Source organism: Pipistrellus kuhlii, unplaced genomic scaffold, assembly GCF_014108245.1.
Source record: "Pipistrellus kuhlii isolate mPipKuh1 unplaced genomic scaffold, mPipKuh1.p scaffold_m20_p_1, whole genome shotgun sequence".
In the NCBI taxonomy this organism is placed as follows: Eukaryota; Metazoa; Chordata; class Mammalia; order Chiroptera; family Vespertilionidae; genus Pipistrellus; species Pipistrellus kuhlii.
In genome coordinates this window covers 72,266,244-72,338,332 of record NW_023425404.1, presented here as the reverse complement: position 1 = coordinate 72,338,332, position 72,089 = coordinate 72,266,244, and the positions used below count along the sequence as shown (strand labels likewise).

Sequence of the window (72,089 nt, the reverse complement as noted above, 5' to 3'; positions counted from 1 at the left end):
ATCCAAGGCCAGATAAAGAGCTTCCCTAATAAAAAAAAATAAAAATAAAAAAATAAAAAATAAAAATAAAAAAAGCTCAAGGAGTTCACTACCACCAAACCAGAATTATATGAATTGCTGAAGGAGGTTCTTTAGGAAGAGGAAGAAGATAAAGATAAAAATTATGAACAACAAATACGTAACTATCAACAAGTGAATCTAAAAACCAAGGGAATTAAAAAAAATCTGATGAACAATATTAACTGGTGGATATAATAGAATCAGAAGTATGGAAGCGGGGTGAACTAACAATTCTCAGGGAAAAGGAGAGTGGGGGGTACGGAAAGAGACTGAACATAAACTGTGCACCTATGGATGAGAACAATGGGGGGTGGGAAAAGGGCAGAGGGTAGGGTGGGAACCTGGTAGAGGGGAGCAATGGAGGGAGGAAAAATGAGGAACATTTGTAATAATATGAACAATAAAGATTTATTTTAAAAAATAAAAATAAAATAAAAATAAAACAAAGGAATGTGTGAATAGTGGGAAAGTAAACTTTTTTTTTTTATCACAAAATCTTTTGATCAAGCTAGGCTGTTGCTCAGAAGTGCTGTGTCTCAACACATACCAGAGGCTCACAACACTGTTACAAACTACAGCACTACCAAAACTGGCACAAAAGTAGGCAAATCTGTTACAGAGATCCTAAATGCAATAGCACAACACTGAGAAGCTTTTCCTTGTAAAAGTCTCTCTATAGACATACATTCAAACACATTAGCAATTTTACTAGTTTTCAAACTCAGTTTCACAATCCGAATAAAATAAGATTTTTTCCCCCAGATCTTTACAATGAGAAGACATCTTTCTTTTTCATACAGTAATTCTCAGGGCACTGCTCTCACCCCTCCTCTGCAACACACACACATACACACACACACACACACACACACACACACACACACAGTGATGTGTCAAAGTCATTAGCTGTTTGTATCCTAAATGTGGAACAAGGAATTCCCCAGAGATTTTTTAAATTCTGGGACAATTACTGCATAGAGTTTCAAGAGTCAGAAGGAGGAAGCAATCTGCCAAGCACCTATTAGGGATGGAATTGCTTCTGCTTCAAAGTATATGCTGGATTAACTTCTAAAGTAGTTAATTACTTTTCAGATCATGCTGGGGTGTTACACAGCCTAAAGAGAAAACCGCAGCCATCCAGACCTAAGTTGGAAGGAGATAAGGAAGGTCACGATTTCTGTTATTTTTTAGACTGTGTCTAATGGGACTGGCTTAAAGGCAAAAGAATCTAAAAGCATTTTCTGTTTTAGTCAAAATAATATTAAATAATACGTTTTCTCTCTCTTTACATAGTTTAAGTGAATCAAGTGATAGTTGTTTGATCATTATAAAGATATAACCTAAATTGAAGCTGTTTGTCAAAAAGTCAATAGCTAAATGTTTTCATTGAATACCTTCACAGCCATTACCACTTTGACAATGGACTAAATTTTCCTGGTGGAAAATGGTAAGATATAGAGCCTTCAAATTTATTTGATTTAGAAGTACCTAATGGAAAGTCCTGGCCAGGAGCTCAGTTGGTTAGAGTGTCATTCCAATACCCCCAGGTTGTTGGTTTTTGCTCTCAGAAAAGGGCATATACAAGAAGCTACCAAAGAATGTGTAAATATTAATAGGTGAAACAAGAAATCGATGCACTCTCTTCTGTCTGTCTGTCTGTCTGTCTATCTGTCTGTCTCTCCTGAATCAATCAATCAGTAAAAGTTGGGGACGAGGGGGAAGAAGTACCTAATGGGAAATGAAGGAAACATTGGTCTAAATGAAACAGATTGTGGCCAGGGGTGGGACATGGGATGGAGCATTGCTATTTCACCCCTTTTAGTAATCTAGAAAAATATGTACTGATTCTCAGAGTTGTCAATGTCTGACAAATCTATGAGAAAAAAAACCCATTTGGTTTATTGACACAACTGATGGTTTCAGTCTTGAGATACCTTATCAAATGTTAAAGTTGAAGGAGTCAGTCACCCTGTCCTACGCCCTCACTTTTATAAATCAGGAAATTGCATCAGACTTGCACAGTGTCAAGGTTAGCATCCAAGCTTCCTGTTCCTATGTTCATCCTCCATCTCATGCTGTCCCTCTATTGACCATACGGCTAGGCTCAACAGATATTTATAATCTTGTTTATATCACCTGTATGGATGAAATAATACTGCATGGAATTGATCCATTAGAAAACTAGCACTTTTATTAATCTGTAAAATTCTAATTACAACTTCCTTCAGAGGCTAACATAATGGTCAAAAACTATATGACCAAGATGTCTGTTGATTTTTTTAATAGCAGTAAATTTAGTACCTGCTTTTAGGAATAGATGCAAATCTAATATGGATAGAAAGAATTGAACCAGATTTCATAGTTTATATAGGCTCAAAACATAGCAGAGGTGATAATATGATCTATAATAGTCTCCCAGGATTTCACATTTCCTATCTTACTTACATCCCTAATTAAAAAGGTAGAATCACTAGTGTTGTCTCCAGGTTCAAAAATATTTCAGGTTCTTTTCAGGATCCACAGAGAAGGCAGACCACAAGGCTCTTCTCTCCTGCCTTTCCTTTCACTAAGGAAATGGCCTGACCTTACCACTAACTTCTTCCCTTCTTGCCAAGCCATGTAGGTTGACTTTTCCTCTTTGTGCCAAAACAAAACAAAAATAAATAAGTAAAATTAAAAAAAAAATAGTAATAATAACAGTAATACCAACCCTCTGTCACATTAATAAGAGATTTATTACTTTAAACCAGTGTTTTTAAACCTCGGATGCACAATAAAATGATCTATTTTTAATACCCCAACTCCAGACCAATCCAGTCAGAATCTCAGACATTACTATATTTTAAAGCTCTCCAGGGTTTCCAGTGTGCATTCAAGTTTACCAACCATTGACTTGAACCAAAAAAAAAAATGATGCAGGAGCATCAGATCTGGTGAAAGCAAGGCCCCAGCTGTATTTCAAAGATCATCAGAGCCACACCCCACCATTGTCTTTTCTGTTTCTGCTGTATAGCATTGTAAATTTAGCATCCTTCTCCATACTGTAGCCAAGAAAGGGAATCAGAAACAGTCCCAGGTTGAGGTAACTGGTGGATAGATCCCAGTGTTCTGGAACCAGCTACTATTATCTTGAAAAGTCATTTGTGAACATTTCTTCCTGGCCCTATGTTCAGTGACTTCATATTGCTAGCTTGAAACAGGACATAATGGGAGTATTTACACCATAGAAATCCGGGCTTGTGTTTCCCTAGACTGCACATGTGTCAAACACAAGGCCCGCCAAATCCGTCCCACCAGGCCTTGCAATGTGGCCCGCACCGCGCTGTCATCACTGCACTCCGCTGCGTTTCCATCACAATGACAGTTTATGACTGTTCAGTAAACCATTTGGCCCGCGATTTAGGCTGGATTTTAGATTTTGGCCCCTTCTCTGATTGAGTTCGACACCCCTACCCTAGAGAGTCAGTGGTTAAGTGTTTATCAGCCCCAGACTGAATAGATCTCTAGTTTCTGACCCTGATCAAATTTGAGGGAGGGAAACTGAAAATTATCCTTGGCTCATTAACAAGTCTGAGCTTATGATACTATGGCTCCTTTAATTATTGGCAAATAAGGAGGGGGAGTAAAGCCATATATAAAAAAGAAATAATTAGGAGTTTACTACTGACACTATGACCCTGCTAACTTCAAGGGTAGGTAGGAGAGGAAAGCAAGACTTTAACATGGCCCAATACATCCCTTTTCCTTAACACATTAGCCTAGATCCCTATATGTTATTTCTTTGGGTAGAGAACCAAGATAAAGGAAAGATGTATCTGTAATTAAATTAGTTAAGTTATAGTATAAACTGTTTTAAGGCAGAGACTCCAAAACTCAGTGGCTTCCAGAAGAAAGAAGTTTATAACAATCATGGAAATTTCCGGAGATAGATGTTCCAAGGCTGTTATGGGAGCTTTCATCGTGACTGCTCCCAGCTCCTGTCATCACATGTGCATTCCAGCCAGTCAGAGGGGAGAAGGAGTAAGGGGAGCACATACCTTTCCCATTAAGGACACAACTAGGAATGACTTACTGTACATCACTTCTACTCACACCCCATTGGCCAGACTTAGTCTTAATGGCTGCACCTAACTACAAGGAAGGCTGGGAAATGTAGTCTTAAATGGGCAATGTGCCCAGCTAAACTTCAGAAAACTTACTACTGAAAGAAAAAGTTGAGGATGAATATTGATGGGTAAGTAGAAGTCTTTGCCACACCATCCTAGCATTTACATGCAAGTTTATGTGTTGTCATGGCTGGAGTTGGAGGGTAAAACTTTAAAACATTTTACAGAAAATAGTATCTTCTCAGGGTTCTCAAGTCCTGAATCTCGCAGGAGCTTCCTATGTTAGTAAAAAGCACCATCTCTGAAATTCACTTAAAATAACTCTTAGAGTTTATTTTAACATATATGTGAAAATATTGTTATAATATTTGGTTATAGTCTTAGTATTTTACTTGATATATTTTTTGGCCCAAGTAATTTTTTGAAAGATGATTTTATTAAGACTTATTAAAAAAAAATGGAATGTCTTAATAATAACAAAATACAAAATTTAAGGTAATAAATATGCTAATTATAAATAAAAAGGAATTACTATAGTTTTCTGTCTTTCTCTAATTCATTACATTAGTCCTCACACTAATCTTACTTTAAAATCGCTTCTGTTGCCGAAACCAGTTTGGCTCAGTGCATAGAGCATCGGCCTGCAGACTGAAAGGTCCCAGGTTCGATTCTGGTCAACACCTTGGTTGCAGGCACGTCCCCGGTAGGGGGTGTGCAAGAGGCAGCTGATCGATGTTTCTAACTTTCTTTCCCTCTCTCTTTCTCTCTGTAAAAAATCAAGAAAATATATTTTTTAAAAATAAAAATAAATAAAATTGCTTCTGTTATAGTGCTCTTCTATTAAAAAACCTTAGTACCTATTTTTTTTTTATGGTAAAATGCTTTTGTTTGGCCTTGTGGGGCTCCATGTGCCTGTGCTGGTGACCTAACCAAGCATCACATACAACAGAAAGCAGAACTTGTCAGAAACTTAGGAGACTTGGCTAGTTCTACTTCTCCTGCCAACCAGTTGGGTGAGATTGGACTCACCCACACTCTGACTTTCAGTAACACTGACCCTCAGATTCAGGATGGACTAGACCAGAGAGAAAAGGAAACTTCTTTAAAGTAATTGTGGAGAGCAATTTCTCAGTTCATTCTCAATGGTCCCTGCCTTCTGGAATGCACCCCTTTTTCTAGTCCTCTCACCTTGAGTACAGGCTGTGCCTAACGAAGTGCTGCTAATAAATAAATACAGCAAAAGTGGGGGGATGTCAACTTCTGAGATTAGATTACAAAAGACTGTGTTCTTGGCTCACACTATCTTTCTGGATTTTCTTGCTTTCTCTCTGTAAAGCAAGATGTCATGTTGTGAGCTGTTCCATGCAGAGGTCAATGTGGCAAAGATCTGAGGGCAGCCACCAGCTGGCTGGCTATTGTGAGTAGCACTGTAAAGAGGCCTCCATGGCAAGAGACTAGAGCCTCTATCAACAGTCAGCCAACAGCCGTAGGAGGGAGCTGGAAGCAGATCCTCTCCGGGTCAAGCCTTGAGTTGACTGCAGTCTTGGCTGACACCTTGAGTGCAGCCTTATGAGAGACTGAGCCAGGGGACCCAGCTAAGCTATGCACTGATTCCCAACTCCAGAAACTCTGTGATAGTTAAAATTTAGATGTTTTAAGTCACTAAGTTTTGACATAATTTGTCACACAACAATAGATAATGAATACAGTAGTATTATAGACCCAATATCATTTGAAAATTGGAAGAAATTAGGGAAAATTTACTTAGAAATTAAAACTATTAAAGCTGATAATGTGACTACTAAACTGAATTAAAAATGATAGGCACAGTAAAAGTAAATAAAACTTTAATTAAATAAACAATACCAATAAGTCTTGGTTCAGAGACTAAGATTAAGTCAAAAACTTTGGCCTTCAAAAGAAATGCTTGTTCTTCCAGAGAACGACCACTGTGTTAGTACAATATTAAAATCAAACAAACTGTCTTCTCCTCAAGAATTAGGTAAAATATATGAGAAAAACATTGGTGTGTAGGCCAAAAATGATGAATTTCAAACAAATTCCTGATAATTATGACAAAAAAGAAGAGGAACCTTCCATATATATATATATATATATATATATATATATATATATATATGAAATATATATCCATATGGGATATATATATTAATAGGTACAGTATCCATTTAGCAACATGTGATTATATATAAATTAAAATTAATTAAAATTAAATAAAAAAAAACTCAATTCCTCAGTCATACTAGCCACATTTCTAGTGCCCAATAGCCTCAATCACCAGTCATCACAACATTGGACAGGGACAATAGAGAACATTTTTCTAAAATTGCATACATAAGATGCTATTGGGCAGCTGTAAAGTATTTTTATGATCCTAATATAATATTTCTGAAGTTTGTTTCACTGTTATTCTATTCATGTACAATTCACCACTGTAAACTGTCAGGAGTTCCTAGAAACTCTGTCTGCCTAAAGGTCGAAGAGCATCCACCCTGAGCACATAGAATTTACGTTCTGAAAAGCATTAGAAGGCTGGTTCCATAAAGCACTAGCAAAGACCCACCCATAGGGTGAGCCAGTGGGAATACCACTCCCAGTGCGAGCTCCCAAACACCAGCCGCTCACTCTATTGCCCTGGGCTTCCCTTTCCATCGTTGTCAAATAAGAGCAGAGGGCCAATCTTTCAGGTTCCTCCAAGCTCTAAAACTCAAAGACTATATATCATTCTGATGAGAAAACTGTTGCATGTCTCTGCCAAAAACCGATCATTGTCTCACTAATAGAAAGATGTAAAAGGCTGGTCAACCTTGAAGCTCTGAAAGGTCAGAGCCAACCACTCCCTATTCTAATTGAGACAGTGGTAACTGAGGCAACTTCCCCATCTTGTAATCATGTAACTCCTTACTGATATGATAATCTGATTATTACCTGCCTAAGGGCTATGGGTGTATCCCAAACCTGCTTAAGGGTAATGGGTGTATCAAATATTCTCAATAAAAGTGATAGTAAAGCCAGAGCTTAGTAGGAGTTCTCCCACTAGAGTTGGATTACTGCCTGCCCCACCCACCCCATTTTCCAAATTAAATTTGTTCTAGTCTCTTTCATTTGTGTTCAGCTTTCTCCAGAACTCGAACCCTGAGCCAGAACCCTGAACCACACTGGACGTGAAAGGGGCTCCCACTTATCTCAATTATTTGAGGACTCACAGATGCAGGGTAGGAGTCCTAAGGCTGATTTAAAACTGCCTCCTTCAGGGTTTCCTCCAGTATCAGATTCTTTTCTTCTCCCTGAATGACATCAGGACACAGACAGGAGAGGGGGAGGGGAACAGGGCTGTACCCAGTGAGTTCAGCCATGTTCTCCTAAAGACCAGGCCATTCCTAATTCCCAGTCACCTTGCCTATCCCTCATGAGGTCATGTGGGATTTGGAAATTTCTTTCACACATGTGACTAAGTTTGTGTGCTTTCTCTGCCACCGTTTCCACGTCTGTTGTTACTCCATGGTGTTTTGGGACGACAGTGCTTGAAATTTTCCTGAGCTACTATTTCCTGGAAGGCAAGAAACAAGTCCCATGTTTTTTATTCATTCCTAGTACTCCCTGCTCCCCAATGACTCTTGGATTTTTAAGTTTGGAGGGAGGAGGGAGGAGAGCTCCCACCTTCACATCTGACCACTGGTTCTTCCCCCCTCCTCCCCAGCTTTCTTCACCCTCATAGCCTGTCTAAAGCCTGTCCATCCTATCCTGTCTCACTATACTGATTTTTAGCAAACCTTTTCTTTTCAGATTCTCTAAATGAATTCTGAAAAGCTTGAACACCTTTGTGGACATGTAGATTTTTTTTTTTGTCATAAGTTTAATAGGTGCAAAAGATGTGATCTCTGGTTTATTTTGTATTGAATATATACTCTAAGTATATTTTTGTTAAAACCTCAGAACATTAGGTTTTGCTCATTCCATGTGTGGAAAACATTCACACAGAACCTAACCGGCAAAGTCAGTTTTCATTGTCTAACCAATCAGCCAAATCAGCTGTACTTTCTGGCAGGATAAGTCTTGATTTTATTTCTCAATTTAAGTCAATATTTCAATATAAGTTCTCATGGCAACCATATCACTTCTGAATTCTAATGCATAGAAACAACGATAAATAGGCGAGGCAATGAGCTGCGCATGGCTCTGAAGCCTGAATGAAATAAGGTCCCGGAGCCTCAGTGTCTTCCCATGAGCCTCCCTGGCACTCCCCACGAAGGGCCACCTCCAGCATGTGCTGGCCCAGAGGTCTCTGTGGCCTGAGGCAATGCACCAGTTAAAGGTCCTGGATGGTAAGAGGTATGCTTTCCTCTTGTAAAGGAGGGGGAAAAGGCAGGCTAATCTGCAAATTCTAAAGGCGGAGAAGTAATAGGAAAGAATACACATGGGAGTTTGTTCCCTTAAAATTCTCAGGAACCAGGCACCCAGTAGAAAGTGCTCAGGTGCTTCCAGGAGCACGCCTGCCAGCGTGGAGACCATAGCGTTCTTGGGAAGCTGTGTGCGCAGGCCCCACAGCTTTGCTCTTCAAATGTTGACAAAGAAAACTTTGAGAGTTTAGGCAAAATCCTTTTTTCCTTTTCACAAAGCCTGGAATTATCTTGCTGTGAAATGAAGGGATTTCCTACAATCTAAGCTGAGCGCTGACTTTGTTCTAGTTAGGAATTCAGCCTTCCCATGAAGCAGCGAACCCGACTGAGTCCATGAGTGAGGGGTCATAGGATAACACCACTTACAGGGAATGAAAGTTACTTTGGGTTAATATTCTAAAGGTGTCCTCTTTCCTTTACCTTGTATTCAGAATGGGGATTCAACTGACTCTGGTTGGCTACAGAGTAGGGCCAAAGGAATGGAGGGCCGCAGAAGCAGATTTTGTGTTGCCATGAGGCGGAAAGAGCTGTGAATCTGCGGGAGGACCTGCCTCTGAGATCTGACGGCACCTGGAGCCTCTGCCAGTGGAACTCCAAGTAAAATGGACTTACCCTTACCCCTCAGATAAAGGTCCTGAGCCGCCCCCACGGAGTTTGGCAAAGCCTTCCTTTCCAGTGGTTAGTGCTGACCCCAGGTGCCTGCTTGTGTCTGATATGCAGCATGTTGGTCAGATAGTACGCTCACCTCAGCTTTGATTTACACACACACACACACACACACACACACACACACACACACACAGTGGGGCACAGGAAAGTAGGAGTTGTTAATATCACAGGAAAACAGAAAAGAGCATCATAGTGCGCTAGACAGAAAGACTCCTGCCAGCTCTCTCAGAGGTGGCTGCAGTGGCCCCAGTCTCTCTCCCTCTCGCTAAACGCACTCTCTTCTTATTCCTCTCTCTGCAAACCTCTCCTCCACCACTTCCAGGAAGAACACAAATGATTCTCCTTGTCTCATACAGAACACCTGAGCATGGCACATACCACACTCTTGGGGGCTCACATACCCCAGAACCCCCAAAGTAGCTTATATTTCTCTCTATTCTTGTCATCATGGAATTCTGCTTCATCAGAATTATCTTGTTATACTTAGGAAGTAATTAGTTACTCATGAATTAAGTTGAATGACCGTCAGAAACTTCCAGAAGGGATTCCAGCTCTGGAGGTAGCAGGTGGGTGGTGCAGGAAGTTGGATTAAGGAAGCCTCTGCTGTCCTTTTGACATCACAACCCTTTAACTCTACTCTTCAGAAGTAAAGAGATTTTTCAAAATGAGAATAACATAACTATTAGTTATAACTATGAAGGTAAAATATATGCATTATAAGCAAACAAACCCAGATAATAAAAGATACAGAAATCTAAATAGTTCACTCATATTTCCTGTCACTTACACTTTGACACACATCATTTGAAATTTCAGATCCATACAGTGTGTATGTACGTATGTATGTATTTACTTACTTTACGAAATGGGATTAGAACCTGCCACTTTATGACTGTTTTCCCCTCACTGAATATATTTTCATATCAACAATTATAAGCCTACATGATCATTTTAAATAGTTACATAGGACCCTGTGATTTATTTAACCAATCTCCAATTTTTGGACATTTAGGTTGTTTCCAATTTTTAGATAAGCCTGCATGCAATAAGTATTCTAACATATATATGTGTATATATATGTGTGTGTGTATATATATATATATATTATTTTTTGTTAATCCTCATCTGAGCATATTTTTTCTATTGATTTTTAGAGAGAGTGAAAGGAAGGGAGGGAGAGAAGAGAGGGAGGGAGGGAGGGAGAGAGGGAGAGAGAGAGAGAGAGAGAGAGAGAGAGAGAGAGAGAGAGAGAGAGAGAAGACACAGAAATATCAATGTGTGAGAGGTACATTGATTGGTTGCTTCCCCCACACGCCTCCCCTCCCCCCCAGCCAAACCGCAGTGCATGATTGTCGTGCACCAGGCTTCTAGTTAGTTTATAGCTGTTGATGATAACCAGGGGAATAGATGAGATCATATAGTAAATTTTTAATTGTGTGCAGAAAGGAGGGAAGGATAAGAACAGAATCCTGAGGAATAGGACTTATGGGCTGAACAAAGGAAGACAAGTCATCTCTCCCAAAATGAACTCAAAGTGAACGTGTCAGAGAACTCCAGGAATGTGTAAAGAACTGCCAACAAGGCATTTGCTTATCATTTCTGCAGTTTATCAAGTTCACTGCTTGTTTCCCTCAAGGGATTTTCTAGATTCCTTGTCCACTCCCCTTCCCACCTCATGAGGGCTCTATTCGTTTTCACCTTGATTGATGATAATTCAGCGGCATTTCCTGTTCTGGCATTTCCCCACACAGGGAGGAATACAGGTTTGAATGGGACCTTGAAGTTCACATAATAGTGGAGACATTTTAAGAAAAAGAATACAAAATTACAAATACAAATTAAGGCACAAAAATAAATATTTAGAATGATAAAATAAATGACAATAATTACAAATTTTTAAAAGTTGGCAAATATCAAAAGCTTCACAAAATCTAGAAAATCACATAATTTTTTAAAAATCAATTCTTTTAAATACCTCTAACATAATTTCCCCCTAAATTTTTGGCTTTCTAATTTTAAATCTCCTCTTCATATGATTTTATAATTATTACTTTCCATAGAGTAAATAGGAAAGTAATTCAGTCTTTCCTCTAGCATAATTGTTAGCACTTGTAAAAATAGTTCAGAAAGGTTTTTGTTTCCTTTTTTTTAGCATCAGGATAATTATTGATGATGCCATGTAAGTAAGATTGTTGTCAAATGTGGTGAAGCTATCAGGCTTCTCTCCTAGCTGAGCTATAAAGTTCGAAAGAGGTTTTCCAAAGACTGGCTTCTGGTTCCATACATTTCAAACTGCTTCTTCTCCATTCCACATATGCATCCGGTGCTGGCTGCCATAGGGTGCACTCCCTAAATACTGCCTCTGGCTCTGCACTTTGGTGTCAGGACATCTCACACAGGAGATGGTCAGGGAAGGGGCAGTCAAGAGCTCAGCCTGGAGGCTGGTCTTGAACAGACTGGGTTGGGAGAGAGCCAGGTAACAGGTCACTGGATATCCTAAGGAAGGTAAATTTGAAGAGTTGGAAGGAAGATGAGGGAGTTATTGTTAAAGGCTCCTTCATGAGACAAGGTTAGGAGTAGATTTAGCAGAACATGTTAAATATTGCATGAGACAAGACTTACACTAAAAAAGCTATTCATTGTTGCCAAGCCAGTGTGATTCAGTGGTTGAGGGTTGACCCAAGCACCAAGAGGTTCTTGGTTCAATTCTGATTGGGGCATATGCCTGGTTGCAGGCTCCATTCTCTGTAGGGGGCTGTGTGTGCAGGAGGCAGTTGAAGGGTGACATTTCTCTCCTGTGGATGCTTCTATTTCTCTAACCCTCTCCCTTTCTCTCTCTCAAAAAAATTTTAAAAACCATAAAAAGAAAAAAACACACCTATTAATTGTTTAACTGAAATTCAATTTTTTTTTAATTAATTCTCACCCAAGAATATTTTTTCCATTGAATTTTAGGAGAGTAGAAGGGAGGGAGGAAGAGAAGAGGGGAGGGAGGGAGGGAGGGAGGGGGAGAGAGAGAGAGAGAGAGAGAGAGAGAGAGAGAGAGAGAGAGAGAGAGAGATGAGAGAGAGACATGTTAATTGGTTGCCTCCTGCATGCACCCTGACTAGGGTCAGGGAACAAACCTACAACCCAGGTACATGCCCTTGACTGGAATTGAACACGAGGCCCTTTAATGTGCGGGCTGATGTTCTAATCACTTAGATGACTGGCCAAGGCTAAAATTCAAATTTTACTGTGCATTCTGCATTTTGTTTTACAATCCTAGGTGGGTCCTTCAAAAGAAAAGTGAAGTTCAGGCGTGGTCATTGAGAGAATGAGAGCACTAGTCAAAGATTAGCACAAAGAGAGCCCAATTAAGATTAGAAATCAGAAAGCAGGTGGCAGTGGTGGTGCGGTGTTTCTCTGGTGGAGCTCTGATGCCCAGGTGCTTTGGCGTTCACACAGCCTCTGATACAGAAACAAGGCCTAAAATATGTGATCAAAGATGGGATTCAACTAGGTTTCTCTTCTTTTTATGTCTCCTATTTGTGCTTTCAATAAAACGAAGCAGCAGAAATTTTCAGAAGAAAGATGTAGTGATTATGGATTGGAATCCAAATCACAGAATATGTTAACATAAGAATATTTCATTCTGCACTTCCAAACATGCCATAATATATTCACTCAAAGCAATAAATCCCAAGCTGCACAAGCAAATTATAAACAAATGATAGAAGCTGAAGTTTCCTCTCAAAAGAGGCTGAAGAACAGATAATTTAGAAAGAACAGATTTTATTGAAACGTCAATAGTTTTCATGACACAGATACTTAAACTACTCGTTTTCAACATTCCCATATAAAGAAAATTATAAAAGGTTTTTTGTTTTTTTTTAAAGAAGATAATTTGACAGATGGAGTCCTTTTATGGTATCAGTAAAAGTGATAAAATTGCATAAATTACCAAGATTTTATCTCCATTTCTGTAATTCTCTCTAAAGATTTAGAGATGGCATATTGAATCAACTGGGAAATAAACTTGCATGTTTATCACAAGTCTAAAGCAGGAATTAAAGACAAAAACTCCAAGCTTGTTTTCAAGAATGGTTTGTCTTGAGAAAACCTGCTCTTACGAGATTACACATTTTCTAACCAAGTGTCAAGGTTCATCAAATGGACATTCACGGCAAAAGTTACGCAACCGGAAGTTCAGTGAACAGTTTACTGTCTGTCATTACCATTAGTGTCAAAGGACAAATAGAAATAATTGTTAATTTTAAAAAATGGGGAAACTAAAAAAATAAATAAATAACTACATTCGAAGTGATTTTACATATGGGATGATTTGCTTATCACTAGGCTAGACCAGATCTTGAATAAAAGCAAGCTCTGGTATTTTGGTTCATGAGATAATTAACTTTTATGAGACCCACATTATGTGATATTACAAAACCAAAAGTCCTGCCTGCTCCTTAAGGAAAAGGTACAGAAGGGACCTGCTTGGGTGGTGGTGGAGGGTTTTGTGCACAGTGTGTCTATGTATTACTTTGAGAAAAGCACAGAAGACTTTTTGCACTTTCTTCTAGCATTACTCACAAATCCACCAGCTCTGGCTTGGACCATAAGATGAATGGGAAGAGGCAGCAGGATGTACAACAATTTGCATTAAAGCTTGGTAGGTAGTCCCTTGAGAATCGATTGAATCTGTGCCCCTCACTTGGTAGGTGAGAAGCCTGAGACTCAGCGTGCGGAAGTGACTTACTCCGGTTTCACACACTTACCAAGTCAGTGGCACACGGAGGTGGCTGAGAAAGAGTGAGATAAAAGGTGAGCCTTAAAGGTGGAAACCTTTTTGAGGGCCTAGTCATATATCAGCAGGCGCTCTCTCATCTTCTGTTGTTTTTTGGCATTCTCCAACTCAGGACTTGCAGAAGAAATAGTCTCTGTGTTCTGTAAATTTATTTTGTTTGAACTTGTTCCATGATAACAAGTTTATAGATATTCTTTATGCACCCACTGATAAGGAAAGTATAGGGTGTCCCCTAAAATGTAAACATACAATTTGAATAATTATTAAGACAGTGTTTATTAAAATACATTTCATTTTCAAAATTGAGCTATCAGCTGTTAAAGTGTGTATACATTTTTATTCTGGGGGCGGGGACACCTCATATATTATGGTAGGCAAGGACTCATGTGGGATGGACGTATCAATTTCTTAAAAAGCAGAAAATGAACTCCTACTTTCTGTTATATTTTGGACTGCTTACCTCTTGTCCCCATTTGCAAATGTTTGGCTTTGTTCTTGTATTCAATACATTGTATGATGTAAACAGTGAGCACAACATACATTCAGGATTCTTTGTGCTGTGTACCTACTTGTGCAGCAGAGTGTTTGAAGCAGGACCACTTCCATTTCCAACTATATCCATGGTGGGTAAAAAAAAAAAAGCATCTTATTTTTAAATCATTTTACAAATGATTTAAAAGTGTTATATTAGTTTCAGGTTTAAAAAGAGGCTTTTAAGCATTTATTTTCCTATTTGTGTGTAGGATTCCAATTCCAAATTAGTGTGTGGTTGCTACATATGGAAGGGAGATGTGTCAAGAGAATGTAGCCCCAGGAAAATGGAAATAACTTGGTGCATCCAAAATAAGTACATTGATATCTCTCTTTGTGGAAACAAAAGACGAAGGTATTATTTGGTTAAAAGATGACCCGGAACAACCATGATGTTGACCTGACTGGCGAGAGAAGCCAATCAAGCTTGTCACTGTGGTTCTCTTTTCCTTTCTCCTGCCAAGACCAGAGCACATCTGTGGTCCAGGCCACCTGGCTGAAGGCACAGTCTACGTTCACGTGGAGACCTGTGCTTGGGCTGCCCAGGCAATGTCTGTGCCGTAACACAGGAACTTCTTTTCTGGATGCAGTGCAGGAGGGAGGCCTTAGCAGCAGGCGGGTTAATCCCAGTGCCATCACTTACTTTTGGGGAAGTCACTCAACTACTCAGCCTCAGTTTCCACAACTGTAAAACTAGGATAATAATCTGTATCTTTCAGAGCTGCTGTGAAATTAAATGAGGCAAAAGTTGTAAAGTGAGTAGAAGTTCTTGGCCTAGCAAAGGCTCTCACTGCTGTAAACTCATCTCTATCCCACCACCCAACTCCCCCACCCTCCCACTGGGCTGCTTCCATGCTGGCCAGGTTCTGAGAGCAGCCTGCTCTGTCCTCTTTGTCTGTTTTCCTTCCCATCTCAGTTTCAGATCCTGCCCTCTCATCTCTCCAAATCTAGTATTGTGTGACAGCATCAGTCTAAAGTTGCAAGATGTTCCTGTGCTAGAAAGATCATGGATGTTTTCTGTCTTTTCTTGCTTCCAGCACCTTCTACACTGCGTTCTGGTTTAGTGGCTCCATCCATGACCATGGCTTACTTCAAATCCATTTCCTGTCCTGATTCCTCGGACCAGTCATTGTCCTCACTGGTCCTAGATCTCAGCTGTTAAGAGGAAACCATACTTTCTGCGGTGAGCCATTTTGCAAAAGCAGCCTGCAAATGCATCTTAGCATTACCTGCTTATTGAGGACCTATTGGATCTGTGTCTTTCACCAGGAGACAGCACAGGAGGGAAAGGTTGTAGTTCCTGCCCTCAGGGACTCCTGGATCAAAGAGGGTTCTACTGCCAGGTACATGCATGGCATAGCTGTAAGCAGGTATTACTGAAAGTAGAAAGTTATTTTCATGTAAACACGATATCACCTTGGCCTTTAATGCTATCAGAAGAGCCAAGAATAAACCATTGGCAGTACTATCACATGGGGAAGGATAAAAGAAAGAGAGGTGGGGGAGGAGGGAGGAAGGGAGGAAGGGAAGAAGGGAAAAAGGGAGGGAGAAATAAAAATTTAAGAACAGAAAGGGAGAGGAACCATGAGGAAAGAGAAAGCAGAGCTATATACAATAAATATCACCTAGTGGAGCTCCCATCGAATGCTTGAGTCTCCATAGTGTTCCCGCCCAGTGTGTTACCTTCTTGAAAAGTTCCCAGGACAGAAACGCTGATGATATTCATGGAGTGCATTCCAGACTGGGCCGTGGTAATTATTAGAAACACCTTCCTATCGTTTCCCCCCATTGATTTTGGTCCCCTCTGGGCCTTAAAGCTAACTGCCACTTGTTGCCCTGGCCTGCAGATGCCTCCGGATTCGGGCATGTTTGTCTCTCCACTCCTGTGCTCCGTGCTTGCTGAGCCCTCGCAACTCCTCTACCTTCCCCAGATGTGCCTGCCCAGAGCCTGTGACTCGAGCTTTTGTCGGCTGCTCTTTGCGTGAGACACACGCACAGGCAGATGCCCGTGGGAGCTTTCAGGTGTCAGTTCAAGAGCTGCCTTTCTAAAGGAGCTTGGCTGACCACCACAGGTAACACAACTCCCCTGGGAGGCAAATTTGATAACATTAAGAAGCGCCTATAACCCAAGTCAGAGATAAAGAATAAAACACAAGGGAGAAGATTTGTATATTAACAGTACAGGGCTATTTCCCCTAAAATAGAAAGGCTTTTTACAATCCAATAATAATAATAATAATAAAAAGACTAATTGGATTATTGGTCTAATGTGAAAAAAAAATGGACAAAGGATATGAACAGTTTACCAGAAAAGCAACCCGCATAGGCTGCCCAAACATATGGAAAACTACTTACACTCACCTACAGGAGTACGTTTCATCTATCAGATCAACAAAGATAAAACAATAACATTGTACCCGCAAGGGAATGGGCATCAGGCACCCTCATCTCCTGCTAAGAGTGTAACAGGGACAATTTCTATAGAGAGTAATTGGATAATATTTATCAAAATTGCAAACACCAACCCTTCCACCCAATGATTTTTTACTTCTACAAATTTGCCTTACAGATACTCTCTCAAGTGTGGGAATTGATATAGAGTATGTAAAAAGGAACTCTTGGCAGTGTTTTATACAATAACAAGAATCTGGAAACAGCCAAAACCAGTTTGGCTCAGTGATAGAGCTTCTGTCTGCAGACTGAAAGGTCCCAGGTTCGATTCCGGTCAAGGGCATGTACATTGGTTGCAGGCACATCCTGGTCAATATTTCTCTCTCATTGATGTTTCTAGCTCTCTATCCCTCTCCCTTCCTCTCTGTAAGAAAAATTAATAAAATATATAAAATAAAATAAAAAAGAATCTGGAAACAGTACGTGGGTGTGTCAGTAGGGGATGGGTAAATAGATTAGAGCGCCTTCATACAATAAAGGAGCACCAGATATTAAGAAGAATGAGGCAGATTTCTTTGTGGCACTGGAGCACTTATGGTGCATTTTGTATTGGGTTGCAGACATTCTATATTTGCTATTTTGTAATTAAAGAGGGCCCCTGCAATTGTATCAGCTTCAGGCTTCACAAAATCTGTGTACACTTTGACCCCAAAACACCTGGGCGATGGGCACATGGCTGTTAGTAACAGGTTCATACCCCAGTGAGGGCGGTAGAGGAGGGGTGGAGGCATGTGAGGGGTGAGTAGGATGGGGGACAGGGATGGGTCAAATGTGAGAGCTTGGAAAAGCTTCGCAGGTGATTCTGATATGCTTTACCCCAGTCCTGCACAGCCCCCCAGCCCCATGCCTTCTTCTTAAGCCTCCAAAACCACTCCACTCTCACGCAAAGACTAACCTCTGCAGCGAGGTCCACGTGGCCCCCGTCCGAGGCACGGTGCCCTCTGCCTTTGCCAGCCTAGCGCTCTCGGCCCTGGAGGGGCCCGCGGGAGCTCCGGGCAGCATCCTGCCCCCAGAGCTCGTCCTTCCCCTGGCGTTTCTGACCTCCGATTTGGAACACAGCTGGTCGTGTCTGGCAAGAAGATGGCAACATAACATCACATTCCCAGATCATTCTCTGAGCCAACCAGTCTTCTTGGAGGCAAGCAGCCTATAAACAGTTCTTACCTTGTAGAAAAATCACCGAGTATTCACCTTCTTTTTGCCAGTTGTCAAACACATGCTGCTTCCAGGAGTGGGGGGTGGGGGGTGAGGGGGTGGAGAAACTTTGAGGAGGGTGGGGAGTAAACCAGGCTGGCAGGAAAAATTACTGCCACATAAATCAAGAAGTTATATAGTGTGTTTTTTAATCTTTTTTATTTATTTATTTATTTTTTTTAAGTAAAGGAGGCAGGGATCTTTGAAAAAGGGGACAAACTGAGGAGTAGCTCCACTGTATTCCATTTACTCTTGTAACCCTTCCCCCTTTCCCTCCCTCCCTCCCTCCCTTTCTTTCTCCCTCCCTCCCTCCCTCCCTTCCTCCCTCCCTCCTTCTCTCCCTCCTTCCCTCCCTCCTTCCTCTTTCCTTTCTTCATTTTTAAAAAGTAGCTAAAAACGCTCTACAAAGTTTTCTTTTTATTAGCATTATTTTGTGACTCTCAGGTTTTGCCATCCGATTTGCCCTCAGACTTATAAAACGAGGCCACTTCGAGGAGTCTCACACTCAAGGGGCCAAAGAGCTGCATGTGGCTCATGAGCCGTGGTTTGCTAACCACTGTACTAGACATATTCAGTATAAATTCAAAATTACTTTAATGCAAAATTAAATTTTTTAGAAATTTTAATATATATACATTTTAATTAAATTCTTTATTGCTTAAAGTATTATATATGTCTCCTTTTGCCCCCATTGACCTCTCCCTGGCCATTCCCACCCCCCAACACATGCTTTCACCCCTCCCCCCCCACACTGCCTGTGTCTATGGGTTATGCTTATATGCAGCCATGTAAGTGTTTTGGTTAATCTCTTACCCACTCTCCTTCACCCTGCCTTCCCTCTGAGGTTGAATGATCTGTTTGATGCTTCTATGTTTCTGACTCTATTTTTGTTCATCAGTTTATGTTGTTTATTATATTCCACAAATGAGATCCTGTGATATTTATCTTTCTCTGACTGGCTTATTTTGCTTAGTATAATGCTTTCCAGGTTCAGTCATGCTAATGCAAATGGTAAGAGTTTCTTCTTTTTTACAACAGCATAATATTCCATTGTGTAGATGTACCACTGTTTTTAAAATCACTCTTCTGCTGATGGGCACATGGACTGTTTCCAAATCTTAGCTATTGAAATTGTGCTGCTGAGAACATAGGGGTGCATATATCCTTCCTGATTGGTATTTCTGATTTCTTGGAATATATTCCTAGACGTGGGATTACTGGGTAAAATGGGAGTTGCACTTTTAATTTTTTGAGGAAACTCCACACTGTTCTCCACAGTGGCTGCACCAGTCTGCATTCCCACCAGCAGTGAAGGAGGGTTCCTTTTTCTCCGCATCCTCAACAGCACTTGTCGTTTGTTGATTTGTTGATGATAGCCATTCTGACAAGTGTGAGATGGTACCTCATTGTTATTTTGAATTGCATCCCTCAAATGATTAATGACTTTGAGCATGTTTTCATATGTCTCTTGGCCTTCTGCAGGTCCTCTTTCAAAAAGTGTCTATTTAGGTCATTTGCCCATTTTTTGATTGGATTGTTTATCTTCCTTTTGTTAAGTTGTATAAGTTCCCTATAAATTTTGGATATAACATTGACAAATATGTTCTCCCATGCAGTGGGCTCTCTTGTTGTTTTGTTGATGGTTTCTTTTGCTGTGCAGAAGCTTTTTACTTTGATGTAGTCTCATTTGATTATTTCCTCCTTAGTCTCTATTGTTTTAGGAGATGTGTGGGTAAACATATTGCTAGGGCATATGTCTGATATTTTGCTGCCTATGGATTCTTCTAAGATTTTTATGGTTTCCCGTCTTACGTGTAAGTCCTTTTTCCATTTTGAGTTTATTTTTATGTGCGGTGTAAGTTGGGTATCTAGTTTCATTTTTTTCCTCATGTATCTATCCAATTTTCCCAAAACCATTTATTGAAGAGACTGTCTTGACTCCATCGTATGCTCTTGCCTCCTCTGTCAAATATTTATTAGGCATAATGACTTGGGTTAATTTCTGGGTTGTCTGTTCTGTTCCACTGGTCTATATGTCTGTTCTTGTGCTAGTACCAGGCAGTTTTGAGAACAGTGGCTTTGTAATATGGCTTGATATCTGGTATTGTGATCCCTCCAACCTTGTTCTTCCAAAATTAAACTTCTCATACATGCTTAATTTTAATTACACAAAATGTATTTATGTAAATAAAAACAGGTAAACTAACTTGTTAATATTTTAACATATGCATTCGGAAAACCTATTTTATTATATAACAGACTTTCGGCTTTAAGGGACACCCCCTTCTCCAATCGGTCCAGTGTATCGAGGTTTTACTGTAGTTACAAAACTGTTGGGAAGGTGAGAGAAATAGAAAGGAGAAGGTGTGGAAACCGAGAGGTGAGTGTGTGCAGGAAGGCAGGACCACTCCCAAGGCTGGAGGGAAAAAAGTGGTGGTGATGTTATCAGAGCCCGAAGCGTCTGGCCTCAGACACTGTGTGGAGCTGCAGATGCGGCTGGAGCTGGCCATGGCCCAGGCACGGGTGCTGCTGCTGGAACTGCCGAGGCTCCTGGAGCCCCCAGCCGCTGTTTGCTACCACAGCCACTGCCAGAGCTTTAAAAAAGGGTCTCTCCCCCATCCAGTTTCCCACCAGTGCTTCCCACTGGTGGCATCTAACTGAGCCAGCTGGCAAAGGTGTCTGGGAAACTCAAGTCAGGATTCCAGCCGCCTCCAACAGTGCACACAATGGCGGGAATGGTACCAGGGCCAATAAGCCACTGAATCCCATCTTCTTTACAGATACACATTTCCTTTTTCCTACAAAGGCTATATGTTTCCATTAGAGAATAATTAGAAGATACAAACAGGACATTAAAAACCACCATATTCCCACTGACCCAGAAACAATCATTAAATGCATTTTGGGGTCTCTTTCTCTCTCTCCCTCTCTCTCTCTCTGTCTCTCAAAGAGACTCTTACTCTATAATCGGCTCTGTAACCCACTGTACAAAATTTTTTGCAGTAAACATTTGCTGGACATTTACTTTGTTCCAACTAGTTCCCAGTAATTAATATTTATTGTTATAGCAACAATTTCCTATTGTGAATATAAAAAGGGAATTATTGCTTGAAAACAAATTTGTCATTTATAAAAACAGTATGTAAAGAATATAATCATAATCTGTAGTTGGACTATTATGAGATTGTTTGCTTAAGTGGAACGAGAAAACTATTTTAAACATAAGGTTAAATGCCAGGTCTTTTTCTATCCTGTTCATTTCTTTTGTTGGGAAGCAGAAAAAACACTGGAATTTCAGAGCTGGGAATGCATGCAGGCCAGAGCTGGGGAGGAGCATTATTTGCAGCTGTAGAACCGTCCTGCTGCCCCCTCTGTGTCTCTCCACGGCATCAGACGGCTGATGAGAGAGCTGGTCCTCTGGAGTGGGCAGAAGGGTGACACGGAGACAAAGTGCCTTTAAGTGTGGACCCATTACTATGGCCACTTGGGCAGCCATTTCTCTCATGTTATCTGTTAGAACGTTTTTGACTACCAGTGGCTGAACGGTGACTTCCTTCCACTGGCTTTAAAAATGAAGAAATGTATTATCTTGCATAACTAGAAGTCCAGAGGTAGGACAGGCTCCCAGAATAGTGAGATAAGCCATTCAGTGATGTCACCAAGGTCTCAAGTCCTTTCAACACTCTGTCCCGCCTTTCTGGGTGTTGGCTTCATCCCGAGTCTGGCTCCTTTCTTGGTGACGAGAGGGCTGCCAGAGGCCTCAGAGCTGCCTGTTTCCTTTTCCGTGTTCGGCAGGATATCAGTTCTTTTCAGTTTTAGCAGACCAGTGGTTTCAATACTGTTGTATGTTAAAATCACCAGGAGTGCTTTTTGAATTATTTATGTATTAATAGTATTTATTTTTTATTTTGTTTATTTATTTATTTGCTATTGTATTTTTTTTAACTGTCTAGGCCTTATGTTTAATTTTTTAAAAATTGATTTGATAGAGAAGAAGGTGAGAGAGAAACATTGATTGGACATTAAAAATGTACACACCCTGATTGGTGATTAAACATGAAACCTGAGTATGTGCCCTGACTGGGAATCAAACTTGCCACCTGTTGGTGGTATGGAACGACACCTCAACCACCTGAGCCATACCAGCCAGGACCTTGGCCTTATCTTTAGAAAATTAATTTATTAGTCTAGGGTGGGGCCCAGCTGGAGGTCATTTTTAAAAGCTCCCAAGTGATTCTCATGTACAGCCAGGACGGAGAACCACTGGATTACGCTGGTTTAGGTAACCTGTCTATTGCTAGACTGATAGTCACTAGGATAATACTGATTGGTTTGGGAAAATGGATCTCAGAATATGCTTCTTTTCCCCCTCCGCCTAGCAGAAGCAGCTCCAGGGAGCCTGTCAGAAATGTAAATTATCAGGCACCACCCAGACCTATTAATGCAGACACTCTGGGGTTGGAGTCAGCCCTAGTATTGTGTTTTAATACTAGTAAGCTTGATTCTGATGGACCGATTGCCTCAGACCAGCCAAGCTCCTTCTGTGGAGCTGGGAAGCAAGGACATGTGTGAGCAAAAGCTGAGGTCTTTGGGGCAGTGGATCGCGGGGCGCTGGCCCCTTTAGCACTCCCTCCTCCCAGCACAGGCCAGAGACAGAAAGAGGGATCAGCACCTGAATTGGGAGACTCCTGCTGTACCGACAAGGCCTCTGAATGTTGCCACCATGCCTCAGCCCCTGCAATGGGCTCTTCGGAACAGAAGAAGCCATGTTTTGTTGGTGTCTAATCCTTTTACCCCAGGACTCCCTAGAAGTTTCTACCAGAGCTGAAGGGCTGAAAAGACTGACTTGGCATACGCTTTCCCGAAAACATTGTGAACTAATTTTAACCACGGCACAATTTCACGAGGGTCCTGGAAAAGAAAAAGACCATTAGGTGAAAACAAAGGAGAGCTGCATACAATAAAGACTTTGGTTAATAATATGTCAGTATTCATTCTTAAACTGTGACATATGTACCATACTCATGTCATGTATCAACAGGGGGAACTGGGTGTGGGGTATATGGGCACTCTGTGAAGTCAACTTTCTTTCCTGTAGATCTAAAACTGTTCTAAAATAAAAAGGTTATTTTAAATACAACACATTAAGCTGTGAAATTCTAACAGATGGAAGCACCTTTGTAAAGAGTTTATTAAAATTAAGCATAAATGATACCTTAATAAAAAAGACAAAAAATAAAATAAAATTTAAGCATAAATGCTTCTTTAAAATGCTCCATATTAATATAACCTTGATACTGTTATATTTTCATGATTGATACCATGATTTTTTTTTGCCATGTTTTTTAGCCAGAGCAAATGCTTTTTGAACATTTTCAGTTTAAACAAGAGCTGAATTTGAAAATATTGATGAAATTCCTGATTTGCCACATCCTCAGAATCTGTACACGGCCAGAATTATCAAAGAGCTAATGAGAGAGGCATAAACTTGTCCAGGTGCTTAGAAATAGTTAAGGACCTACATAAAAAGTCACTTTCTTTCCCCCTTAGTCTGGGAAAGAAGGAGGACGGCTGGACTCCGTGGGGAACGGGCTGCAGTCAAAGGCACCTTACTCAGAACCCAGTTCACAGTGAGCTGGGACGCACATCCCCCAGCACCGCCCTGCTGTCCCAGCAGCTCCATTGGAGTGAAATGTGCTTCTTGTGTCCTGAGGGGTGACCCGTGCGACCCGTGGACAGAGGGGTGGCTCATCGCAGATGACTCATCTCGGCAGAGTGTACACCAGTGGAATGTGCAATTCCTGGAATCACTGGGCCATATTTGGAACGGAGCAAGGAGCAAATCTTAACTTGTAGTTTGGAGGGCTCCCCTCAATGTAGTCCGCTAAGTAATTTATGGTAAGTTTGCATACAAGTACTAGTAAGGAAACGGATAAGTAAAGGGGTCAATGCAGGGTCAGAGTGTTATAATGAAGAGTTATAACACAAGGAGTGCTGAAGGGCCGTTCTGGTGGTGGTGGGCCCCCACACCAGACGCCTCTCCCTAGGACCACCTTCACCCCCCTCCGGAAGAGGAGCCCAGGAGACACCAGAGCACCTGGTGCAGAGCCCGCCCATGCCTGTGGAACGCCCAGGACGCTAACAATCACCCCTTCTGGGCGCTGCACACAGGTCGCTTCCTGTGTAGGCTGCTCACTGTCCTCTGTCGGCCAACAGGAGGAAAGGCAAGGCTGACAGAGGGTGCTCTTTCAGAAGGAAGCAGCGCTAACAGCACTCCAAATCAAGATGAGTAGGGAGCCATCCCAAAGAACACACTTTGGATAAAAAAAATAAAGTGCTTAAGGGCAAAACTGTTGCTATGCCATGCAAGTGGCTTGAAATAATTCCCCCCTCCTCCCTGATCTTATTACGTTGGAATCTCTCAGATTTTTTCCATCATTGTTTTACTCTTTCACTGTGTGACCTTGAACAAATTCCGTACCACCCCCCACCCCCTCACTGCCTCATTTTTATCTTCACAATGGGGAATATTAATAGTACCTATTTCTTGGCAGTGTTATATGAATTAATCCAAGTAATGTTTATAACATTTTAGCAAAATGCCTGGAATATGGTGTTAACAAAAGTGTTTGTTTAATAAATTAATAAACTAATAAATTAATAAATTAACAAACTAATAAATAAGATAGCCCTTGCTCACATTGAAGTCATTCAATATAACAATAGACCTCTTGATGATATCTCATAGCAAAAACGCAGAAAATAATGCTCAAGGAAGGAGCCTCAGGCATGGCAGGACATTGAAGGAGAAGAAGTTTTCATGAGAAATAAAAGCGAATGTGATGGAAAACTCCCATATTATTGGTGGAAATGTAAAATGACTCAGCCCTTTCAGAAACAGGTTAGCAGTACCTTAAAAAGTTAAACAGAGTTACCATATGTCCCAGCAATTCCACTCTTAGGTATATACCCCAAAGAATTGAAAGCAGGTTCTCAATAACGAAAAAAATGGAAACAACCAACTGCTCACTAGCTTAGGAAAGAATAAACAAACGCGGCCTGTCCATATAATAGGATATTATTCAGCCACACAAGAGAACAAAGTGCTGATAAATGGTACCACGTGGGTGAACCTGGGAAACATTTTACTGAGTGAAAGGAACCAGACACAAAAGGTCCCACGTCCCACGATTCTACTTTTAGGGAATATCAGAGTTGATGAATTCATAGCACCTGAACACAGATCGGTGCTTGTTCTGAGCTGGGTAATTGGGGAGGAACTGTTAAGGGGTGGAGCGTTTTCTTTTCTGGTGGTAGACATGTTTGGAACTAGAGAGTGGTAGGGGTTACACAAGTTTGTGAATGTACTAAATGCCATTGAGTTGTTCCGTTTGTTGGGGCTCAGTTTATGTGATGTGAGTCTTACCTCCTAAAAAAATCACACCCGCGTAAGTGGGACCAGAGTGAGTGCTGTCTTTGTCCTAGTTGAGAATACAGAACATTCCAGACTCCTCTTCTACTCACCAGAGGCCTTCTTTGAGAAAGCTATCTAACAGCCACCCCCTCTGGGCCGTGGTTTTCTTATCTGTAAGAAAATGAAATTGGATGAGGTGATTACGAGGATCCTCTTCACTTCAAATTCTCAGGCAATGAAACTCAGCATCCCTCTTTCCTCCCTGTCTCATCCCCAGGCTTGAAAACAACTGCATCTGTACTGCAGATGTATACTGGGAGACAATGAGTGTTGTTGTAAGTAAATTACAGGGAAATTAATTTGTTTTAGTTATTCATATGAAAAATATTTTAATATTAATTATTACAATGACACAAATTAATGGGCAAGTAACCTAAACAAATGCACTTGGGCCATTAGCGTGGAGTTCGCCACTCGGCTACTTAGGCTCGGAGCCCATGCTCGGCTCCAGCCTGTCTGTACTCGCCATGTAATCACACACTGTGCTTTCTGCCAGTCACCGTATCTCAAGCTCTTCAGCCAAGAGCAGTGCTGGCAGAATCATGGTGATTGGGAGGCCCTTGATTGATTAACCGGTGCCCTTGCCAAGCAGGATGGTGACAAGGGATTAAATACCCTTCTCAACGGCCCTCTCTTTGCAACCAAGTCATCTAAAACAGCTCGGGGCCATCAGTCATTAGAACATGCTATAGACCACTGCTCTGATCACAACTAGACTAAGTTAGAACTTTACTCTGAAATTATTGAAATGTTACTTGAATAGTAAGCCAAATTTACGCAGTCCTAGGACTTAAAGTCTGGGAGTTGGGTATGTAATTTTCTGTATATTGCCCATCATCGCATGAGTCCACAAGTTGTTGAGGACAGGCCACTGTGAACATCACTAATTCATGGAGTTGCTAGGAGTCAGAGCCGTCTCAATGGCACGCTCACGCTCGCGCGCGCGCGCGCGCGCACACACACACACACACACCCCTCCACTACTGGCTACTCCAGGTTACCGGTCTTCCGTAAATTGCGTCCTAGTCATTCCTAGGAGTCTCAGGTGCACCTACATAGACTTCATCTGGAAACATTTCAGCCATCTACCAAGGTTTATCAGTTACACAACACACACCCCCACCCCCCCGCCCCATCTTAAATTCTGGTTTCTTCAGAGATATCTACTTTGGAGGTCTACAACAGTCCCCAAAGCTGCACAAACCAGAAGCCACAGTCTATCCAGGCCCACATTATTAGACAGCTTTTAGCTGCTAGTTTCTGGAGGTCTAAGCTTGCGGGCTGCAGGCATCGCGGAGCAGCTGAGAGAATGTGGACAGCTCCTGAGGCGGGCCATGTCAAGCCTTTACGCCAGTGCACCTCCTGAGAGGTCACACCAGCAATGCCAAAGACTCGCCCTCTTGGCTGAGAACCCCTCAGTGTAACGAGGTTTCACCAGTTTCCCACTGACTGCTCTTCTTGAACGTTCCTTCTATTTGTTGCTTTCCATCACGGAGCTGCAGCGTCCCTTTCCTCTTCCATTCTTGGTTCTTGGCCTGGACTTCATGCCATCCCTCCTCTCATATTGCTCCTCTCACATGCAGAGAGAAGGCTATAGGCAGGAGAATAAAAGGGAAAAAGCCAGAGGGATTGTGTGCAAATTAAGCAATGCCTGTAAAACCTGTACATCCTTCTGTTCAACTTAAATGAAGAACCTGAGTGCCACCGAAACCGGTTTGGCTCAGTGGTAGAGCGTTGGTCTGCGAACTGAAAGGTCCCGGGTTCGATTCCGGTCAAGGGCATGTTCGTTGGTTGTGGGCATACCCCCGGTGGGGGGTGTGCAGGAGGCGGCTGGTCGATGTTTCTCTCGTCGACGTTTCTGGCTCTCTATCCGTCTCCCTTCCTCTCTGTAAAAAATCAATAAAATATATTAAAAAAAAAAAAGAACCTGAGTGGAAACTAATGTAAAATTAAAAGTATGAAAATAGCTTTGCATCCAATTTATGAATTTTGTTTTCCTGATTTTTATCTCTAGTGTTCATTAGGAAATAAAATAAATTAAAAAAAACAAACCATTAAGCAGTCGGCTTATCTTTGGGTAACTAAAAACTCTTTTGGTGATATTCCTCCCTCCCTTCCTGTGGGGAAAGTGAGGTGAGAACACAGTCTATCTTTTGGGAGATGTACCCAAACTGGCTGTTCCACAAGCATGTGGTTAATTTCGAAGACAGACTTTCAGAGCACCATATTTGAGTAAACTTGAAAGATAAGTCAATGAAAACATACAGCAAAGGAAAATAGGTATTTTCATCTTTCAGTCAGCTCTGACCCAGCATTTCTTCATTGTGCATTGAGCGCGGAGGGTCTTGAATACAGTGGGGGTTAGAGAAATGTTTGTTAATTTTAGTTAAAATTGAATTTCTCTCAGTCGCTCAGTGCCTTGAACTTCCTGGCTTGAGGAAAGGGGAATAAGGAAAGGTATCATGATGGTCAAGCTAGAAAGAGATCACTATTTAATATACAGATAATTTGTCCCTGGCTTTATTTTTTTGTTCAAAAGCCTGTGAGGTCAGCAGCCAGAATGTGGCAGTAAACTGTGCTATTCCATTTATGTTTTCAGAGCTGGGAGTCAGGTTTTCAAGTTTGTTCTTGGACTTCATGCAAAACACATGCAAATCTATAGCATTCTAAAATCCCGTCTTTTCTCCAGCCCCGCCCCCCCCACTCCCCCCACCCAGTCACAAACAGCCCAGGCGGCGGAGTGGTGGGCCCGGCGGGGTGATGGGCGGGGAGGGGGGGTGGGGGGAAGGACTGTCCGCGAGGCGGTCCCGGGGCGGGGCCTGGGCGGGGCCGTGACGCGCCGAGCTGGCCGGCTGCGGGGCCGGACCTCAGACTTTCCCCGCCCGGGCCGCCGCCGCCGCCGCACCATTGGCTGCTCCGCGTCTCCAAAAGGGGCCCTGGGAATCCTCCCTGGATCAGTCTGGTGCTGCTGGGTCGTGGAACTCCCCGCAACCCCCCCTGGTCCGCAACTGGGTCCCTTCTCCCCAGAGTTGCGAGCAACTTTCCCGGCTCCCCGGCGCTGCAGGGAGTGGCTCGGGGTGCGGGGCGGCCGCAGGCAGCTGATCGCGGGGCCACGCTCCCCCAGCCCCGGCGGAGCGCGCGCGGGTCCCTCTCTCTCTCGGTGCACGCTGGGGGTCCCGGGGCTCCGCTCTGCCGGGGAGATGCCTCTGGGACACATCATGAGGCTGGACCTGGAGAAGATCGCCCTGGAGTACATCGTGCCCTGCCTGCACGAAGTGGGCTTCTGTTACCTGGACAACTTCCTGGGCGAGGTGGTGGGCGACTGCGTCCTGGAGCGCGTCCGGCAGCTGCACAGCGACGGGGCCCTGCGGGACGGCCAGCTGGCGGGGCCGCGCGCCGGCGTCTCCAAGCGGCACCTGCGGGGCGACCAGATCACGTGGATCGGGGGCAACGAGGAGGGCTGCGAGGCCATCAGCTTCCTCCTGTCCCTCATCGACAGGCTGGTCCTGTACTGCGGGAGCCGGCTGGGCAAATACTACGTCAAGGAGAGGTCCAAGGTAGGACGCGCGCGGGCGCCCCGCCGCTGCCGCTGCCACAGCCCGCAGGGACTGGAGACGTTCGGAGTCTGTTGTCTGTCACCTTCGCGGGGCTTACAAGCGAACTTTAGGTTTTAACCAAGAAGCAAGAACGAAGTCAGTCTGGTCTTCCCATCCCCCCCGGGGGGGGGGGGGATCCGTGCTAAGGGACTTAGGTGTATGATTATAATGACCTTCTGATCACTTTGGCACAATGTGCCCTGGTGGGTGGTGCAAGCCGGACCAGCGGTGGGCTTTTTGGTCTGATGTTAAGACATGGAGGTTCTCAAAAGTCCAAATGAGGGGCAGGTTGGTAGAAAGATTGTGTAGGATCCGAGACACACGTGAACTCATTGATCTTCACTGTCTACTCTAAAAGTCACCTACTATTTGCCCTTCATTGATTTCAAAGGGGATTTCTATGAACACACTTTTAAAGAATGCTGGAGACAGCTGTGGTTTTGCAATGTGGCATTTGGCTTGTGGAGTTTGGCAGGTGTGGGGAGAGTTTGCCCTGTGAAAGAGTAAAGCTCCTCTTCGCTTTTGAGTGCTGCCCTGGGCTTCTTGCACCCAGGACACTTAGATAATCCGCTTGACTGGAAATCCTCTCCTGGTGCTGAGCCCACACCACCACCTTCCCTTCCCTAACGTTCAGTTGGTGGGGAAATCTACTCAAAACCACCGGTTATGCCCTAACCAGTTTGGCTCACTGGATAGAGCGTCAGCCTGTGGACCAAAGGGTCCCAGGTTCCATTCTGGTGAAGGGCATGCTCCTTGGTTGAGTGCACATACCCCGTAGGGGGTGTGCAAGAGGCAGCTGATCCATGTTTCTCTCTCATTGATGTTTCTAACTCTGTCCCCCTCCCTTCCTCTCTGTAAAAAAATCAATAAAATATATATTTTTAAAACCCACGGGTTATGTGATCAGGAGAGGGTAGAAGTACCTCTGGGAAGAAATTTTGTTTTCATTCACAGCCAGAAGGACTCCCTGGGTAAAAATTTATCTTGGAAACATTTACAGGTAGGTTGGCAGAAAGGTGGGAACATGTAGTACCGCGTACATTCATTTGGGAGAGGCTAGCCACCCCGTCTTTTCTACAGATGACAGTCCAGCCTGCTGTCCAGCGGCAGGTCTCAGAGCGATGTGCATGTCTTTCATTGTGGGCTGGTCAAGGGGCACTCAGAACCGCAGAAAACTTGCACTTTAACACAGCACGGCTAGCGTGAGAAGGAAGGTGAACACTCACCTCTGTACCATTCTTCAGCCGTATAGGTAGTATTTCTCAATTTAAGATTCGTCCTGTGATAACACACCTTGTTGTCACATTTGTTGTCATAAGCTGAGAGGAACACTCTGAATATAGTGCAAGTAGTGAAGACTGGAAATGTATAGAAATGAGCGGGTTGGAGTGGGTGAATGGAGTAGAGGAGAAAGAGGTTGCTTTTGAACTAGAGGGACGTGAATAGACTATCCGAAGACACCATTATTAATCTCACCCTAAAAGTAAATCTTAGAAGAAAATGCTGCTTTCTAACTTTTACTTTGATTTGGGGAAAATTCAGAGTTAGCCGGACTCAGTAGAAGTTCGATGTTATTGTTTCTCTGCTCTTCTTCCATCATTTGGGGGGTGGATTAGAAAGCTGACTGTCTTGATCAGTCTTGTATTTGCACCTTGCCCGTCTGGGGCCCCGGTAGGGGAGGGAAATGGCTAGCCTGAGTATTGCAGAGGTGCTTGCAGCTTCAGCTTGGAACAGCAGATGGCTTCTGCCCAGTTCTTAAAACTTTCTTTTAAACTTGGGGCGTTAGGAATCCTCCCCTCCCCCCACCTCCCTCGGCATTCTAGGAACAGAATTCGCTCTGAAGGAGGTCAGAATTAATTGGCAGAAAGAGGTCACTAACATGTTTGAATGTTAAGTATTTTTATTTAGCTTTGACTTGATGAACAGTGGTAGGGTTTTAGGCCAGAATTTAACTCCACAAACGGGATGAAAAACACTGTGTATGTCTGGCTGAGGACAACAAGGTTCATAGATATGATTTTTCAATTATAGATTATCTTCTGGGTGGAACAAATGACTTTTCAGTTAAAACTTTCAGTTAACTGAATGTGACTGTGGATTGAAAAGAGGGAATTCATCTGTTGTCCACCAAAGAGACATCTGTCTGCCCATACCTAGAGATCCAGCTCTCTTTTGGCTATTTTGGCACAAAGCTCTTCATCCCTTCCTTTGAGAAAAATCATCTCTAGATTGGGACATTCCCGGCCAATTAGAACCAAATGTAAACCAGGTTTGAGCAAACAATTGTTATAGTGAAAATTTTTAAAAGTTTGATTTGTTTGTATAAAGAAGTCTCCTTAGTAATGTCTGTGTCCCTGGGTGTCTTGTTTGAAGTTCATTATTAAAGCATTGTAGAAACACATTGCATCTCTACAGGATTTATATTAGTTTCAACTTAATTTAAGCTACTTCTCTTCCTTCAACTGAGTACCTTACTCTTCTGATATAGACCCACTTTTTTCATGCCCAATTTTAGAAAAACTGAATTTTTAAAAAGCCGAACATGTAAATTTATTTTAAAAATTTATTTGTAACTTTTAATTAAAAATTTCAAACATATTAATTTAGAGAGGTTAGTATAATGAACTCCCATCCCCCATTTTCAACATTTGCCAATATATATGTTTGTTTTAGACCAATTCTTTTTCAGATACTTTAAATTTCTGTGCTTATTAGTGTATTGATTCTAACTAAGTACTTTACCCCCGTCCCAGGTTTTTAAAGGTCATTGAATAATGTAATAATGCCCTTTATCTCAATGAGGCAATAGCAAAGGCATTGGAAATAAAATAGGAATATATGTTGGAATTGAAATGGAAATTGTGGAAAAATATGGAAATAAATATTCAAGGGCTTCCCTCTTCCCTGCCAAAAAACTTATTACAGGTCAGAAGTTATCTATCTCCACTTTGTTAGAGAAAAGTCCTAGGGTGGTGAAGACTCTGGGGCAGTGGTTTCCTATAATGTAGTATGGCAGTATGGCGCCCCCTAACTGCAAGCATGATCATTGCTTTCAGGCTATCAGAAGATTTATCTGTTACTTCCTTTTGGAGCCTTTAGACTATATCCAAGATAAATATTGGTTATAATTTGCTCCTTTTGTTTTGGTTGCCTAGAAATGGCTGTTTTCCAGCGATCATGTAACTTAAAGAACCGAATGTTCTGCTTGAAGCATCTCACTGTAGACTCACTAGTGAGTAACTATAAAAGCTACATTTTAATGAGCAGTTTGCTCTGTCTGGCATTGTACTAATAAGCACTTTAAAAACACCGTCTGTCTGACTTAGTCTTCAAAACCACAATCTTCAGCAAATTGAGTGATTAAGTCATTTACCTAAGGTCACAAAGTCTATTGTAAGGAGCAGTTTATCATAAAAGTTAGGAAAAACTCACAGATACGGACAATAGCATGGGATTTACCAGAGAGGAAGGGGGTTAGGAGGAGGTAGAAGAGGGTATAGGGAGATTTGACTTGGGGTGGTCAGATCTGTGATTTACAGATGATGCATTACAGAATTGTACACCTGAAACTTATATAACTTTATTAACCAATGTCACCCCAATAAAGTTAATATAAAATAAAATAAAAGTTAGGAGCTTATGCCGGGTACTGACCCTGTAGGTAAGTTGCTCAATTTTCACCAAGTGTAAAATGAGGGATAATAATACCTTAAAGCTTTTCAGGGACGGAGCATTAAATAAGATAATGCACATAAAATTCTTAGCAGAGTTCCAAGCCTTCGTAAATGTTGTAGGCTGTCAGTGGAAGACTTGGGGTTCTAAACCCAGTTCTGTCTGACTCCAGAGTTTGTGTTCTTGGCTGTGATGCTCCTAGTTTTCACCCTTTCATTTACTCAGCAAGTGCTCCCCCCGCGTGGGATCCTCTGCAAGGTACAAAGGTGAACAGGCATAATCCCCGCCTCATGGGGCTCAACGTTCACGTACACTTTTGCATGCAGGATCCTCCAGTTCCCACTGGATTCATTCTCAATCCTAAAAAAGAAAAGAGACAAAACCCAAGCGTTGCAGTGGGTCAGCTAATACATGTGAGGAAGAGAATGGCGTTGCTAATGCTTTCCTACTGTCACTGGCCGCGAGGTGTTTGTGAACAAGGTTGCTTGTTAGGGTCCCTGACTAAAGGGGGTCTGTGGGTTGTATTGTGAACGGATAGATCAGCCCTCCCGTGGAAACAATGCAGAGAAGTGATGAAACAGAAGTAGGTTATGAATAAAAGAAGAATTGTTGCGAAGCGGTGGGCTTGTCCCTCTGCTGTTTCGCAATAACAGTTTGGCCCACCCTTCTCACGCGATGTCAGGAATGTCCCGATGCTCACAGGAGCTTTTCATGGTTGCAAAATGCTTTCAGCAAAAACGGGCTCATGTGTTTTGAAGATCAGGATCTCTCCCAGGAGCCAAGTGCAGGGAATGCAGTCCTGGTTCACACAAGAATAGGTGGAGCCATGAACCATGAACCATGAACCAGAAAGTCCTAACTACCCAGGGCAGCTTGTGTGTTGGTTCTTTTCTCTGGGGCTTGATGGCCCCCATCTTTGCTTCTCTGCTTGTGCCCATTACTTCTCCCCCACTCTCGTTCTGTTTAGCTTTTTCTGCTTTTCCATGCACGTGGCTCACAATGGCTTCCTCCCCCTCAGTGGCCGCCTCAGCCTCAGTGTGAGATCAGCAAGCACTTGACCAACGTTCTAGAATCTCCTTTTCATTCCCTCGGAGAGGGATGGCAGCCTTGCCTTGGCTCAGGGGACCCATCAGCCTTGGTTGGGGAGGCAGTGGGGCATGGGGCATGTGAAATCACAGATCACAACTATGGTTGCCTGGACGAGAAGAGCAATTCTTAAGGCACGGGGCTTGAGGATTAGATCCATCAACGGCGTCTCTGTAGTTCAAAAGCTTACAAATCTACCTGGGAAGGTGCTATTTCAGGGGAGGAGGCACTGAGTTTGAAAGACTGGAACATTTTTCTGTGAGGATGTGAGGGATTCCTATGAAAGGTTTTGTATTTAAAAATAACTTAGCTCTCGGAGGAAGGAAATTAATCCAAGGAAATAATGTACAGAATGCAGCTTCAGTGATAGTGAAGTCAGTTTCTCCACTGGGTGGTTTTCATGGTGTCTTTTGGCTGCTTTGTTGACTAACACTTGGGAACAAAGCAAAGAAGATAGGTGTGGTGTGCATGTATGTGCATACTTTATAATTTTTTTGTTCACTTGTGGGCCACTGGCCGCTCATCACAGACTGATGCTTTATCCACTGAGCCAAACTGGCTAGGACTGTGATTCTTTTCTGGTTCTTGATTCTGACTAGAAAAATTTCAGGTTTTATAAATAATGGGGAGCCTTGCATGTTACTGCTTCATTCTGAACAACAATGTAGGGAAGACATCTTGTAACAGATGAGGGTAGGGGTGTCCCATAATGAGCAGATCATCTCTGAGAAGCATCTTGAAGCGCCCCAGCATCGTGCATTTCATTAAAAAGCTTAGAGGGCATCTCCACTGTGGGCTGCCTTGGCTGAGTTTGGCATGACCTCTCTGCTCTGGACTCACCTTTGTAGCCTCAGGTAAATTAAGGGACATTTTGACCCGTGTCTTTTGAATACTAAGGAGCAGCTTGCAGGTTCACACGATGGAGAAGATTATTAATTCTTTGTTAATTATTACTGCAACAGACTTGATAATTCCTTTGTAGCACCACTTTGTAGCTGTTAACTAATATTGCTCCAAGAAATGGGAGTCGTTTTTCTGCAGTGTTTGTCAAAGACACATGTTTTGACAGCAATGATCGTTCAGATGTATTCTGCTGGGCAAGTGCCAGGGGTGCCCAGCAGGGAGCTACATCCAGAGGCGCTGGAATTGTAAGTGCGACAGGCAAATCATTTTCTGATGCCAGACTAAGGAATTCAGCCTTGGCAGGTTGCCCAGAGCCGTTGATTTGGCTCAGATTCAGAGCCATGTGTCCATTTGCCAAGAGATTAGTTAGCTCAGCTCATTATCCGTAGAATTTATACCCTACTTCCCTCCATTATTTCCATCTTCAACCAGTGTGCCTCTCACCTTAATTTTGTATCTTTTGATATTGGGATTTGTGCGTGAGTTCCTATGTTTGTTTTTTGGTGAGCTGGCAGTGACTGTTATATTTTTCACCTCCTGCCCCAATCCAGTCCCAGCCTTACAGACACGTGGGCTTGCAGCTGTATAATACAGGCTTCTGGATCTTATGCTGGATTCATCCTGTACTTGCTTACTGAGAGAACTCCATGTTCAGTGCAATGTCAATACCTCTTTATTAAGTCAAGACAATTTTTGATTCTTTAGGAGATACAATGATCAACCTTTCTCAATTTCTGAAGTAAATGTATCAGTCTCATATTAAATATTGTTTCCTTCCCAAATCAGGCCAAAATACTATTATCATAAAAAGTAATTTCAAAATTCAAAGAATGAAAGAATATGACAGTCATCTTGATGATTTGCCAGTCGGAAGAAGACAAAATGGAAAAGTCAGTTCCAGGTGTCAGCGACATCTATTTTTGGTTCTCAACCTTTCTAATGCCACGATATTTACATTACGATTCATAACAGTAGCAAAATTACAGTTATGAAGTAGCAATGAAAATAATTTTATGGTTGGGGGTCACCACAACATGAGGACCTGTATTAAAGGGTCGTGGCATTAGAAAGGTTGAGAACCAGTGTTCCAGGGGAACGTGAAGTTGTTCTGAGGTATTCAGGGTAATAGTTTTCTATTTGAGTATTTCCTGGAAGCAGTGAACATCCACTGTTTTAAACAGTCTGAACTGCTTTTGGACCTTGCTCTGTGTTCTCCAGACACAGAACAAGAATCTGCCTGTGTCCCTTTCTCCAGTTAACTCCCATTTCTATTCATCTATCTACCAGGCGTCTTCAAACTACGGCCCGTGGGCCACATGTGGCCCGCAGAGGAGTCTGATCCGGCCCGCCAGGTTTTTTGGGCAGTGAGCGCAGCCGAAGTGTTACAGTAGGAATTAGTAGTTCATATAGTCCGGCCCTCCAGCTCTCTGAGGGACCGTGATCTGGCCCCCACTTTAAAAAGTTTGAGGACCCCTGAGAGGGACTATTACTCAGAAGTTTCAGTACCCTACATAAAATGGACAGTGAGTCTTTTTGTTTTTTGGATGGCTTTTTTCCGTATTCATATTGTTTTTGGGTGATGGGAGTAGATAAGGAAAGCCTTTTTTAAAGCACATTATATTGAAGATTCAGGCAGGCACATGAAATATTATTGGTCAAAGTTTGGCCTATTTTGCGCCATTTTTGCTTTTTATTATGTTTGTGTTTTAGGTTCACCATGGAGCCTCAAGTTTTGTCTTTAAAACTAAATTTTGTTTTCCTTTCATAGTAGAAATCCTTGAGGAGGAAAATATTTTAAAGAGACTTAACCATAACTCACGTCCCTTTTGTTTTCATTCTCCCTGTAATCCATTTTCATGTGCTTTTGTCAGAGTGTAAACGGCCCCAAGCCTGTCTCTAATCGTGCAGTCTCTGTGCTTAAAAACCCCCAACCGGGCTCTGTCCCTGTTGTCTACTCTACATGCTGTGCACTTCCTAGTGTGCCATGTAAGGCCTCCCACCTCTGACCCCAACTGACCCCATTGACCTTTCCATACTTAACCTCCTGCTCACCTCTTTCCTTCTCTCCCAGTCCCTGAAATGCTAGGAACTGATTTTGCCAGGGCCACTGAGCACCCCATTGTCGCTACTCTTCAGAATCCATCTTAGTGCCTTCTCCATGAAGTCTTCCCTTCTGCTCCCTGGAACTCTGTGAGTGGCTCAGGGCAGGCTGCCCTGGACCATTTATTTCTTTTGGCTGCTTCCTCTAATCCCACATTTACTTAAAAATCCCTTTAAGGCAGATATATAAACTTAGTATATATTGTACTTTTAGTGCCGTGAACAGTCCTTTACAATTATAGGTGCTTGTTGATTTACTTTTCTTTTCAAAAGGAACTTTGATTTCAAAGGATGTCAGGATGTCAAAAAAAAAAAAAATGGTTTTACAGCAGGGTCCCTAATTTGATGTCACAGCGTTGAAATATTTTATTGCATTAACATGCGTGGTGAGGTTCTCTCCTCCGTTTTGGAATTCCATGCTTGGCCCTAGAAGTCACACCTGGATGCCGGCAGCTCATGCATACAGGTCTGCTTCAGAGCAGCCAGAGAAGCCTGGAGTCCTGGCTTCTGCTCCTGGCTCAGCCCCTGGAAAACGGCCTCTCAGGACCTCAGTTTCCACTTCTTTAGGAATGAGTTTGATTTGATATTTTAACTTCATTTAGTCACTACCTACCACTGCAGGATGGACCTTTTCATTTATTTCATCTCACTGTGACCTTGGGCACGTCAGTTCTCTGAGCCTGACTTTTATAATATGGGTACAGTAAGAAATGTCTTCCTCCAGGATTTAAATATAAGGAATTAAATGAAAAGTGAGACTAGGAATTACCTGGAGGCATTTCCTCTCCCCTCACAAACAAAGGATGCTCACATTTTGGCCTCTTCTGGGGTGAGACCAGATATGAAGACCTTCCCTATCTGGTTCTAGTCCTAGTTAAAGGAACTTTGGGAACATGCAAAAAACAAAAAACAAAACAAAACAAAACAAAAAAACACCCCAGAAAATAAAACCTCCAAACATTCTTAATGGTTTCTGTTTCTGGTTGGCTTACCGCTTTGGCAGTTATGGGGGGGTGCACCCAGAAGGGTGTACTGGCTCCTGCTGGGCTGCTGCTGCCCTGGCAGTGGTTCCCAGTGGTGGCCCAGTGGTCTGTGCCAGGCCCTGTCCAAGGCCCGCCTTTATCCGGAGGCCCCCTGGTTGCTTTCCTCCTCTTGACAACCCGGACTACCACAGAGAGGGCATCTTCCTGGGGCCAGGAGCCTGCTGGAGCAGCCACTGAGTGGGGAGGGGGAGAAACCTGTGGGGGTGAGGATGGGTCAGATGGCCAGGTAAACCTGGGTTGTTTGCTTTGGAAGGGGGACAGTATCAAGCTATGCACTCTGAGTTCCTCACAGCCCCAGAGGCCTTGGGCTACTGGCCTGACCTTTCCTTCAACCTGGCTTGGGGCTATTGTAGCTGCGGGCAATGTGCTCTCTGTGCTGAAACACATCGCTGACTGGAGTGGGCATCCGCCAGCACCCAGAGCTAGTGTGGGCATGACTTTGAGGGCACTGATGTTGGCAGTGCTGGCAACACTGTAGTCCTTCACCAGACTGTGCTGGTGGACGCCTTCAACCTCAAGGCAGCCATAGAATACCAACTGAGAAATGATAAGGCGTCCAGGAAGCCCTCCCATGCCGCCGAGGGCTGAGGGAGAGGAAGACCCGGGGCCTAGCACAGCCAGGCGTTAATGAGCACGGAGGCCAGGCCTACAGAGGGTTTGAAAAACTAGTTTCTGTTCCAACAGAACCCTTTCCTCCACAGACTTTGGCATCCTGTCGCTGCTCCACTGCAAATGTGTTTTGATATGGCAGCAGCTGTCCCAGCGGAGAATGCCACTTGCCTTATAAGTTCCTCACACCCTGTCTCTGTGACTTCTTGGGTAGCATGCTCATTTGCCAAACGGTTCCTGAAGAAGCTTTTATAAAGCTTGATGGACTGGCAGGGATGCTGATGGAGCAGCTTCGGAAACTCGCCATAGAAGTACAGGAAGCAACACACAATAGCGATGATGAAGTTGTCCAGAAGGCAGTGAATGAATATGATGACATCCTGGAGAAGTATATTCCCGAATTGATGGCTCAGGCAAAAAATCTACTGGAACTTTGAAAATTATTCAGTGGTAGAAGAGATCTTTTGCAAATGTGTGGAATTCGGCAATGACCATGATGTGTGGAAGCTGAATGTGGCTCATGTTCTCTCCATGAAAACAAACACAAAGATGCCATCTGCTTTCATGAGCACATAGTCAAGAAGCAATATGACAACTGCCTCAATGTCAGTGCTACTGTACCGGCTAACCTCTGTGCTTCATATATTCTGACAAGTCAAAGTGAAGACGCTGAGGAGTTGATGAGGAAGACTGAAGAGGATGACCCAGAGAAGAAAACACACCGTCTGTGGGTTTGGTGACAGGGACACTGCACTGTGCCAAAGGAAATGATGACTTTGGGATTTCCCGAGTTATCAAAAGCTTGGCACCTTATAATAAAAAACTTGGAACTGGTACCTGGTATTGTGCCAAAAGACGCTTCTTGTCTTTATTACAGAACATGTCAAAACACATGATCATGTTTTATGAGAGTGTTATTCAAGAATGTGTTCAGTTTCTAGAACACTGTGAACTTTATGGCGGGAATGTACCTGCCGTTATTGAACAACCCCTAAGAGAGGAAAGGATGCATATTGGAAAGAATGCAGTCACATATTAATCCAGACGGTTGAAAGCTTTGATTTATGAGATTATAGGATGGAATATGTAGTCATGCCTGATAATGGCTTGTATCATAATGGCCTTATATCTGTATTTTGTACTGTTTTGTTTGTATTTAGCCATTGGCATCTTTACTTTGTTACATGTTGAACTCTGTACACTTTACAATTATATGATTAAAAAAAGAAAGAAAAGAAAAGCCCAGCTGGTGTGGCTCAGAGGTTGTGTGTCTATCCATGAACCAGGAGGTCTCAGTTCGATCCCCAGCCAGGGGGTTGTGGGCTCAATCCCCTGAAGGGAATGGGCAAGAGGCAGCCGATCAATGATTGTCATCATTTATGTTCCTTTCTCTCTCTCCCTCTCCCTTCTGATTCTCTGCAATCAATAAAAACATATTTAAAAAAGAAAAAGAAAAGAAAAGCGAGACTGCATTTACATCTGAAAGTGCAGATAGGTGCCTCTCACTGCGTTCCCGAAGAGCTGGCTCTACCAGCAGTCACCACTCGGGGAGGATGACGGCCATGACAGCAATCCTCCACCACTGGATGGTTACAATCTCACCGTTTCCTGCCAGCTTGAGGAACCGCACTGCTGAACCTGTGCCAGAAGCTGCCCTAGGAATTCCCCTTGCTCCCTGCTCTACCCACCACCTCCTGGTCTCCAAATTAATAGTGCAGCTGACTATTTACCTCTTATCACTTAGGGGAGGCATTGCTCCAGAACTTTTGATTTTGCCACTTTTTGTGTCTGACTCTCACTTTCTATGTTTGTAAAACGGAGCTTGTATCTATCTGGAAGGAAATTAAATTAGCCATTCCTGCTCCCAAGACTCAGAGGCTGGCACGCCTTTATTTCTAGTCCCCTTCTGACTCCCCAAAAATACTTTATACATTTCTCTCAGATGATCTTTTGACTTTCACTCGTAAGAGGTTTTCTGGATCTCACCCCTCCTGAAAGTCACAGTGGGTCTGTGTCCATTGTGTGCTAATTCATGCAGTTTTAGCAAGTTCTGTATTCAGTGACTGCTAATTAATGTGGGAGTAGACAACAAAGATGTCTCCTAAACAAGTGTTGCACCTGAGTGAGGAGAGTTTATCCCATCCCGTGCCTTCTCAAGGGAGGCACAATTTTGTATTTACTTTAAAATCTTTTCTTAATTGGTAATTTATCTTCTGACTTTGAAACAAGTCTGAAAGCCTTGCCTGCTGTGGACCTGAGCTAACAAGGAAAGGTCCTGGAGACGCTGCTTTCCTTCTTCTGAACCTGGCAGGGGCAGGGCAGCCTGCGGCTCAGACTGAGCTGACTTTTGACCGCTTGGCATGTGAAGCAGGTGTGGGCCCTGCAGGGGCTACAGAAAGTGCGCTGTGGGGTGGACCCGGGCTTGTCCTCAGTGAGTAACCGAAGCAGACAACTCGGACAGCTAGTGCTTTGCCACAGGATTCAGAGTCAATTTCCTTAGCTCCTTTTGTTATATCCCAATCCCCCAACCCCTGCCCGAGCTTTTAGTTCATAGACTTAATTGAAAGCACACTCATTTTTCATATTTTTGCATTTTGTGATTTTTCTATCATTATGGTAGGGATGACAGGCCAGGGTGAGAGGGAATCAAATACTTCAAGTGGAACTGAAAATCTTAGTTTTCTCAAAAAATGGAAAAACTAAGTGAGTTGGTTAATGTCGGACATCAGATAAACTGCCCTGGTTACTAAGACCTCCCACTCTGCAGCCCGGCTGACTGGGTTCGAAAAGACAGTTACTTAGCCTCCTTCTGCCTCAGTGTCTTCATCTGTAGAGCAGAGGCAGTAATGGTTCCTGCCTCATGAATAGTGAGCGAGGTGAGATTTGGGAAGCACAGCACTATACAGGTGTTTGTTTGGTGAGTACATATGCTTACTGAATTTCATGAGTTCTAATTCTGACTGACTTGCTATGTGTCATTTCTTTCATTCAGCAGAAATGTTTTTCCAAATGCTGAAATGCAAATGTAAATAATATTTGGTTTTCTAGCAAGTTTTTTATTTTTTCTAGCAGTTTCAGTGTTCCAAGTCTTAAAATTCACTGGGAATTGCAGGTGAAGTGTTTTCCTGGTTTCTCTTTAATACATTGCTTCCAGGCATTTTTCAGGACATGTTTTGATTGGTAACTGTATTTTTTTGTGTGGATTACCCATTAATAAAATCTTGCCTTAACATTTGTATTTAAGTTATCATAGATTCCCTAAAGTATTTCAGGATTTTCTTCAGGTGAGAATTTAAAGACAACCATATTCTGATAATTCGACAGTCACAAACATTCTTTTTTTTTTCTATTACACTTGGAGCCTTTGGAAAGCTGCAGGTAAAGTTTTATTTTTCAGAGAGGGCAGTTTCTCACATCAAAGAAAGTTAAATATTGCGACTCCCTATCCCATATACTAGTTTTAAGAATTACTCATGAATTTGTTTTTCTATAGAAATAAGATAACTTCTAGGCCCCTATAGCTTCCAGGGTTAATGACTTCTGAGAAATGAGCAGTGACTCATGCAGATGACTGCTGCTCACTCCTCCCCCTCCCCCTCCCCCGCCCCGTCACTCCCCTCCTCTGTAACCAGGAAATTAAACGAGGTGATAGGTGTAAAGCACCACCCTAAAGGGCCACCTGGTTACCTGGGTCCCCAGGAAATGGCAGCTGTTCCGATTTGGGGAAGGGTATCAGAATGGATGTGGTTAAATGCCTCCTAATGTCCTTAACCCTGAGCCTGGCTTTTACCGATTTCCTAATTGCAAGGAAGCCCTTACTCAAAACACTTCTCTGGTGACTGTGGTGGTGGGAGGGGGAGGGGCAGGAGGAGGGCCGGAGGATGCTCTCTTTTGCTTGTTCCCTCCCCAGTCCCGGGCTGTGTGCTCGGTGTGGGCTGGCTGCCACCCTCACGGAACGCACGTAGCCCTGTCACTCAGCCGTCACCCAGCTGGCCGGGAGCCAGGCCGCCACGGGAAGGGCTGCCTTCCCAAACCCAGCAGCCTGCATTGATGTGTGGATGTTCCCAGGCCTGTTTACTGTGCTTAACTGCAGGGCTCCGGCTGAATCCCCTCCAAGAGGAAGAATTAACCACAATTCAGGGAGGAATGACAATAGTCTCTTGCTTACAAGAGGCTTCGGCGGCTTCTTGGGGAAGGGAGATTTACTTCAGTTCCTGCACATCGTGCACGGTCCCTGGAATAGAATCTTGACACAGAGCAGTTAGACTTTAAGGACCAGGAGTCCTCTGTGGCTGCGTGTATGAGTGCACATTTCCGGGGGGTGGGAGGTGGGAGCCCAGCTCTTTAATGTAAGAATCTCATGGCACTATTTTCACTGAGCTGGGAGAACTTCATAGAAGGTTCCAGAATCTTGGCAATTGTCAATGGTTGTTTGGATGACCCTGGATCTACGACCTAGTTCATAGTAGAGTTAAACAAGGGCACTGATGAGAAGAAGGTCTACCTGGGGACAGGTTTTCAGGAAAAGATGATACATTCCCTGCTCAGGATGCTCTGGCCTGACCAGGGGGCCGGCAGACCCACTTCACAGAGCCCCTGGAAGTTGGTTGTAATGTCTCACTTTTTATTTTCAGAATTTCTAAAGTTCCTGCCCTGCAACAAAATTCAGAAATGGGGCATGCTGATATTGTTCTGAATTGGAGATGAGATGATGTGTGTCAAGCAGCGTTGTGTGTATGTAGGTTCAGAGGCACTTTAGTGTGGAGCAGGCGTCTTCAAACTACAGCTCGTGGGCCACATGCGGCCCACAGAAGAGTCTGATCCGGCCCGCCAGGTTTTTTGGGCAGTGAGCGCAGCCGAGGTGTTACAGTAGGAATTAGTAGTTCATATAGTCCGGCCCTCCAGCTCTCTGAGGGACCGTGATCTGGCCCCCACTTTAAAAAGTTTGAGGACCCCTGGACTGTGGAGGCTGGCAAATGACGGGGCAGAAGTAGTTCTCAGTATAGAAAACAGAAGAGTAGAGAGTACTCACTAAGTAACTTGGAGTTTGTTGAAAGGATTACGGTACAGCCTCAGTGTTGTCAGTAGGTTCTGCAACTTTAAACAAAACTACATATAATGGAATCAGTTTTACCATGGGCTAATTAATTTAAACAAGAATTAAGTTCCTACAGCATCTCATCAATGTTAGAACAAAACGATGCTAGTCAAGGGGCTGCTGTACTGACTGCCAGATATTTGACTGGGGTTCTCAGTTTCCAGAAACTTCTGGCCAGATGCTGAAACATTGAGAAGGGGAATGTGGGGACTGTACACAGCTCAAGTTGTTCCCTCTCTCCCCCCAAAAGCATATTTATTTCCTATTCCCTCCTCGTTGTGTTACATTAATCTTTAACTAGAGGCACTAGGAGGAAATAGCGAGGCCTCTGTTAGGTCATCTAGCAAGACAGAGGGCAAACAAGATGCTAAGACAGCCAATGACAGTTTGCACCAAGTTCCTTTTGTCTCTAAAGTACCTACCTGGCCTGCAGCTGATTCTTTAGGCCGAGCAGGAGGAAGTGAGGATGAGCATGTAACAGTGCTCAGGCACTTTTGAAGTGTATGCGTTGTCCATCGTCACATCAAGAGCTTCCTGTTTCATTTAACTTCGCCTAAAGGAGGCGACGGGCAGCAATGCGAACTTGGTGTAATGGCATGTCCTTAAAACTCCTGGAGAAAGCTTTGCACCGTTGTCCTCAGCTGGTGACGCTGCCTTGTGAATATGGTACTGTAGTAATTAGTTAAGTGACAGCAGCGGGCCGAAACCGGTTTGGCTCAATGGATAGAGCGTCGGCCTGCGGACTGAAAGGTCCCGGGTTCGATTCCGGTCAAGGGCACGTACCTTGGTTGCGGGCACATCCCCAGTGGGGGGTGTGCAAGAGGCAGCTGGTGGATGTATCTTTCTCATCGACGTTTCTAACTCTCTATCCCTCTCATTTCCTCTGTGTAAAAATCAATAAAATATATTTAAAAAAAAATGACAACCGCGGGCCCCACAGGGTGTCCTGGAAGAGTACACACCCCTGGACAAGGAGGTGGGGAAAGGCCTCTGCCTCTCACTTACTGTCCTTGCAGAGGAGTTTTGGAATTTTCTTCACTCCTTGTCACAGCCAAATGGAAAATAATGGAAAATGACATTTTGGCTTAATTTGCTTTTAGTGGTATTTTAAATTTATTGTTGAAACTATCACATATGCTCCCCCCCACCTTTTTCCCCCCCATTGACCCCCTCAACCCTGCTCCTGCCCCTCCCGGGCCTTCACCACGCTATTGCCTGTGTCCAGGGGCTGTGCATGTCGGTATATTATTAGTTCCTCAGTTAATCTCTCCCCTGGCCCTCTCCCAGCGCCATCTTCAATTTTTCTGTTTGTTGTTGAGAGAGCAAAACTTGCAAAGATCGTGCCACTTCCCATTTTTCTCCCACACCAGCCTTTCCTGTGGTGCCTACGCTTAGCACTTGGAATACGTAAAGATGTTTTGATTTCTTGTTTTCTTTTAAGCTAAGAAAATTTCAGTTGTAGAGCAGCTGCTGGCACATGCAGTGCCTTTGTTCCAGGTCTCACACCTTCCCGCAGTGAATTACCAGAGAGGCCTCCTCCCTGGCAGGTGCCTTTGTGGACATGGGATGTAAGGCTGTGTACAACCACGGGCTGCCCGCTCACTGTCCACGTTAGATGTGCGTGTTAAAGTGAAATATGTGCCGAACACAAACCACCCAGAAAAACGACCCCGGGAATATAGCCTTTGGCACCTCTACCCACAGCGGACTAGAAACATTGGCAAGTTTGTCCCCTAGGCTGTTGTCACCCGAATATAAGTTATACCCGTTTCTGGCCAGAAAACTTCAGCTATTACTTTCTCCGCTATGATTAGCTGCGTGGCTGTTTTCCCAAGCTAAAGAATGTGCATAGTCTTGTGTATTTCTTCTCAACTCTTTCCCCATCTAATTCTCCATGTAGTGAGTGCCTTTTGGTGGAGCGGGAAGGGGCCTGGGTCCCCTTCTCTCTGTCCACAGTGGGCATGGGGGAAGGACCTGAGGGGGAGGAGGCGTGGAGGAGGCATGTGGAATGAGGGGCGAGGCTGTGCCTTCCACCTGCAAACACCTGAACCTGGTGAAGAGAGTAGCCCATGCAGGGTGGTTCGCTTTCTTAGGAGTTCTCAGACTGTGATCTCCAAATATAGCCTGATATGTCTTTTTTTGAGACCCTAATTTAAAAATTAGGATAAAAATATTCAGGAGCTTTAACCCACAAATCCGGTTTGGTTGTCTACTGCTATCCTAGAATGTGAGGATTTTGTAATGCTGGGCCCTCATTGCAAAGGAAGGTAAATTCCGTCGTGTAGTTAGCATAGCACGCACTCCAGAGTTCTGACACATACACATATACGTGATTGGCTTCAATCATCTGTGCTATTCACAAGCTCCGAAAGCTATTTGAATTTGCTAGCTCTGGATTTGAAGCTACAAATCCCTTAAGTAGGACCAGATCCCTGAAGGAGACATGCTGAAGCCGCACTTGAGGGAACAGAAGTGTGCATATCATCAGCTTTAAAACACAGTGGACATTAGGCAGCATAAGGAGTATCTCCTTCGAGCCTCGTAAACCATTTTACAGATGAGAAAACTGAGACATGAAGAGGTTAAGTACAGGTTATTTTGTACTTAGGTTGCCTTTTACTCAAAGTCTGCTGTGTTCAAGACCAATTCATAATTCAAAATGAATCCTTCCGAAGATGGGCTGGTATTTCTGCACAGCAGTGAGATGGGTCTTAGCCCTTGGCAGGGGACCAGAATGCCAGCTTAAAGGTCACTCGGCCAAACAGCTTTGAAGTTATGCTATTTTTTGACACAATTTCAAAAAATTGATTCCCATTTATTATAAATTTTGCAAATAAAGTGAGACTTGATTAATATTTCAATGTGTGGAGCTAAAATTCATGTAAAATGCCATTTGACTATAACTTGTTCAAGATCAAGTCATACTAGTGAATCTGACACCAAAGTTATGCGAGATGTAAAATACATTTCTGTAAAAACCTGTGCTGTTGCTTGTTACTGGAGAACTAGTGAGCCTACCTGGGGGCTGGAGTGGAGCAGATCTACCCCCTTGCCACCCGTGAGTCCAAAATAATCATCACTGCTGAATGGACAGTGTGGGTTGCCAACGCCAATTTTCGAAATGGTTTATCCGTGTGGAATCCAGCTGTAGTTGGTTTCAATCAAGAACACTCTAGGCCAGTGTTTCCCAACCTTCTCTCATGATGAGAATCACCTGGTGGAGTTGTTAAAACACAGATTCCTGAATCCCAACTAAGAAGTGCTAAACTAGAATTTTTGGGAACATATAGGTAAAATTGTATACTTAACTAGTGCTCTAAGACAGATTTTATATACAGAGCACTAAGTTAGGTATGCAATTTTACCTATATGTTCTCAAAAATTCTAGTTTAGCACTTCTTAGTTGGGATTTGGGAATCTGTAGTTTAACAACTCCACCAGGTGATTCTCATCATGAGAGAAGGTTGGGAAACACTGATCTAGGCATTGGAATGGAAAGCCTGGACTTTTATTTTGCAACTTTACCTTTGGGATTGATGAGATCTGGCTGTTCATGATGTCAGCTTACCAATAACTCTATTAGAGCAACTGTTTTCTTTTCCACTTGTAGCATTTGGGGAGTACATTTTGTTACCTGTATTTGGCTGTTAAAGTTTATGTATATCTGTGTATATCTTCAAAGAATACGTGCACATTTCCTGCCTGAACGTGACTGCCACAGTGTCTAGAGTACATTTCTCTGGTCCGGAGCCAGCCTGAGAGCCTGGGGGGGCTCATCCCTCAGCCAGCTTTTCTTTGGCCACAGAGCTGTAAGAGGCCTGTGTGGTTGGTGGGAGGGCGTCCACACTGAGGTCAGAGGAAGGAATGGGGAATGCATAAGGGGACACGTGGATTAATGTGCACCTCCAACAATAGAACTGTAAGACTATGCAGTATATGGGTTTGTAGATCACACTGACATTTCAAATATCAATCCAGTCAGGAAGTTTTGGCAAATACAACGTCTTTAATAAATGAGACATCTTCCTGATCTGTGTCGGCGTCATTGTGTGGCCCATTTGTCACATGATAATTGAACTATTAATACTTTAGCCCTGTTGGTCTGAAGCATTTTCCTCCTTTACATACTCTAAATCCTTTCCCGAGCTTGATGAGGTTTAGATAGCAGCTCAGTTGACCCAATCAGTTTCCGGGGTTTGTTCCTGCCCCGTGCACAAACTGGCACAGAAATGAGTGACTCGTTAGTGACGTGATCCTCGCTTTAGAGCGCATCCAAAGCCTTCTGGTTTTAGACTGTGCCAAAGACCAGCAAGTAGCCAGGAATGTGCGCAAGCCAAGACCCATCGCCTATGGCTGTTATCCAGAAAACACTGATAAAATTGACTGTCTGAGGTTTCAACAGGCCCACTGAGGCCCACACTGACTTCCTTCCATTGTTTCGAACTTGACACGGTGGCTGCAGGAACCAGGAGAAAGGGTGAAGATTCATTCTGGCCAGAGCAATGCTCTCTGTTCCTCTCCCTTGAGCAATAGATGCTTTGCTGACACTTAGAGGTTTTGTCCCACTGGTAAGGCCCCTGGCACGTGCTGGCCCTTTTTCTGTGTGTGTTTCACAGACGCAGCAATTTGCAAAAGATGTGCTTTTGTGAGTTCGTATCTGATTTTTCAATATTTGAGTCTAAGTTGGGCCCTGAGATAGATGTGCACTTCATAATTACCTGAGTAACTCTCTCTCTCTTGCTTTTTTGGGGGGAGGGGTTGATGCTTAGATTTAGTCTTAGATCTTCTCGGACCGTCGGAGGCATGTAACACAAGCCCCTCTTTATTGAAAAGAAAACAAGCCTGGGATCACACAAATAGTTGCAACCAGTGTGAACTGGGTGGCAGGCATCCGGACAATTGACCTTTTCCCTGGAGTGGAGCTATTTGAGAATATAAGTTTACGTAGCATCGATGGAGCACTTTTTCTTTTCAGGGCTTCACAGTGGGGGGATGCTGAGATGGTAGGGAATGCAGCTTATAATTATTTGTAGCTTAAATGACTTTCATTTTTGGCTCAGTGATGGTTCTTTCCAAATATTGGGACTTTTTAAAAACGCCACGGAACGCAGGACAAATTGTTAAAAATCAGGATGTCTGGTCACCTTAGTCTAGGGGGAAAACTGCTATTTTAAGGAGGACTGAAGAAAGATGGGAATCCTAGTGAGATGTATATGGGTTACATTCTACAACCATGGAAATATTGTTGAATCCCTTTCTACTGGGCTGAGCCATGGGGATGACTTGGCCTTTAAAAGTCTTGTAGGCTGGCTGAAACTGGTTTGGCTCAGTGGATAGAGCGTCAGCATGCAGACTGAAAGGTCCCAGGTTCAATTCCGGTCAAGGGCATGTACCTTGGTTGCGGGCACATCCCCAGTAAGGGGTGTGCAAGAGGCAGTTGATCGATGTTTCTCTCCCATTGATGTTTCTAACTCTGTTCCTCTCTCTTCTCTGTAAAAAAATCAATAAAATATATTTAAAAAAAAAAACCAAAAGTCTTGTAGACTGAAAAGTCCAAATTTATGTACTGTATGTGCAATGAAGAAACCAGCAGCCACCTATAGATGCCACATAGTACCCAAGCAGACTGTGTTACTCAGCTGTTCACCGGTGGGAGAAGGTTGTCTCGGGTTGTTAACCATCTTTCTTGGGGTTTCTCCACAGGCAATGGTGGCTTGCTACCCAGGAAATGGAACAGGTTATGTCCGACACGTAGACAACCCCAACGGGGACGGCCGCTGCATCACCTGCATCTACTACCTGAACAAGAACTGGGATTCCAAGGTACGTGGAATAATGGGAATAGCGTGTGGGGTTAGAAACTAAAGGAAAAGAGGGCAGATGATTAGAGGAGAGTTTGGTGTTCGTAATTCACACAGATGCATCTTTTCTTTTTCAACACCCTCCCACACCCCACAGGGTGTTGAAAAATTAACTTGATATCCATTATTTTCATCTCAACTTTGAAAATTTGAGATGAAAATAATGGATATCAAGTTAATTTTTACGGGGGTAGATAGAGTCATTATTAGGATGTGGAAGGGGTGGTTGAGGAAGAGAAGGTGATTTGTTATTTTAGGGATCGACATTTTTAGTGTACTCCAGGGCTGATGGGACTCCCAGGGCAGAATAAAATATACACTTTTCTAGCAGCAACATTGAGAGGATTTCACAAAAATAGAGCTGTGGGATAGAAACCTCTCCCGGCAAGGCTTCCCACACAGTCCTCTCTCGGGGTGATACATCTTATTGGTGGCTGCCTGCCATGGCTTACTGTGGTTTGCGAATGCCAGAGGCTTTATGGTTTATTTTTGTATTTCTGAACATATAGATAGATGGAGATACGAGGTCTGGTTCCACACGTACAAACGTCTGTCTGGAATGTGTATGCCTTGTGAGCGCTGGGGATGATTTAGGAGTCTGGGAAGTCAGAACTTTTTAAGCCTGTTTGGCTTTTGAACCTTCCGCGTCTCCATGTCCTGTTCATTAGGGCAGCTGCCGGCTGTTGCTGTGATGGGACGTTTATCTGGGCTCCGAAAGACTAAACCTAGGAAACCAGGGGATCAGTGGCAAGGCTCATTTCGTCTCCATGTTGGGAAGCATGATTAGAATTCATCCTTTGATTGTCCTTTAAAAACTGGAAAGGTGGTGTTACAGGCAAGCAAATGAAGTTGTCGGGCCAGTGATAACAAATTGTAAAATGTGAAATCATTCAACCAACAGTGGAGTGGCTGCTAGTGCCAAGCATCGTGTTGTGGGAAACACTGGTGTATGAGTGTTATACCCTACTATGGTTATTCTAGTAGGACAGATTGGGCATACATGTAACATGAAAAAGTAATTCAATGAAAAGAGAGACACATATAATAAAAGGTACAGATAAAGCAATCTTAGGAGAAAAAAAGCATGTCACTTCCAACTAATGAAGTCATACAGGAGCTAGTGGAGTTCAGAGGAAAGCTGTAGATTCTAATTGAAGGGGAATGATTATTATGTGGGACGACTATCCTAGAAAGCTGTTCATATTAGATTGAACATACAAAATTGCTGGGTTTTTTTTTTTTTTTTGTGTGTGTGTGTGTGTGTGTGTGTGTGTTTTGGGGGGGGGGGTTGTAGGTCATAATCTGTCGCATATTGGTGATCTGTGTGATTGGACCTAATAGAACTCCATGGGCTTCATGAGCGAGGGGTGGGAAGGCTTCCTTTGGCATGAGGTCAATAAGGAAATAGCTCTAGCCAAGTTTGAAATAAACTTTAATCAAAGTATGAGGCTGAATTAAAAATGTAGAAGTCATATGTTTTTAGAGTGGAGGTGGGAAGATGGCTTTGTTTTAAACAAGTCTTAAATGTCATTGTTAAAATGGCCTACCTTCTTTGTGGCCCTTAGCGACACGGTGGGGTCCTGCGGATATTTCCAGAAGGAAAGTCATTCGTCGCAGACGTGGAGCCCATTTTTGACAGACTCTTGTTCTTCTGGTCAGACAGGAGGAACCCACATGAAGTCCAGCCTTCCTATGCAACCAGGTAACAGCTGGGGCCTCGAGTCCTCATGAGTGGTTTCTTGTACAAACACCAGTTCCTGGAGAATTCTCTAAATGTGTGTCCTATGCAGATGAGGGAGTAACCACACCCCTAAGTTGATAGCAAACCTGTTTGGAGTCCATTTTAATTTTTGTTAAAGTGGAAGCTTTGGATTATTAAAAAAATAAACATAAAAATACTTTTAATCAGCTTAACAATAACCCACAACCTTCGGACCAACTAAACATAAAAATACTTTTATTGATTTCAGAGAGGAAAGGAGAGGGAGAGAGAGAGAGAAACATCAATGATGAGAGATAATCATTGATCGGCTGCTTCCTGCATGCCACCCACTGGGGATTGAGCCTACAACCTGAGCTGAGCATGTGCCCTTGACCAGAATCGAACCCGGGACACTTCAGTCTGTAGGCGGAGGCGCTATCCACTGAGCCAAACCAGCTAGGGTGCTTTGGATTCTTTAGTATACAAAGTCTATCGTTGGTTTGAATTATTAACAAACTATTTTTCCATTAGGTGAGCATATTGGATTCTAAATTTCCCAGAGTGTTTTTTTTCTTCTGTCCTTTCTTCCCCGCTCCTTTCAAAAACCTAATGTAGAACTGCTCCCCAAGAATGTTGGCTATCACACACCAGGAATTCTGTCTGGTCAACTCTGGATGAGTTTATGAGTTGCCAGTAAAAAACAGAGAAAGAATCTTGTGAAAAGAAAGAGGAATTTGTTTTGAATTCTATTCTTTTATTATCCTTTCCTTAGCATAAAATTGGTTTGGGCTCACTTTACTGATCAGATCCCAACCGTTGGATGTAAAATATTAAAATAATCATGTATGATCATACATGGGAAGATTTTCAGAGTAACTGAACAACTTAGTATTGTTTAGTGTTAATCTAGAAACTCTTGATACAATATTAATTTTGGATTCTGCCTTTCATTTGCTGTTGTTTTATGGTCGATGCTGCAAATCAGGCAGTACTAGTGTGCTGCTTGAATTGGGAATAGCAGATCTGGGCCAGGGGTGTGAACATGGGTAGAAGGATATTGACTAAACCTTAACAAGCCTAATTAAATTAAATTCACACATGTAAAGTTCTTAAGATTTATGTGTCCCCCTCCAGAAGTCACAGATCTGAGTCTCTCACAGAGTCACATATTAAATGTCAACGTGGAATGTGCCTTAGGTGAGCAGGTGACTAATTCCACCACCAAAGCCTGCTTGTGGCTTGCTTAATGGGTACAATAATTGGACCCTGTGGTTTGTGCCAGAATTCCCTTGTTATTCCACAATCCCTCGATGGCTGGAGTCATAGGAAACATTAGTGAACGTTGATGGGAAGCCCTTGAAGAAAATCAAGTGCTATAGAAATTTGAGTAGCTAATAATAGTTATAAAAAGGAACTTTGAAAACTCATGCATAAAGCAACTCCTATTCCAGGTTAGCCCATAGATGGGATAAAGCTTATTAATGAGGATACAGTAGATAGCTTGGGGGCATCATTATTCCATTGCATTTTTCCCTCGGTGTCCAAAACTAAAGAAAGACTGCCAAGAGTTTTAGGTGTCCTGTCATTTAAATAAGTTATTCTTCAAAGCCTCACTCAGATGTCACCTCCTCTTTCCTGTGCTCTCCCCACCAAGTTGGGTCTGCCAGTCTTTAGCAGAATAATTCCCTTCTAGTCTTTCTGTGTAGATCACTACACGGCCTGTTACAGTATTTGTTAAATTGCCTGTCTCCCCACTAGGGGCTGAGCTATATTTGCATGATCATTTGAACTACCATTGCCCACATTGATGCCTGGTGCATAATTGGAATTCCTTACACGTTTTATTACATTGAAATAGAATTGAAACCAGAGAAGTTTATTTTAAATTAAAATTGGAATGGATTTCTAAAGATAGGGGACATTTTAAATGTTGGCTTTATGAATGACTCTGAAGGGAGATTGTAGTATGCATTTTTACTTTTTGGTAGTATTTTTAAATCTCTTTTCTTCTATCTGCTTATCTTTCACAGATACGCTATGACTGTTTGGTACTTTGATGCTGACGAAAGAGCAGAAGCCAAAAAGAAATTCAGGAATTTAACTAGTATGTATTTGATAATTTTCTGTGACTTTTGATCAAGTCAATCCTTGACTTTTATTTCATTTTTTAAAATATATTCTCATCTACTCTGTTCAGCTGTGCCTTAGCTTCATATGATACATAAAGACATCTTGCTGGGCTTAATTCTGAAACCCTCGCCTTAGCTCTGCTGGGAAAATCAGAAAAATGCAAAGGACATCCTTTGTGAATGCCTACTTTTGCATGAGAGGTTATAATTGATGGGAAATTGTTAGCTTTTTATCATTAATGTTCACCCATCCAACATAACATTAAATGTTGCCCATATTTTTGTCACATTGCAAAAGAAACACGGTGGAACCCAGCTAGAATGATTCATTTATTGGTGTGGGACTGTGACTCCCAATATAGAAACTGGGCTCATATAACATAAATTGAATATGACTTAAGAACACCCCTGCACCCTCAGTACTGTAAAGCAGCATTTCCCCAAATACATTTTACAGAAACACTAATCTTGCTAGTCTTGCCAAGGTAGTTTACGAGAAGGTAAATTGCTGGGCCCTACAATATAGGAAATGTTACATATTGTATTCCTCTCTTGAAGAGTCACAGTCTTCATTGGCATATTAAACAAAAAAAGTAGTCTAAGAAATCCTGCAGTAAAGGCATATGTAATATTGTCTAACTCATGACCTATTTGGACTAAATGCCTATCAAACACCTAAGAAAACACATTTTGCTAAACTCTGTCAGGAGGCACTCTGCTCAATTTTGTTCTGTAAAGTGGGAAGTATTTACTAGAGCTTTTTGGGTGACATTTGTGATATTAAACTCACCAGATCCCCGACTCCTTACCCTCTTCATTTTCTTTTCTGACCCTAATCCAGGGAAAACAGAATCTGCCCTCACTGAAGACTGACTGTGTGCTCTGAAATCGCTGGCCTCATTCATTTTAGCAATGGTTCCAGGATTCTCTTTAAGAGTTGAGACCCAAAGAAGGCCTCTTCAGTGAATTGGTGATGTGCGACCCCCTCCTGCTTGCATCATCCACATCCCTGTCTTGCGAATGGTACTTTGTGTTTTCTTGCCAAGACTGCATCCATCTTCAGACTCTCTCTTTGCCAGATGAACTCATTGTCTAGCTTGGAAAACACCTGCAGACGACCTCTTTTGCCAGCAGTTTAACTCTCATATTTGGTAATACTGTCTATCAAACAAGAGCCCAGGAGCATGGGCAAGAGAATAAATCTTATTTGCACTTTATGCACACTTCCTGATTTGAAAGGAGGAGGCTTACAACGAAGACAACATGGTGACAGGTGCCACCGAGAGGCATCTTTGAAGCCTTTGACAGCAAGAAACAGGAATCTGTGCCATCTGAACAGTTTCGAGATGTTTTTAATCCAGGGCTGTTGGTGTTTCTGGAGAATTATCACAACCTAATGACATTCTTACCTCTAGAAAGGGCTGCTGTCTCAGTCACCCATTTATAAGTGTCCTGTGGGTTGATACTCCTTTTATCCTTGTCCTACAACCTGGACTTTTGACCTCTGCCCCATTTTACTGAACATATGACTTTCTGATAAAAAATGGCAAAACACCAGGTGTTTTCTATTTTCACTTCCTTGGGGAACCTAGTTCCTCAGAGGCAAAAAATAGACATTAATCGTTGGATTGCTTTGTTAACATGGAATTTGAATTTAAAGCAAAGGGAAAACAATGTACCTGGTAGTTTAGGGTCAGCAACCTCTGATACTGGTGTTGAAAGATCTAGGTCTACAGATATACAACAAATGTGTGTGCATTTGAACATTCTGAGAGCAAGATAGAGTTAGAAATATGGACATTCTCATTCTTCGGTTTCCTTTTAAATGAGCTCACCCTTCTTTAACGAAATAAAATAATTTTTAGAAATTGGGTGCTGTATTTAAAAAAAGGAAATGGAAATAAAACAAACATCCTGAAAAGCTGTTTGAGTTCTTTCACTGTTTCTGTCCCGAATTGCCTTTTTCCACAAGCTGGACTCCAGATCCACCGCGGTTGGCAGTGTGGAGAATCATGGGATCTGCTGGAACTGTGGAGGGTTCTGCTGCTGCAGTAAGCATCGATCGATCTTGAAGAACTTTGCATCGAGTGTCTGCTCTATGAAAGTTACTCTTCCTAGTTTTCAATTCCATTTTCATAAATTAAAAAGTCATTCAATTACTTGCTTGAAAATCACATGAACTTTAAAGAGCTATATATATTTGGTCATTTATAGACTTTGCAAGAAATAAGCTTATTTTTTTCCTTTTCTGGTTTTAAAAAATTTCTAGCTAAGACGTGTCTTCATTCTCACAACTGCTCTCTCTCTCTCTTTTTTTTTTTTTTTTTTTCATGGTACTTATCACCTTCTAACTTGCTATGTAATTTTCTTATTTATTGTGTTTATTATCTTGTATCCTTCCCCTAGAGTGTAAGCACAAAGAAGACATGGATTTTTGTATGTTTTTAATCAATGGGAGGTATTTCCACACCTAAAATGGTGCCTGCCACACAGCAAGGACTCTGAATAAACTCGTTCTCCTATCGTCGCACGTAAATGGTCTGATTAATTTCCTTCATCCTTGGCGAGAAGGACTCGCGTAGAGTTTTTGTACAATCATCTCTCATTGTTGATTTATATATCTAGGCTAAGAGTTTTAGAAAGCTTTGGGCATCGTGTCATTTCATATTTGTTCACCTATTTGAACAGGTCATTGACCACTACGAAAGTGAAAATTGACTGAAGGAACTTCCACTAATAGCTTCAGACAGGCAGACACACTCTTCCTTTGGAACAGTTTTGAAAAATGTCATTAAGAGAGAAAGAAAGAAGGCTGTTTCTTAGGAATTTATAATCTATAAAATTGCAACTAAGATTTTTCCCCCCATGATTACTAATGTCATGGGAATGATAGAATATTCTGAAGGAATGCTATGTTTCAATAATATGCCTTATATCTTTCATTTTGCTCAATATTTTGACTTGCCAAAATATTGAACATTTTAGGCCTTGCTTACTCCTTCCAGACAAAGGTCCTATAAACTAATAAACTATATATCAAATCAACTTAATGCACTGAGTTTTTCCTGGATGAATTTGAGTTCTGGAAGACTAACCTGGAAAATACAGCTATAATAGTGTCTGCTATTTTGCTTCACTGACAGCCCACTTAGGGGAAGACTTAGCCTTGCTAAAGCAATATTATTTGGCAAATAATCTGATCAATTTCCTTTATATTCCTGGCAATGAAATATTAAGAGCCTACCTCAGTGTTACATCATCTATATAGTGGAGAGTCCTTGGCAGGAGATTAAATTTTGAACCAAATAGCCAATTCTTGAATATAAGAGGTCTTACTAAGTGCATTAAATAGATCTTCAGTAGAGTAGTTAATACCAATTAAATGCTAGGCTGTCTGAATCATGAATTATCCATTCAGACATGATTTTGTTTTTCCTTCTTTAAAATAACTCAGATTTTTTAGAGGCTGAGTCATCCTAATTTACTTTGGCCATTAGGTCTTCAAATTTCCTGTGTTTCAGAAAGCAATGATGAGAAATGCCATGCTGGGTCAGCAGTCTGTGTAAAATGGGATTTTGGACATGTCAGGTGCTTTTACATTGATAACTGTGAGGACAAGCACAAGGGATGTTCTTAGTAAAGTTACTTAAAATGAAAATAGTACAAAATTGAGATTCAGTCTTGAATCTTTTAAGTGGCATGACAAGAATACTGAATAGCTAGTTGGTTAGATACTATTGTCAAAACTGTGGAAATAGTTTTCAAAGTGAAGCTGGCTATAGTTGAACTGTGTTGGATAATATATGCTCCTTTATATTAAAGACACAATGTACTTTTAGATTCAATCTACTGTCAAAATGGTTTTTTTATTTTTATTTTTTTAAAATTATTTTTATGCTGCTGTTTCACACTGATGGCAGTGTAGGCCCTTTGAGAGTCTGGATTACCATGGCTTGTCTCCTTTATATTTACAAGGCCAAATTCAGTAGCTAAACACTCATGATAGAAAACAATTGGTAAGACAGTTCTTAAGCACTCGGAGAATACCTGTCTGCCATGCCCGTTCTACATGCGGTCACATGCCATTCTTGGCAGCCTCTCAGACAGTTCTTCCTCATTACAGATAAGGAAGTGCACTCTGAGTGGTTAGGTGGCTTGTCAAAGGTTATACAGTGACAAGGTAACACATCAGGATTGACTCAAAACTTCCAACTTCTCCAGTACTGCCTTTGCTGTCTCCTACCTGCAGAAGAGATGCCAAACAAAAGAGTGGGAATTAATGGAATTGGCAGAGAGGGAGCTTTAAATAAATGATTGTTACTTGATATTTTTATGTAATACTAGAGTCCTGGTGCACGAAATTTGTGCATGGGGGGGAGGGGGAAGGTGTCCCTCAGCTTGGCCTGCACCCTCTCACAATCTAGGACCATTGGCTCCTAACTGCTCACCTGCTTGATCACCCCTAACCATTCTGCCTGCCTGCTTCATCACCCCTAACTTCTCTGTTTGCCTGCCTGATCACCTCTATCTGCTTGCCTACTGCCTGATCTCCCCTAACTGCCTCTGCCTCGGTTCCCCCGTGGCTTCATCTGGAAGGACATCTGGAATAATGTCCGGAAGGTTGTTCAGCTGTCCAGACTAATTAGCATATTACGAGTTTATTATTGTAGATTTTGATTATCATTAAGGGTCTCATGCCAAACATCCTAAATGAATGTCAAATTTTCAATATAAACTACATAAACAGAAAATACCAAGTTCATATTTGAATTCTCTCTTGTCTTTGCAACGGGGTCTTTCCTGCCTGCATAACAGGACTGTGGAGGAACTTAGGTATATGTCCAACACTGGCCCCTCTGACTAACACTGGGCTTGAGCGATGGGTGTGCTGTCATCAATGAGGCACAGTTGAGCAGTGTGGGCCATCTGGAAGTGAAAACAGATTAAGGTTTCCTGGGTGCAATTTAAAGACCTCCCAGTGGGCCGCAGTGCATTGGGACATTTAGACAATGTATAAGCTGCCACCCTTATGCCCTTATGTCGATGTGTTATTGGTGGAAGTGGGGTATTCCTTTTCCTGCTGAGTGCTAGGTGTGGGTTCCTTACAATACCTTGAGAAAAGAATTTTCTGAGATTCACACAAGAGGATAAGTGACTTTCACTTGTGTGGAATTACACCTCTGGGTTTCCAAAGGCCCGTTTCGCTAATCCAGTCTTGGAAGAAGTGCCTCTGGGGGTTCAGTAGAGCTATAAGAAAGGCCAGGGGCCAGCATTACCATTCAGTGTTGGAAATGGGTCTGGCTTAGCATCAGGCTGCTTGAAGTCCATTGTCCATTGTGTGGCGGGGGGCAAACGCAGGAGCATGAGAGCACAACCAAGAGCAACCAAGTGGGCCAAGAGTGAAAGAGAATGAACTCCTTTGTGTAGGAGATTAAATATCCCAACCTCCCCCGGACACCACACACACACACACACACTTACTCTTGCCAATGAGTTGTTCCAAAGTGTGACTGAAAAACAAACAAGTACCTTCCCTATTTCACTCAGACTTTATTAGGCATGTGTGTCTATTCTCTCCCTGTCCAGTCTCTCCTTCCACCGACAGAGATCCCTGGGGAATAGACCGGGTGGCCCCCTGGGGAGTGTTAACCTGCAGCTTCCTGGCAAAGCTGCCCAAGTGACAAGCCTACAGTATTTGGCCTTCCCTTTGCTCCCTTCCTGTTATTAATAACTAGGTTAATGACAGTGGTGTCGGATGCCCTCTGAGGGGGAGGAAAGGAAACACTTCTTTCTATTTCTGATGAACCTAACGTTCCAGCTTGGGCTTGAGGTAGGGCTGCCAGTGGAGTTCTGTTACTGACAAATGCTTGTATGTGATACATGGAAACTTAAAGAAGAGACTGAGCAAGGACATGGGATCTCAGGGAATACTTTAACACCTCTGAGTGATATTGAGAGGAGATTTACAAACATTGTTTAATTCCCAAAGGCACTTGAGTGATCGCTACCTAATCTTTTTAAAGTGGCTTGTAGAAGGATGTCATTTTAATTTCTTTAAAACACAGAGCTTTTTCTTAAATACTGTGAAAGACTTAGAGTTGAAAAAGCATCAGATTTCTTTCTTGAATCCTGTTTGTTTGACCTTTGATAAACTCAGCACTTAGAAAAGTCAGCTTTTTTTTTTTTTAAATAGTTGTTGCTCATGCTCCTGAGTGCTGAAATTTTTCAGAAAATTTATAAAGACCATTTTGTGATTCTTTTTTTTTTTAAGTTGAAAAAACATCTCAGAGCTGTTGTGTTTTATTGTTACAATTTTGCATACAGATTTAAGGAGTTGTGGAGAGAAATTCATTATTTTAGCAGCAGATAAACACTGGGTCATTAGAAATTAACCAATAGTTGTTTTTTGTTTGTTTTTTGGCTTTTTAGGGGAAATGGTATGCCCCTTACGATGGATGCCTGGTGGATGTAGATGTAGAAGTTGACTTGGGACTAAGTAACGGGAGGAGCATTTTCCCTGGAGAGCTTCGAGGGGATTGGGAGTTAACACAGGGTCTGGGTGTGGTGGGCCTGTTTGGAAGCGGCTTTGGGAGCAACCCAAACTCAGGCCAGATCTCAGAAGAGCTGTTGGAGGTCAAGGGAGTGGGAGTGGGGGGTGGTTAGGAGTGGGCAGCTGCCTGGCGAGGATGAAGGGAACAGGAGTGAGCAACAGGGAAGTAGTTGCCCTCTTTCTGCTTTCTGAAGCATTCATTGGGCCCAAGTTACCTGCTATAAAAATGCTGGGGAGTAGGAGTTCCCAAGAATCTTTTCCAAAGGCCCTTATTGAGAGAGAGAGAGAGAGAGAGAGAGAGAGAGAGAGAGAGAGAGAGAGAGAGAGAGAGAATGCACTTGAAAAACCAAAAGCAAAGAGTTTGAAAAATGTACAGAGGGGGAAAGGTCTCTTTCCCCATGGCTATCTGCCTCATCCTGAAAAGTTAGCACCTCAAGCAAGGCCCTTCCCCTGCCTGTTGGCACGTTTGCTTGGTCATTTCCTCCTATTTTTATGCTTATTCATCCTGTGGCCTGCGTTCTCCGCGACATGCCTTTCCACCCTCCTGTGGAGAGAGATAACATTCTCAGGACTTAATTCTCATCTGATACGCTTTATTTTTAACCAGCCTCTACATCCTTTCCTCTTTGCTTCTTGTTTCCACGAGTCTTTTCTGCCTTATTTTCTCTGCCTTTTCTGGCTTCCTCAGAGGGTGTGAGCAGAACACATGGGTGTAATTCACTGTGCCAGGGTTCTGGGTCCAGAGCGGGTGCTCAGGGCGCAGGGAGCCTGGCTCAGCTTCTGAGGTCAGGGAAACTTTCTCCTCTGCCCACGTTCCTTCCTGTTTTAAATTGGGCAATTCACTCTTATCTTCTCCTCCGCTCCGGGCTATCTGTGGATTTCCTTTTGTCTGTGAGTTCATCTTATCTTGATGAAGGAAACATGCTTAAAAAAAAAAAAAGACTGCTGCGGCTTGCAGTGATTAGAAGGGACTGAAGGTCCCTTGGCGGTGGCCTTGCAGCCACGTAGGGCTCCGCAGTGTGATTGAGCCTGGACAGGATGATTCTAGGATTGAGAGGGATGAAAGCAGCCAGTGTCCACCCAAGTGAAGGGAAGGGGTTGTTTGTTTTGCTTGTCATGTGCCCTCTGACTGCGGCTTTCCCAGACAAGTATGTTAGGAGTGAGCTGATCTCCGCTAGGTTAAGTACATATACATTCTTTCTTTTTTCTTTTTCACCTTTGCCCTTCCTGACACGCCCCCTCCCCAAATATGACTAAATACGGTTATGGCTGAAAGTTCTCCAACTGACACGAGGGTACAGAGAAAGCCTTTAACCTGAGAGTGGCGTGGGGGTCGCAGTGACTGGCTGCACTCCCCAGAGAGGGCTGTGCATGGGAACGTGCTCGAGACTTGAACTTCATGGCCTCCAACTGCATTTAGTTCTCAGTGGGCCGGTCCTCTCTCAGTGTCCCTGAGCTTTGTCACGCATCCAATGCATACAGCGGCTGTGCATTTCCTATAGCACTGTGATAGGCACTTGGAAACAGAAGCTACAAACAAAAAGAGATCCATAGCGCAGCTTCACAGCATGGCAGACTAATGTCAAAGGATTGAAGAACAACATCACTTAGTGTGGAGGGCCTGTCTGAGAAGGCACATGGACATTCTTTAAATTGTTAGCTGAGCCCGAGGCACTCGAAGAGTACCTTTGTCCAGGTATCAGCAGGGGCGGGTCTAGATATGTAAATCCAGTAATCCTAGAGCCTAGTTAAGAATGTAAATAAGCTCCTTTGACTCTATAAAATAAACCTGCTGTTTGGCTTGGGGGTCGCTTGCTGCCTCTCCATCAGAGAGATGGCGCCCACCTAGTGCCCAGCTTGATGAATCTACTTCTGCCTCTGGTCTCTTTCTTTCTTAATCCTCAACTCCTACACTCAGGAACCTGTCGTTTTCCGTGATGGACACGGAAAACAGAGAAACCGCCCGCACAGCTAAGATGTAAGCCCGTGGTCGTGTACCAACCCCAGCCAGGGCCCTGGGAAGAAATGGATGATGTACAAATTAGGATAATTGGAGGAGAGTTAAATAAAGGAACCTTTTTTTTTTTTTTTTTTTTTTTTTTTTTACCAAGGTTGGGAGGGCAAGCCACAAGACATAGCGAGCACAGTACCACACAGGCATGAAGGAGTGGGTGGTCAGGTGTGGACCAGTGTTGGGATGGGGGAGGGGGAAGGCGTCGCATCACCTGGTTCCCCGCCAGCTGTTGGGGCTGTTTCTCTGGGAAGGGGGTGTGGGCGGGGCAGGCCCCTCCAGATCACACAGGGTCTCATTCACTCTTTAGGTCCTTGTTAAAAACAGAAGTGAAATGATTGCACTTAGTCTCACTTGACAAAAGGTGAAAGCTGTGTTTTACTAAAAAATGTGTACTGAAATAGTGGTAGGCTGCTTACTTGCCTCCTCACACGGGCACTGGTTTGTGAGTCAGACTTACCATTGGACATCCTGGCTGGGAGCGCTTGAGACACAGAAAGTAAGTTTCAGAAGGAGGCGAAGGCGAGTAGGAGGCTGGGGCTCCGGAGCTGGGGGGAGGGGAGGGACGCGAGGGGAGGGGGGAGGGAATGACACCCTGTTGGGTGGCAGCAGCCTGGGGCACTTCCCCTCATTTCCCATTTCCCAAGGTGGGCTCTGCCTCTGGTGAAGTGAGGGGAGCGGATGAGTGATGGCCGGCCTGAGCACTTGGGCTGTACAAATTGGATCATGTCTGAAACCCGCATCGGAGCTGGTCTTCCGAGTGACCTGCACCAATGAGAGTAATATTATTATGAAGTTTCAGCTTCCAGGAGAGTAATTATATCATGGTCATTTCTTTCCTTATTAGATTATGGCCAGGGGCTTCTTAGGGGGATAAAAATAACTACTCTGTATTTACCGTCCGTACTAGTTAGTATTTCCCCCAAATCCCAGCCGTGTGCTTCCCCTGCTCCCCTCCTGTGCCCTGGAGGAAGCATCTTCATAAAATCCAGCTACTTCAAGGCTGTTAGCCACACCCCACTGTGTAGGGTTGCCGAAGGATGAGTGCAAGAGGCCAGAGTGGTGAGGGATTATGAATTTATTGGATCATCCGCACACCAGGTGGCTGAGCCTGGATGACTCTAGCACCCAGTGAGGGGGGAGTCAGCTGCTTTTAAAGGACTTTTGGCAGGATTTTTCTGGGCAGAGACCTCTTTATGCATACCCGGAGGGGAAAGAATGGAATGTGGTCACGGCAAGTGAAATGTGGTCTCAGCAAAGGGAATGTCCATAGTGAAGTGGCCCGGAAGGCCAGTTCCTGGGAGAAGGGTATCGACTCAATTGCTCCATCAGACCTAACACCCACTACCTCTCACAGCAGAGGCATTAGTGACCCGAAACCACCTGAAGGGCTGAGCTCCTTCACAGCTGCTGCTCCTTGAACTAAACAGCCAAGCTCTGGCTGAAGGCGTCCTTAAAGGTCAGCCGTTCCCCACCAGTTACCCCACCAGTTATGACTTTTTCGGCAAGACCACACTTGAGCCCAACTCAGTCCCTGCCCACAAGGTAGGAAGTGTGGCGGTGCGCTGCCGAAAGTCACGTGGTATTTTCAAGCTCAGAAAAGGTGCGGCTCTGAGATACGGAGAGGAAACTAGCTACCCAGGTGAGACACTTCGGACAGTCTTGGGTAAATGGTGCTGCTTTGGGGGAATTAAACAGCACAAACAGGAGGGCATATTGTGAGCAGCTAAGCACAACTCCGGGTGTGTCTGTGAGATGTGGGTGATTCTCTTAGATGCCGAGAGAGCATGGGGTGTGACACTTCATCCCAGTACCTCATAGCAGCTCGGCAGATGGTAGGGAGGCACCATGGTTTATCGGAAACAACATGGACTTTGGAGTCAGGTCTGGTTTTGAATTTCAGTTCCGCTGTTTTTAACTGTGCACCTGGGTAAGGTGTCTGTGCCTTGGTTTTCTCTATAACTTTGCTTAACGATTATATGATAACTCACTCACACAGCGTTTCCTGTCCCACCTGAATCTGGGTTCTGCTAACTGGAGGTCTTTGTGCCTGAAGGACAAATGCAAGTCTTTTGAATTTGGATGTTGAGAGAGCTGCCTGGCCATTGTGGCCTCAGGAGTAGTGACTGAATGACTATAGCACAGCCCAAGCTAGGCTGGAATGATTGCTGAAGCTGCCTGAGGAATATTCAGAGAAATATGGATGGCACATATGCATCCATATTACAGGGAGTCTGTACAGATAGGTAAAGAATAGCAATCATAATACAACAACCCACACAATTAAACCCCAGGGGTCTGTCCTAGGACAACCATGCCCTGAATAAAGGATAGCGGGCAGCTTTAGTGGCACTCCCCAGGCGGCACTCACTGCCTGGGGCTCAGCTCCACCGGGAATGGGGGTTTAGGGTACTGTTCCAGGTAAAGAGCCCTGGACAGCTGGGGAGCTGGTTGAAGGAAAAGGAGGTGCGATGGGGAGTGATGAAGTTAGACAGTTACCAGCGTACTGCCTCTCAGCTCCAAATCCTCTCTTCGTTGCCTTGGTAATGGAGCTAGACACTGTAGACATTTCTCCTTTGCCACTGGGCACATGCTAAGCTTAGTTAGACGGTGCTGGAGGGGCATCACAGGAGGAAAGGGGAGTCTTTCTGTTCGCAGTGTGCTCCTGTTCTGCTTGCTCCAGTGTTGCCAGTGGAATATGTTAAAGGACTCTGAGTGGCTTTATCCTCCCATAATTAAAAAATATATATATATTTATTTCTATTGATTTCAGAGAGAGGAAGGGAGAGGGAGAGAAACATCAATGATGAGAGAGAATCATTGATTGGCTGCCTCTGGCATACCCTTCACCGGAGATCTAGCCTGCAAACCAGGCAAGTTCCCTGACCTTGAATTGAAGCCTGACCTCCTGGTTCATGGGTCTATGCTCAACTGCCAAACCACACTGCCCGGGCCTCCCATAAGTTTCACTGCCAGCCCCAGCCCAGGGCTCCGCGGAGGCTCCCAGCGGGAGGCTTCCTGACCAGCAACTTCCCCTCCACCCACTTTGGACCAGCACATCCCTGGGCACCGGAAGTGCTTCTCCATCACCAGTGGCTGCTGCCTCGTTCTCTGGGAGGATGTGAATCTCAACCTGGGGAAGGAGTCAGCCTTCCAAGTTTGTTCTTCCTTTGTTACTCTTCCTTCACACTAGGTTATTCTTTACCTATCTGTACAGACTCCCTGTAAATGGTTCTTCTTGTTAACCTCCCATGTTGACATTCCTATGCAGTTTCTATCTCCCACCTGGCCCCTGACTGACTAGAAGTGGTGCGAGGGGTGGTCCCAGAAGATAGACTTCCTGTTCCCCCCACTGCACACAAATGGTGTGTTGGGATTAGTCTGGGTTTAAGTGCAGCGCTCAGCTCCTTATCAATGGGAAATGGGGTGTGGGTAGTCTATGGCATATATCAGCATCAGAGCTAATGAAGCTATCAACTGTGGCTAACTGTGATACAGTTCCAATGGAAACAAATGCCTCAGAACCACAAGCAACTGAAGTAATGATGTACGGCAGTAATGATGGCTACAAAGACGGAGACTCAGGTGGGAGTTGCTGCATATACTTGAGTATTACAGAGAGAAAATGACAAGCTTGGGCCCTTTAGTATAGCTTACCTCATGGTGTGACTACAGAACGTCAGTAGCCACAGGCCTGATGTTGCTGAAATCAGATACAAAATTTAATTGTGTGGATTGTTGAATTATGATTGGGAAATTCACTATATGGCCTACTTTCTCATGTTAAAGTTGAGGTTATTGACTGGAAAAGAATGAAAATCTGAAACTTGAAATGAGAATATCTGGTTAGATTTTGATAAAATTAACAATCTTGAGAACCTCCTCCTCCAACCCCACCAGCTCACCTCGAGCTCCCCTGCTCAGGAGAAGGGTCTTGCCCTCCTATCAGAAGAGACAAGCCTTCCTTTGCTTGAAAAACCCCATGATAAGCTTATTTGGGAGCAGATACCTTGACAGGGATGCTCATTTTCCTCAACGCCCGCCACAACTATGTCTTGTTACCGGTAATTAGCCCTAAAAGTAGGGTCAATACCCAGCATGTTCCAGGAATTTCCTGTGACCTGAGAAGACATCCCTTCCACACTGAACCAATTGTAACACTTTGCTACTCTATCAGGAGACACCTGGAGAATATGTACGGGAGTGGATTCCAAGGGTGTTAGACTTACTGAGATTATGGGCTTTCCTCTTACATTTCTACAAGTATCCTATACTACGAGCCCAGAGCATGATTCAAAATCAAGTGGTGCCACCCACCCTTGAGTCACAGGACTGTCCTTGCCTCCCTCCACGCGCCTAACAGCAGCCATGACCGCTGCCGGTCCGACCCTGCTTCCCTCTCTGGGCCTGGAAGCAGTAGGGACCTCTGCTGATCAGACCTTCCCCCAGCGCTGGCATGCGGAGGCCCCTGCTGCCCCGCCCCCAACACTTGGCGCACAACCTCCTTCTGTCTGGTCGACCTATTACAGTAGGGGTGTCAAACTCAATCAGAGAAGGGGCCAAAATCTAAAATCCAGCCTAAATCGCGGGCCGAATGGTTTACTGAACAGTCATAAACTGTCATTGTGATGGAAACGCAGCGGAGTGCAGTGATGACAGCGCAGTGCGGGCCACATTGCAAGGCCTGGCGGGACGGATTTGGCCCGAGGGCCTTGTGTTTGACACATGTGTATTACAGCGTCCCGGTTAATTAGCATATTTCTCTATTTTATATATTATATATATTATATATATATATATAAATGAAATAAGAGCATAATATGCAAATTGACCGACCAGCTGAACAGTGGAATGACCAATTGGGACCACCATCCAGGACCATGCTATGACACCCAGTGGCGCCAGGCCAGCCAAGGCGGGTGTGATGCGATTGGTCAGGGGCCTGGCCATCATCCCATGATCGCCCCACAGAGGGAAGCCCAGGCCACTGACCAGCGGGCTGCAGCGGGTGGGTGGGGCCTCCCCCTGAGAGGGAAGCCCAGGTCCAGATGCCGGAAAAAAATGGGTGCCAGCAGCTGGGGAAAGGAAGGCCTACTCATGCATGAATTTTGCCTCTAGTGAAATATAAAGCTTTTTGCTTTATGCACTACTCTTTGTGACTATAATGATTTTTGTGGATTGTAACTTTTCAGAAGTAAAAGTATCTTTGATTTCTCTTAGTGATGGCTACCTTGAATTCTGTTTTGTCTGAGATTGACAGTGGTCTGTTCATCATCCTTCAGTTAAGCATTTTTCTGCTATATGTTTTTTCATCTCTTTATTTTCAACATTTTGGTGTCATTCTATTTTAGGGCTATCTCTTGTAAATAGCCCATAAAAACTTTGCTTTCCGTCATACAAACTATCTGCTATAGCCACTGACGTGTTTAGCGGCATGCCATGTTTTACCATGCTTTTTGTTTTCTTGTTTGCTTTGTTCCTTTCCTGTCTTTGATCAAGTTTTTGCTTGCTTTTGTTCTTCCTGTTTTTTTCTTTTTTTTTCCTCTAGTGGTTCAGAAACAATACACTGTATTTTTTAGTGGTTAACCTTAAATATTTTATGTGTATCTATCCTCTGGAGGTAATCAGAACCCATAGCTCCCTCCTGCACAAAATAATCATGTTTGCAGTTTCTTCTTCTTCTATTCCATTCCCCTCTCACATGAAGATAATCTTAGATACTAGTTCTAAGGCTATTTTCCTGTAATATGAATTTTCAGAGGTCTTTTGTTTTTGTTTTAATGGTTTCCTTGGTTGCCATTGTTTTTTTTGTATTTCAGTCCTTTTAGATTCATCTTCCCCCTCCCCCTCCTTTAGCATGTCTTGTTTACAAGGCCCTATAGTATTTCAGAAGGTGTTCATGGTGCTAAATTCAGGTCTTCACATGTCTGGATTTTTTCCTTTTCTATTTTGAATGCTACGTTGGCTGCTTGGTTTACCAATAACTGAGATTCAGGTTAAAATCTCTTACTATGATTGTGGGTTTTTCTATTTCTCTTGGTAGTTATGTCAGTTTTGGTTTATATATTGAAGTCATTTTATTAGACATAACAATTTTGGAAATTTATTTCTTTAAAAAGTATATAATTGATTTCAGAGAGGAAGGAAAAGAGAAAGAGAGAAAGAAACATCGATTTGTTTGCTGCTCCACTTATCTATGCATTCATTGGTTTATTCTTGTATGTGCCCTAACCAAGGATTGAACCCACAACCTTGGCATACTGGAATGACTCTCTAACCAACACAGCTACCTGATCAGGGCCCCAGCCTCTTTTTTTTCTTTTTCTTTTTCTCTCTTTTAAAGAATCCAGCTCAGTTGTTTGCAGGATGTCTCTCAATTTGTATTTGTCTGTCTCTTTCCCTGTTCACAATTAGGTCAGGTAAACATTTCTGTCAGTGCTGCACAGATGGGCAATGTTGTGTTCATGTCAGTGCGGTATATTAGGGGTGCATGATAGAGGTTGTCCCATTACTATAATAGTATTACTGATACTTTGACCACTTGGTTAAGGTGGGTGTCTGTCGCATTTCTCCACAATATGCTCCCCAACAATTTCTTACCCAATATTTTATCCATTTGTGATTTTTCCGTTGTGAAATAATGATTTTCTACTTGGTCATTTCTTCTACTTGTATTAGTAGACTTTCTACTTAAAGGGAAAGATTTTCCTCCTGTCTTCTCTTGCCCATCCTTTTAAAATAAAATTTTAAGATCAGGGTGGTTTATTCAATATAATAAGCAATTTCATTGTTTACTCAGTGTTATAATCTATTCCTGTGACTAATCATTTTGAGGTTAGAGAGCTATCACACTCCCATGCCCTTATACTATTCCCATTAGTTTTGAGCACTTATTTACTGTCTGGTACAGCAAGACCTTTCAGGCTTCCCTGTCTCAGCCCTGAAATCAGTCATTTCTCCAAGACATCATAATGTCTCATTATAGTGGGGAATAGTATTCGATGCTAAGGACTGGATGCTAGGTGTTCTCCTTGGCACGGAGATCTAATTGCTTCCAGGCCCTTTCTGTGGAAAGAGTTCAGAAATACTGAGTTTATAGTGATGGTCTCTAATTCTACTCTAACACCATGAGGTTTTTCTCTCTCCTGTCCACATTCAATATTTATATCTCTGCTCTCCCTCAGTGAGAACCTGGAGTTCCAAGAGTGTATTTGCTCAGTCCTACAGTACATTTCAGAATATTTCATAATCGCTTCATCAACAAAAACTAACAAGTCAAGTTTAAAGTTTCTTTGCCTCCCCCCCCTTAGACAAAACTGTATTCCATTGAGGGTGTATTGTCAGAGACGGTGTTCAGAAATTTAGATTACATTTTTCTTCTGGGTAATTATATATCAATGTGAATGAAATGATGGTTGGTGTTTTTTTTTGTTTCTATTTACATTCAGTTTTAGAGTTCTCCCCATTGTTGTTTCAATTTAATTTTGCATGCATAAACATTAATATGGTTCAAAAGTCAAAACCTAGGAGTCTCATTCCCTTCTCTGTCTCTTCCTCTCCACAGATACCAACCCTTCACCACATAGGCCACTGGTTTTATTTCTTCTTTATACTTTCTGTTTAACTTTCTAAAAATAAATGTGTGTATTCCTATGTTTATTTTTTTACACAAAAGATGACATACAATTTTTTTGTGTCTTGCTATTTTCACTTAAAAACACATCCTGAAAATCACCCTATATCATTAACTCATAAAGATTTTCCCATTCTTGTGTATATTTCAATTAAATTAGGTGTGATCATTGGTTTATTTGGACTTAAATCTAACATGTTATTTTGTGCTTTGTACTTGCCTTGTTTTGTTGCACTCTTTCCTTTCTTACATCTTAATTTTTTTTTATAATTCCATTTTCCCTACTAGTTTAAGCTTTATATTTATTATTATTATTATTATTATTATTATTTTATTTTTTATTTTTATTTTTTGCATACTAGAATGACTCTCTAACCAACATAGTTATCTGATCAGGGCCCCAGCCTATATTTTTCTCTTTTAAAGAATCCAGCTCAGTTGTTTGCAGGAGCTTAGATGTTATCTTAAAACTACACCATGTATCAAGGTCTAAAGTTAACTTTACCTTTCTGGAAAATGCAATGACCTTTCTATATTTAACCTGGCAAGACCTGGTTTATGCATTCAGTGTTTATTTAGATGAACTCACATGTCCTTCTTACATCTCTGAGCTTTCGTTTTGTATTATATTTGCTTTTCCAGGAAGGTATCTGTTTCCTTTATTTTGTTGGCAAACTCTAATTTTGTTTTCTGAAAATGTCTTTATTTTACCTTTACTCTAAAAATATTTCACTTGGAATAGAATTCTAGGTGGACAGAGATCTTTTATATATTAAAAAACAAACAAACATTCTATTGTTTTTTGCCTTGTTGCTGTCAGTCTGAAACTCTTTTTAGGAAAATCTTTTAGTTCTTCACAGGTTTCATTTAGGAGCATCCTCCTTATCTTTGGTTTTCAGCAATTTTAATATGAACTAGAGGCCTGGTGCACAAAATTCATGCACTTGAGGGTGAGGGTCCCTCAGCCCAGCCTGTACCCTCTCACAAAGCCCCCTGGGAGAAGTGGGCCTAAGCCATCAGTTGGACATCCTTAGCGCTGACACAGAGGCAGGAGAGGCTCCCACCACCACTGCTGTGCTCACCAGCTATGAGCCCAGCTTCTGGCTGAGCGGCACACCTCCATATGGGAGCACACTGACCACAAGGGGGCAGCTTCTGCATTGAATGTCTGCTCCCTGGTGGTCAGTGCACATCAGTGACCAGTCATTCTGCCATTCAGTCAATTTACATATTAGCTTTTATTATATAAGATTTCTTAGGTGTGGACTTACTTTTATTTATTCTGAATTTTGGAATTCATTAAGCTTCTTGAATCTGGATTGCTTATTAAAATTCTCACCCATTATCTCTTCAAATGTGGTCTCTGACCCATTGTCTTCTTTGGGGACCCCAATTGAATATCCTTTATATCTGTAACTCTTACTTTTTTTTAAAAATCAATTCTTCTCTCTCTCTCTCTCTCTCTCTCTCTCTCTCTCTCTCTCTCTCTCTCTCTCTCTCTCTCTCTCTCTGTTGATCTCCTTTCTGGGCTATATCTTGGGTAACTTCTTTTGATTTTTATCTCTATTCATGAAGGTTTTTTATTCTGTTAACTTTTCTCTGCATTCTTAACTTTGGCTATCACATTTTTTTTCAATTCTAAAAGTTCTATTTGATTCTTTTTTTTTAAAATATGTTTTTATTGATACTGAAGAGAGAAGAAGAGAGAAATCAGCTGCTTCCTGCATGCCCCCTACTGTGGGATTAAGCCCACAACCAGGGCATGTGCTTTGCCAGGAATTGAACTGTGAACCAGTGACCTTTTGGCACATGGAATACCACTCAACCAACTGAGTCACCGGACAGGGCTGGCTCTTCTTATGTGCAAGATCACTTGGTGAGTTTTCTGTTCCATGCAGATGTTTTCACATGCAAGTTTAAGTCTAGTGAGAGCAACAGATTATCTCAGACAAAAATAGCTTATGTGTTCATTTATCTCTGCAGTTTCTTTTGTTCTGCTTACATTGTTAGCCCCTCTACCTTTAAGCAAGTTGTCTGTTTTTCTTTTATTTTTAAACACTTCACCCAGATATTTTTAGGTTTGTTTTCAAAAGGACTTGTCCAAATACCCTAGTCTATTATTATATATAGATACATCTTATGGTTTCCTTGGAAAATTTATTTCTTCCTTATTTCTGACTTTTGGAGGGTGGATATTCTTTGATTTTTAGTTGGCTAACAGCAGTCTCTTAGTTTCAATGATGTATGTGTGAAGAACATATATAAAACAAGAGAATAAAGCTATTCTGTACCAGAAACCTTAAGTGCTGTATAGTTAGTCCTTCCAACAACCTCAGGAGATGGTAGAGTTGGTGGTGGCTATTGTTTTTCCAGTGTTTTGTAAGGAGAAAATGAGGGTAAG

General features: G+C 42.9%; 1 protein-coding gene across 1 annotated transcript; it reads left to right on the top strand.

The window, feature by feature from the left end:
* Positions 1 to 28,534: 28,534 nt before the first annotated feature.
* On the top strand, positions 28,535 to 56,021 carry EGLN3 (egl-9 family hypoxia inducible factor 3). The gene is made up of 5 exons (XM_036451488.2): positions 28,535 to 29,252; positions 49,506 to 49,625; positions 51,229 to 51,365; positions 53,396 to 53,469; positions 54,336 to 56,021. The coding sequence occupies exons 1-5, from the start codon at positions 28,896 to 28,898 to the stop codon at positions 54,365 to 54,367; spliced, it is 720 nt and encodes a 239-aa protein (XP_036307381.1). The 5' UTR covers positions 28,535 to 28,895; the 3' UTR covers positions 54,368 to 56,021.
* The last annotated feature ends 16,068 nt before the right edge of the window (positions 56,022 to 72,089 follow it).

What these genes read in the sequence shown, in the direction of transcription:
- EGLN3 (XM_036451488.2), top strand. Translation starts at nt 28,896, where the DNA reads ATGCCTCTGGGACACATCATGAGGCTGGACCTGGAGAAGATCGCCCTG. An exon ending in ACAAGAACTGGGATTCCAAG is followed by an intron (nt 49,626 to 51,228) that starts GTACGTGGAATA and finishes TGTGGCCCTTAG; the next exon opens with CGACACGGTGGGGTCCTGCG. An exon ending in CAGCCTTCCTATGCAACCAG is followed by an intron (nt 51,366 to 53,395) that starts GTAACAGCTGGG and finishes TATCTTTCACAG; the next exon opens with ATACGCTATGACTGTTTGGT.